Source organism: Heterodontus francisci, unplaced genomic scaffold (genome assembly GCF_036365525.1).
Source record: "Heterodontus francisci isolate sHetFra1 unplaced genomic scaffold, sHetFra1.hap1 HAP1_SCAFFOLD_1256, whole genome shotgun sequence".
NCBI lineage: Eukaryota > Metazoa > Chordata > Chondrichthyes > Heterodontiformes > Heterodontidae > Heterodontus > Heterodontus francisci.
Window position 1 is genome coordinate 1 of NW_027141217.1, and position 72089 is coordinate 72089.

At 46.5% G+C, this 72089-nt stretch overlaps 1 protein-coding gene across 3 annotated transcripts; it reads left to right on the top strand.

Annotated features, from left to right (window-relative positions):
* The first annotated feature begins 3810 nt into the window (after positions 1-3810).
* Positions 3811-55967, top strand: cyp20a1 (cytochrome P450, family 20, subfamily A, polypeptide 1). Of its 3 annotated transcripts, none has more exons than XM_068026858.1 (12): positions 3811-3830; positions 3919-3968; positions 5079-5245; positions 5748-5893; positions 12473-12664; positions 13771-13849; positions 23568-23683; positions 31743-31797; positions 33727-33847; positions 36555-36619; positions 41250-41339; positions 42490-42578. In XM_068026858.1, exons 2-11 carry the CDS (start codon positions 3949-3951, stop codon positions 41336-41338), a joined length of 1050 nt encoding a protein of 349 aa, XP_067882959.1. In that variant the 5' UTR covers positions 3811-3830; positions 3919-3948; the 3' UTR covers position 41339; positions 42490-42578. The 3 variants fall into 3 exon arrangements, with proteins under 3 accessions (XP_067882959.1, XP_067882957.1, XP_067882958.1); XM_068026856.1 differs by lacking the exon at positions 3811-3830 and adding an exon at positions 36149-36260 and having other exon boundaries at positions 42490-55967; XM_068026857.1 differs by lacking the exon at positions 3811-3830 and adding an exon at positions 36149-36260 and having other exon boundaries at positions 12497-12664; positions 42490-55967.
* The last annotated feature ends 16122 nt before the right edge of the window (positions 55968-72089 follow it).

Here is a 72089-nt window from a genome sequence, read left to right on the forward strand (position 1 = left end):
CAGCCCCACTTCTTACTCCCAATTCTCATAGCCCCAATTACCACAGTCCCCCTCTTATCCCAATTCCCACTGTCCCTTGTCCCCAATTCTCACAGCCCCTTCTTACCCCCAATTTCCTTTGCCCCCCCTTGTTCCCCCAATTCCCTTTGCCCCCCTTGTTTCCCCCCAATTCCCACAGCCCCCCCTTGTTTCCCCCCAATTCCCACAGCCCCCCTTGTTTCCCCCCAATTCCCACAGCCCCTGTTGTTACCCCCAATTCTCATAGTCCCCACTTGTCCCCCCAAGATGCTAGTTGTTCCTTCACTTATTTTTCCCCCCTCAACCAACACAGTCACCAGGGGTAGAAATCAGCCAGGGTTCCTTGTACTTCCAACAACTACAGCGAGAAAATGCACATGTGTATTTGTGTGTTTGTGCATGTCTGTGCTGCATGGACGTGTGTGGGTACATGAGTGAACTGTGTATGCACGCTTGTGCATGTCTGTGTGCATGTAACTGTACATGTTTGAGAGTCTGAACTGTGCTTATCTTGTGTGTAAACTGTGTGCGCATGCATATGAATATATCTGCACGTACGATGAATTAGGTTTGGCTCAGATGCCTTTACGTTACTTACACATGAATTAAGCCGTTTAACAAGTGCTGCGGGAGAGAAAGGCTGATATCTTGAGAGCAGTTCCCCATAGGTGAATTGCAGTGAATGCATTTATTATATCTAATAATGCTTCCTCGTGTGCCTGCATTGTGAATCATCAATTGTCATTAATTGATGAGCCATCTTGCATGGCGAGGCAATCGAAGATTAGTGTTTAGTTTTTCATTACAAGAGCTCGAACAGGAGTGTACTTGAATTGGTTTAGTTCACCATTATTTCTGTAAATGAAGTTTCATATGTAAGCCGAATTAGATAAATTGATGCTGGAAATGCTTAGCCTTGAAGAGAAGCAGTTCGCTCACTTATTGTACCATTGTGCAATTGGAGAATTTGTGTTTTATACCAATACACTTTCATAAGTACAGCTGCATAAGGAATAAGTCTTCTCATCTCCGCTCTGGTTCTTTTGCCAGTTAACTTAAATCTGTTCCCTCTGGTTAATGACCTATCTGCTACTGGAAGCAGTTTCTCCTTATTTATTGCATCAGATACTTTAGAAGTTCATTCTCTGTTGTATGGAAACACAGCAGCCAAATTATGGACAGCAAGGTCCCACAGACAGCATTAAGGGAATGACCATTTAACCTGTTCTTGTTGATGTTGTTTGAGAGATAAATATTGGCCAGGACACTGGGAGTACTCCTTGCAGGTATTCGAATAATGAATGCTGCTCTTAGTCCAGCTTAGAGAGTAGATGAGCGCTTAGCATAGCACAGAATTATCAGCCTAAATTACATGCTCAGGATCCTAGATTGCGGCTTGAACCCATATACTTTTGACTCAGCCAAGAGTTCGACAAACTGACCCAAGCTTGGGTTTTGTTTGAATAACGCCCGATTTGCTGCACTGGCTAGTACAGTTCTGTCACTGTGTAACAGTGGAGTACAGTACTGTTGGGTACAGGGCTGTTACTGCAGAACACGGGTACAGTACTGGTGGATACAGGTCTGTTCGTGTATAACACTGGTACAGTACTGGTGGATACAGGTCTGTTAGTGTATAACACGGGTACAGTACTGGTGGATACAGGTCTGTTCGTGTATAACACTGGTACAGTACTGGTGGATACAGGTCTGAGAGTGTATAACACGGGTACAGTACTGGTGGATACAGGTCTGTTAGTGTATAACACGGGTACAGTACTGGTGGATACAGGTCTGTTAGTGTATAACACGGGTACAGTACTGGTGGATACAGGTCTGTTCGTGTATAACACTGGTACATTACTGGTGGATACAGGTCTGAGAGTGTATAACACGGGTACATTACTGGTGGATACAGGTCTGTTAGTGTATAACACGGGTACAGTACTGGTGGATACAGGTCTGAGAGTGTATAACACGGGTACATTACTGGTGGATACAGGTCTGTTAGTGTATAACACGGGTACAGTACTGGTGGATACAGGTCTGTTAGTGTATAACACGGGTACATTACTGGTGGATACAGGTCTGAGAGTGTATAACACGGGTACATTACTGGTGGATACAGGTCTGTTAGTGTATAACACGGGTACAGTACTGGTGGATACAGGTCTGAGAGTGTATAACACGGGTACAGTACTGGTGGATACAGGTCTGTTAGTGTATAACACGGGTACTGTACTGGTGGATACAGGTCTGTTCGTGTATAACACTGGTACATTACTGGTGGATACAGGTCTGTTAGTGTATAACACGGGTACAGTACTGGTGGATACAGGTCTGTTCGTGTATAACACTGGTACATTACTGGTGGATACAGGTCTGAGAGTGTATAACACGGGTACAGTACTGGTGGATACAGGTCTGATAGTGTATAAAATGGGTACAGTACTGGTGGGTACAGGTCTGTTGGTGTATAACACGGGTACAGTACTGGTGGGTACAGATCTGATAGTGTATAAAATGGGTACAGTACTGGTGGGTACAGGTCTGTTGGTGTATAACACGGGTACAGTACTGGTGGGTACAGATCTGTTCGTGTATAACACGGGTACAGTACTGGTGGATACAGGTCTGTTCGTGTATAACACGGGTACGGTACTGGTGGATACAGATCTGTTCGTGTATAACACGGGTACAGTACTGGTGGTTACAGGTCTGTTAGTGTATAACACGGGTACAGTACTGGTGGATACAGATCTGTTCGTGTATAACACGGGTACAGTACTGGTGGTTACAGGTCTGTTAGTGTATAACACGGGTACAGTACTGGTGGATACAGATCTGTTCATGTATAACACGGGTACAGTACTGGTGGTTACAGATCTGTTCGTGTATAACACAGGTACAGTACTGGTGGTTACAGGTCTGTTAGTGTATAACACGGGTACAGTACTGGTGGATACAGATCTGTTCGTGTATAACACGGGTACAGTACTGGTGGATACAGATCTGTTCGTGTATAACATGGGTACAGTACTGGTGGTTACAGGTCTGTTAGTGTATAACACTGGAGTTCATTACTGGTTGTTACCTGTTGCATCCAGATTTTTTAAAGCTGCCATACAAACAGAAGTACCACCAAGTCACAACTACACACCATACCATTGCCATTTGTTTACATTAGCTTCTGAATATCTGAGTGCACTGCCTGTGTTGCTATTTGATGCTTTAGCAGGAGGTTTCCCAGTGTGGCAATAAAGAACATGTTGTAAACTTCCGTTAACACCCTATCTGTACTAATGCTTTGTCTTTCAACACACCATTAACATATTGTTTACCTTTGCTCCATGACCTTTTGGTCAGCTATGTGGCCTTGTCCAATCTACACCTTCTCCTTTGTTATCTCTTGCCCCACCCCCTGCCTCACTTGCTTATAACCTTTGACATTTCTAATATTTGCCAGTTCCGAAGAAGGGTCACTGACCCGAAACGTTAACTGCTTCTCTTTCCACAGATGCTGCCAGACCTGCTGAGTGGTTCCAGCATTTCTTGTTTTTATTTCAGATTTCCAGCATCCGCAGTATTTTGCTTTTATTATTATGTTGTAAACCTCACCTGTTGGCTCGGAAATAGGACCCTGACCCTGATGGCTATCCAGGGAACCCTGCTGGATCACACGTGGGTGCTGGATGACCAGTTCCAACTGGAATGTGATGCCACTTGGAATCAGATAACCGAGCAGCAATTGCCATACCCAAACCGTGGAAGGGATGGTGTAGGAATAAATCTTTCTCTCTCCATATCATCAGGTTTGACATGGGGTAGGGGAGTCATGAGCGTTTGTCATGTGTAGTTTCCATTTGGTTGCTGGATATTTATTGTGTTTTTTTTCCCTAGGCGTCCAGGCAAGCATCTGGCATTCCAGGGATGACGCCTACAGAGGAGAAGTAAGTCAAACCTTTGCTCTGCAGGCCTGAAGCTTTGTTTACAAGAAAAAAGAAAGGCTTGCATTTATAGAGTGCCTTTATGACCACACAACATCCCAAAGCACTTTACAGCTAATTAAGCGCTTTTGAAGTATTGGCATTGTTACAGTGTAGGAAATGGTGCAGCTAATTTGTGCACAGTAAGATCCCACAAACAACAATGAGATAATGACCAGATAATCTGTAGTGATATTCATTGAAGGATAAATATTGACAGGATCACCCAGGAGAACTCCCTCCTCTCTTAGAACTGGTGCTGTGGGATCTTTTAAATCCACCTTTTTTCACATTCAGGGATAGGGGTGTTGCTGGCAAGACCATCATTTGTTGCCCATCCCTAATTGCCCTTGAGAAGGTATTGGTGAGCCGCCATCTTGAACCGCTGCAGTCTACTGTAGGTATGAACACAATCCTTGTATGGAGGGAGTTCCAGGATCATGACCCAGTGGAGCTGAAGAAAAGGCCGTATAGTTCCAAGTTAGGATGACGTGTGACTTGGAGGGGAACTTGCAGGTGGTGTGTTCCCATGCATCTGCTGTCCTTGTTCTTCCAGATGGTGGAGATCGCGGGTTTGCAAGATGCTGTCGGAGAAACCTATTTCAGTTGCTGCAGTGCATCTTCTAGATACTTAATACTGCTGCCACTGTGCGCCGGTGGTGGAGGGAATGAATGTTTAAGGTGGATGGGGTGCCAATCAAGCAGGCTGTTTGTTCCAGATGATGTTGAGCTTCTTGAGTATTTTTGGAGTTGCACTCATCTAGACGAGTGGAGAATATTCCATCACACTCCTGACTAGTGCCTTGTAGATAATGGACAGGCTTTGAGGACTGAGAAAGTGAGTCACTCGCTGTAGAATTCACAGCCTCTGACCAGCTCTTGTAGCTACGGTATTTATATATCTTGTTGGTTAAGTTTCTGGTCAAAGGTCTCCCCATTTCCTCCACCTTGCACCCAAGCCCCTACTCTGGATCTGTCTCTCCATTCCTCCCTGCTCTGGGTCTGTCTCCCCATTCTTCCTGCTTTGACTTTGACTGCAACTATTTGTTTTTCCTATTTGTTTTTCCTCCTCAGGGATGGAAATCTCCCAGATATTGTAAGCACAGGGAGCCTTCATCAATTCCTAGTCAATCTTCATGAAAAATATGGATCACTGGCATCTTTCTGGTTTGGGCAACGCCTGGTGGTCAGTTTCGGCTCCGTAGCCCTCCTGAAGGAGCACATCAATCCAAACCGAACCTGTAAGTGCTGCTAATATTATGTACACGGTCTGGACAGATCATCACAACTGAGCAGGAGACAGCTGACTCCTGAATGCTCTTGGGGAAACGCTCAACACTTTGAAATCATTTATCAGTTGAGTGATGGATACCCTGAACTGAGCTACAGGCTGAAATCTAATGGAGAGGTTTAGGGGGTTTATATATAGAATAACAGATACCCGGCGGTGAGTCACAGGCTGAAATCTAGGGATTGAGTGGTTTATATAAACGTACACACTCCCATAGAATTTCTAGTAGGAGTCACTGTTCAGGCATGGGAACGTTACCTAAGCCAGGGGCACTGAGGCCAGTTATACTGGCCCGACTGCTGTCCTGGGCATCAGCAGTTAACACGACACAGTTCAGAGCTCAAACCATGCTTCAGTGTTATGCCGGTCTCTGAACAACTTGAGGAAAATTCCAGTTATATAACTCGGCTGTTATTTTTTTATTTTATGAATTTCTTCCTGCTGCTGCCTAGCTGATCCATTTGAGACAATGCTGAAATCGTTACTGGGGTATCAGTCTGATTTTGGAGGCAATGCCGTTGAGAGTCACGTGAGGAAGAAAGTTTATGAGACGGGAGTGAACAAAGCCATCCAAAGCAACTTCGCTGTCATACTGAAGGTAACTGGATTCCTGCAGTGTTCAAACTTTCTTCACCTTTTTTCATGCTCTGCCATCTCTCTTACCTTATTTGACTGCCTTTCCAATTTTCTCCTTCCTTGAAACCATTGGCCATCACTGGTCACCATTCCGTTACAACAAATTGAATCTCCTTGTCCTTCTCGATTGTCTGCAACCATGGTAAACTGCACCATTCTCCGCAAGTGCCTCTCCACTGTCGTCCAGCTGGGTGAGACTGCTCTCGTCTGATTTGGTTCTTATCTGTCCAATTGTCGCAGAGAATCATCTGCAATAGCTTCTGTTTGTGCTCCCGCACTGTTGCAACAATGGCTTCGGTCTTCCCAATATTTAGTTGATGGACATTTTTGCTGATCTGAAACTAGTCCCAGAACCCTTTGTGACGTCTCCCCCAGAACCATAGATCACTGAAGGCAGCAGCACAGGTAGATAAGGTGATTAGGAAGGCTTTATTAGCCGAGGCATGGAATATAAGAGCAGGGAGGTTATGATGGAACTGTACAAAACGCTAGTTAGGCCAAAGCTGGAGTACTGTGTACAGTTCTGGTCGCCACACTAAAGGAAGGATGTGATTGCACTGGAGAGGGTGCAGAGGAGATTCGACAGGATGTGGCCTGGGCTGGAACATTTCAGCTATGAAGAGAGATTGAAAAGGCTAGGGTTGTTTTCTTTAGAGCAGAGAAGGCTGAGGGGGGACCTGATTGAGGTATGCAAAATTATGAGGGGCATCGATAGGGTAGATAGGAAGAAACATTTTCCCTTAGCGGAGGTGTCAATAACCAGGGGGCATAGATTTAAGTTACAGGGGCTGGAGGTTTAGAGGGGATTTGAGGAAAAATGTTTCCACCCAGCCGGTGGTTGGAATCTGGAACACACTGCCTGAAGGGGTGATAGAGGCAGGAACCCTCACAACAGTTAAGAAGTATTTAGATGAGCACTTGAAACGCCATAACATACAAGGCTACGGGCCAAGTGCTGGAAAATGGGTTTAGACTAGATCGGTTTGATGGCCGGCATGGATACGGTGGACAAAAGGGCCTGTTTCTGTTCTGTACAACTCTATGACTCTATGAAACCTTTGTGATTACTCCCCCAAGACCCTCTGTGACTACTCCCACAGACTCTTCAACTACTCCTCCAGACCCTCTGCGACTATCCCTCCCCACCTCCCCCACCACTCCGGTCATTCTGCGACTAACCCTGCCCTCACCCACCCAGTCCCTCTGCGACTGCACCCCCCGGACCCTCTGCGACTGCACCCCCCGGACCCTCTGCGACTGCACCCCCCGGACCCTCTGCGACTGCACCCCCCGGACCCTCTGCGACTGCACCCCCCGGACCCTCTGCGACTGCACCCCCTCCCTCTTCGACCCCCTGCGACTGCCCCCCCTCCCCCAACGACCCCCTGCGACTGCCCCCCCTCCCCCAACGACCCCCTGCGACTGCCCCCCTCCCCCAACGACCCTCTGCGACTGCCCCCCTCCCCCTTCGACCCTCTGCGACGAGCCCCCCTCCCCCAACGGTCCTCTGCGACTAGCCCCCTCCCCCTTCGACCCTCTGCGACTCCCCTCCTCCCTCTGCGACTACTCCTGCAGACCTTCTGTGAGTATCCCTCCCCACCCGCTCCCCGGTCACTCTGCAACTAACGCCAACCCCCCCGACACCCTACAACTAATTTCCCCCCACCCACGATCCTCCATGATTTCCCCTCCCAAGACTGTCTGCGACTAACCCATCAGACCCTCTGTAACTATTCCGCACCCCCCCCCATCCCCCAACCAGGCCCTCTTTGACTAACCCCTCTGTATCTACCCCGCTAGATCCTCCTCGTCTAGCATCCTGGACCCTATGTGGATATCAGCTCCCCTCCCCGGGCTCTCTGCGACTACCCCCAGACTCTCTGAAGCAACCCTGCACACCACCCTCTGAAAACCCCTGTCCCTTAGAACCCCCACTCCCAACCCTCTGAGCAACCTTCCCCTCCCCACCCACCCCTCACCCCCATCACCCCCAACAAACTCTCTGGTGCGCTCCGTCCACCCCACCTCTGCCAACCCACTGATGTGCTTCTCCGGCCCCCTCGTGTGCACCCCCACCCCTGACCCTCTGGAACCTTCCTTAACCACCATTTGAAATTTTGGAAGCTGGATTTTATTTCCTTCAATGTCAAGTGCCCGATTGGCCTCAACCCTCCACCAGAAGCTCGTGGATTTAAATCCCACCATAAGACCTGAGGCCATAATGTAGACTGACTCCTCAGTACAGTTCTGTGTGACACTGTGCTGTCGAAGGTGACATCCTTCGGATGAGACATTATAATTTCTCTTGTGAGCAGTGATTGTTGTAATACCTGATTCTTGCCATTCTGTGGGGTTGTAGGTAACTTTAGGACTGCGCAGTGTCTCACAGCAATAATGATGGCTTCTGTTCGCATGTTGGTGCAATAAAACATCTCGCTGTCGGCGCTGGAACAGAACTGCCCTGTACTGCACCTGGTGTACAGCTTAGTGATTGCAATTAGAGTACTGTGCAGTTTTCGGTTCCGCACGGTAGGAAGGATGTTGAAGCAGTAGAGAGGGTACAGCACTGATGGGCTAGGATGCTGCCTGTAATAAGAAGTACAAATATGAAGAAAGACTTGAAAAACTGGGATTCTTTTGTTAGAACGCAGAAGATTACAGTGTGATGTGATAATGGTCTACAAAATTATGAAGGGATGGGTTAGCTTAAATTTCCACCTTGTCCAGCGCCGTTGTATCGTAGCTGGAGTGTGTACTGTCTGCAGGATGCACAGCAGCAGCTCACCAAGGCTTTTTTGACAGCACCTCCCAAATCAACCACCTCTAGCACTTAGCAGGACAAGGGCAGCAGGTGCCTGGGGACACCATCACCTCCACGTTCCCCTTCGATTCACGGACCATCCAATATACATCACCGTTCCTTCATTTTGACTGAGTAAAGATCCTGGAATTCTGTACTTAACAGCATTCTGCGAGCACCTTCACAACATGGACCGCTGCGAATCAAGAAGGTGGCTCATCATCAGCACCTTCTCAAGGCAACTAGGCAATAGAAATGCCCACATCCCAGCAATCAATTTTTAAAAATTGATGAAAAAATATACTGCTTTCAGTGATTGAGAGGTCTAAAATGAGGAGGAATGGATATAAAATTAAATTTTAATGATTTTAGGACAGATAGCAGGAGAACTCATTTTGCATAAAGGGTTTTTGAGACTGAATTCACTACTGAAGGAAACATTTAAAAATAACCAGCACTTGTCTGGTTCCATTCTTACCTCCCGAGTTGTAATCAGAGAATCACCTGCAATGGCTCCTCTTTTCACTCTTGCACTGTTACCTCTGGAGTCCCCTAAGGATCTATCCTCGAACCACTTCTATTTCTCATTTACATGCTGCCCCTTGGCGATATCATCTGAAAACACATCGGGTTCCACATGTGTGTTGGCGACACTCAGCTCTGCCTCACCACCACCTCTCTTGAACCATCCACTGTCTCTAATTTGTCAACTGCTTTTTTGACATCTAGTAGTGGATGAGCAGAAATTTCTTCCAACAATATATCAGGAAGACTGAAGCTATTGTCTTTGGATCCCGCCACAAACTCCACTTTCTGCCCATCATTTCCATCCCTCTCTGGCAACTGTCTGAAGCTAAACCAGACCATTCACAGCATTCGGTGTTGTGTTTGACTCTGAGATAAGCTTCTGACCACATTTCTGCTCTGTCACTAAGACTGCCGACTTCCACCTGCATAATATTACCTATAGCTCAGCCTATCTGCCACTGAAACTCTCATCCATGTTTTTGATGCCTCGAGACTTGGCTCTTCCAATGTTGTCCTGCCTGGCCTCCCATCTTCCACCCTATTTAAACTTGTGCACATCCAAAACTCTGCTGCCCACATCTTAACATGCATCAAATCTTGTTCACTCATCATCCTTGTGCTTGCTGACCTACACTGGCTCAGAGTCCAAAAATATTTCAATTTTGAAATCCTCATCTTTGTTTTCAAATCTCTCTTGTCTTCAACCTTCCCTATCTCTGTAACCTCTTCCAGACCTACAAGCCTTCAAGATCTCTGCGCTGCTCCAATTCTGGGATCTTGCGCATCCCCAATTTTAAACGTTCCACTGTTAGCGACTGTGCCTTCAGCTGCCTTGTCCCTAAGCTGTGGAATTCCCTCCCTAAATCTCACTACCTCTTTATCCTTCTTTGATTCTCATTAAAACCTACCTCTTTGACCAAGCTTTTGATAATCTGTCCTGATGTAATCTGCAGCTTGATGTCAAAATTGTTTCTGTTAAGCACCTTGGGACACTTTGCTACATTAAAGGTTTGATATAAACGAAAGTTGTTGTTGGTTAGATAGGTGGTTTAAATAAAATGGGATAAAGGGATATGGGAGCAGAATGAGCAAATAGAACTGGTTGGGTTGAGCAGCCTGTTTTGTAAAAGAAGACTGTTTCTCAAAAAACTGGTAAAGATACACTCACTCCCTTCATATAAGGTACAGACTGCCAATTAACATGTTGACCCCCACCCCCGCCAAGAGACCACCCCTTGACTGAGTTTGTAGGAGGTGTAATAAGTGCCAAAAGTACATGAGAGCATCACTAAGACCTGTGAACAAGACTTCCTGCAGCAATTAAGCTACTCTGCAGTCCACACCGGGACTGAAACAGCACCGTCGATCCCACAGTTTCTGCTTATTGAAATTCAGGAAAAGAAAACGTTCTTTCCACACAGCTACATCTCCTCTGATGCCATACACTTGACTTTTTCCAACAAGCCTCCTGTGAGGCATTTTATTGAATGCCTTGTGAAAATCCATACACACCCACAACTATTTCATTCCCTTAATCTATCTAGTTCTTCAAGAACTGTTTATTAAACTTGCCAAACACAATTTGCCTTTAATCAATCTGTACTGGCTGCTCTTGATTAACCCTGTGTTTCTAAATCGTCACCAATTTTATCTTGAACCAACAATTCTAAGGGTTCGCCCGCAACTGATGTTAGACTAACTGACTATGGTTACCTGGTCTGTAGTTACCAGGTTTATCCTACCTTCTCTCCTTCATCAAGGGTCTTGCATCAACTACTCTCCAGCCCCATGGCACAATTTGTATATTGAAAGCAAATTGAAAAATTGTTGCCAGATGCTCTTGTATCTCCTCTGACTTCTTTCAACAGCCACAGGTTCAGCCTTCAGGGCCTAGTTACTGATCCACCTTGTGCTTTGCTAATTCCTTTACAACCAATTCCTTCTCTCCAGTTATCTCTTAACAATTGTTCCATATCTTCCTCTAGCACAGACTGTGTATGAGTGACAGAGGAGCTGGTATCTGACAGTAGCTAGGAAATTGTATCTTCTTTGTGTTTTCTGTCTCGCTGTGGGGAAATCTCAAGCCTCCCCACCAGACATTGAATCGGAACACGGCTGAGAACCTGAGCATGGACTCCCGCTCTTTGACAAGTAACAACTTTTTCCCTCCAGTATTGAAAATGAATAAACCAGTGAGTATAGTGAATGGAGATGTCAGTGCTCATGTTGTTCACCATCTGACAGGGTTCTATTCATTGCTGAATCAGGGCAGGCTTCACCTGTAATTCCCTGCAGTTTATAGCAGATTTTACGCTGAAATTTGGCCATTCCCCCACCATCTCGCCTGACACTCTTGGGGAATGGTTCCAAAGCCCCCATTACCTCTCCCAAACAACTGTTGTTGATGAGTTAGCCAAGAGAGTGAATGCTGGCTAAGGATGGGATGCGTAGCAGCTGCCTGTAGATTCTAGTCCCTGTTTTGTTGCACTTAATTCCAGTGGAGCATTAAAACCCATCTGGTTCACTAATGTCCTTTAGGGAAGGAAATATGCCATCCTTTTTGGTCTGGCCTACATGTGACTCCAGACCCACAGCAATGTGGTTGACTCTTAAATGCTCTCTGACATGGCTGAGCAAGCCACTCAGTTATCAGATGCCACTTAGATGGGCAATAAATGCTGGCCTAGCCAGTGATGCCCACATCCCACAACAAATAAAAAAAACTATATAGCCCTCATTAAAACATGCCAAAAGAGTTGCCAGTGTGAGGACTAATTGTACCTCCTCCTAAACTATAAGAATCAATTACAATATATATCAACTGTTTATGTAAAGTTGGTGCTTATTTAATATCGTTTCTGGCATTCAGTGTAAGTGTCAAGAATTCATTGGGTAGACACAAAGTAAATCTCCATATACTGTCCCTTCAGACATTGCATGGCAGGTACTGCATGGTTAGGTTTAGAGTTAAGCTCCCTCTACACTGTCCAATCAAATACTCCCAGGGCAGGTACAACACAGGTTAGATACAGTCTAAAGCTCCCTGTGCACTACCTGATCAATGTCCTCAGGCCTATCTGCTGAAAACCTGACAGTTTTCTGCTTTGCACTGTGAGTGAGTTTCGAGGTTAATGCTGAGTTCTTGTGAACCAGGGATCACTAGGAGTAGTGTCGTGCCACCAGTCGTTAAACAACCAGTTTGATTCCTCCTAGTCTTTTCCCTTCTCCTTCCCTCAGCTAGCAGACGAGCTGGTAACGAAGTGGCTGTCATATCCTGAATCTCAGCACGTCCCTCTGTGCCAGCACATGTTGGGCTTTGCCATGAAGTCCGTCACGCAGGCGGCAATGGGAAGACGTTTCGAAAGTGATCAAGAAGTAATCCGCTTCCGAAAGAACCATGAATCGGTGAGTGCGTTGGGGTGGACTACAGCGCTGAGCGATCGCACCCAATTTTGGGGGTGGAGTCATTTTCAACCATGCTGCTGTTCTTTCCACGCAAATTAATTATACGCAGTCTCCTTTGATTGAATGCAATGGGACTGCTACAGAGGAAGGAGCTCTTCCCATGATGGCTCATTCGGTACGAACCTGACCCAAATAGACCAGGAATGTTGGAGGTTTGAACGCTGGTCTGTGTACTATGTGGTGCTGTCAGGGAACCTTCGCTTAGTTTTACTCTTCTAACCTATGCCAGTTTGAAGCCCTTCTACCACAGCTTAAATGAATTAGTTTAGATGGGTCAAGCTAATCAGTGAGATCAGTTCAGTGATGCAAAAGATGGCAGGGATATCTGTGTTTCCAAGCATTCTTTGGGGGAGTTTACCTCACTTTATGCAGGGGTTTTCATACTTTTGTGTGTGTCCTGCGGTAATTATCGCTTCACACCAGGGACCCTCTGCAAATATCGACATGCTTTCGGAGCCCTCTAAAAATATCATTATGCTCCAGGCACCCTGTGTAAACATCGACACACTCTAAGGAACCTTTGCAAATATGAACATACTGCAAGGACCATCTAAATATAGACACACCGCAAGGACCCTCTGCAAATATCAGCACCCACCAGGGAACCTCTGTAAATATCGACACTCTTCAGGGACCCCCTGTAAATAGTAACACTCTCCATGGACACTCTGTAAATATCGACACATTCCCAGAGAATTGGCACAATCACAAGAATCCTTTGCAAATATTAGCATGCTCCCCAAGAAGTCCTGATAATATTAGCGGACGCTCAAGGAATCTTAATATTTTCACAGATCTGTATCAAAACCCTGATATTCTGAGATGTGTACCATTGCCATAGTATTCTAAGATGTGTACCATTTGCCCTGGTATTCTGAAAGGTGCACCATTGCCCCTGGTATTCTAAGATATGTACCATAACCCTGATATTCTGAGATGTGTACTATTTCCCTTGGTATTCTGAGATGTGTACCTTTACTCCTAGTATTCTGAGATGTATACCATTTCTCCTGGTATTCTGAGACCTGCCTTGTGTTTGCTTTCAGATTTGGTCAGAGATTGGAAAAGGATTTTTGGATGGATCCCTTGATAAAAGCTCCCCCAGGAAAGAGCATTACGAAGAGGGTAACTTAGTCCTGTTGCAGGCCTGTGGTAGTGCTTTTTAGGGAATGTTGTTTAAGTGGTTACTGAAACATAAACCAGAGTGCTTCCAACTACGAGTTCCAGCTTTGATTGCTAGCCTATGTTGGATTAGCCGATGTAGTCTGGGGAGGGGACAGCAGGCAATGCACTTCAATTGGTTCGGCATCCCTGGATTCAAGAGGAGAAAGCATTCTGGGATTCCCACTCCTATCTACTAATATCTGCTAGAATGTGTATATATATGTGTATGCGAGTGTCTCTGTCAATGAAGAAATTGATTCTTCGTGTGGTTGAATATCGTGCTTGCACTTAATACCAGGTTCACAGAGGAAGAATAGCCCCTTGAGTGAAGGACCTAGGGACACTCAGCAGCTGTAGATCTATATACCAACTGCCTTGAGGAGAGAAGAGAAGGACACAGTAGATTTGAGTGCTGACCCTTCACCCCTCTGATCTGGGTTTCAATCTGAATTGTTTGAGAGTTTGAGTCTTGATTGAGTTTTCCTTGGTGTGAGGTCACAGTGCCGTAAGAATGGTGAGTGGGCCAGCTAATGTGCAGGAAATAGTGACAATTTCAGGCAGTAGAAGACCTTCAGTCCATCGAGCCCACCTATCCATTGTACTTCCTTGGGTCATATCATGTAACCCTGAATCCCATTTGTTGAATAGAACCTGTCTGGTTCCTTTTTGAAACCCATCCTGTTCTACCACCCGTACTGGTATTCTGTTACTTTGTAACTGTTTTCTTTTATTGTGCTTAATTTGTAAATATAAGAACATACCAAAGAAATAGGCCATTTGGTCCTTCAAGCCTGTGCATTGTTCAGTACAATCATGGCTGATATTCTACTTCAACTCCACCTTCCCCATATCTCTTGATTCCCTATGTATCCAAAATCTATCGATCTCTTGTCTTAATATACTCAACGTCTGAGCATCCACAGCCCTCTGGGTAGAGAATTCCAAACACTCTCAGTCCTTTGAGTGAAGAAATTTCTTATCATATCAGTCCTAAATGGCAGACCCCTTGATCCTTATTCTGAGACTGTGACCCTTACTTCTAGACTCCCCAGCCAGGGGAAACATCCTCGTATCATGTATCCTGTGAAGCCACTTAAGAATTTTACAAGTTTCAATGAGGTCATCTCTAATTTTTCTAAACTTTAAGGAATACACAGAATCTCACAGAATTGTTAGAATGCAGAAGGCGGCCATTCGGTCCATCGTGTCTGCACCAGGTCTCCGAAAATGCAATTCACTTTGTGCCATTCCCCCGCCTTCTCTCCGTAACCCTGCACATTCATTCTTTCATATGAAAGTCTAATTCCCTTTTGAATGCTTCAATGAACCTGCCTCCACCACACTGTCAGGCAGTGCATTCCAGCCCTTAACCACTCGCTGCGTAAAGGTTTTTCCTCATGTCACTTTTGCTTCTCTTACCCATTGCTATAATTCTGTGCCCTCTCCTTCTCGATCCTTTCACAAGTGGGAACAGTTTCTCCCTATCTACTCTGTCCAGATCCCTCATGATTTTCAGTACCTCTATCAAATCATCTCTCAGCCTTCTCTTCAAGAAAAACAGCCCTAACTTCTCCAGTCTATCTTCATAACCGAAGTTCCTCATCCCTGGAATCATTCTTGTGACTCTTTTCTGTACTCTCTGCAATGCCCTCACCTCTTTCCTAAAGTGTGGTGCCCAGACTGAATGCAAATACTGCAGCTGAGGCTGAACTAGTGTTTTATACAAGTTCAACATAACATCCAAGCCCAGGATACTGTATGCTTTATTGACCGCTCTCTCAACCTGTCCTGCCACCTTCAATGACTTATGCACATATACACTCAGGTCCCTCTGCTCCTGCACCCCCTTTAGAATTGTACCCTTTATTTTATATTGTCTCTCCATGTTCTTCCTACTAAAATGAATCACTTCATATTTCTCTGCATTGAACTTCATCTGCCACCGATCGCCCATTCCACCAACTTGTCTATGTCCTTTTGAAGTTCTACACTATCCTCCTCACAGTTCACAAATTCTTCCAAGTTTCATATCATCCGCAAACTTTGAAATTATGCCCTGTACACCAAGGTCTAGGTCATTAATGTATATCAGGAAAAGCAAAGGGTCCCAAACTGATCCCTGGGGAACTCCACTACAAATACGCCCCTAGCCAGGAAAATATCCATTAACCAGGACTCTTTGCTTCCTGTCACTCAGCCAATTCTGTATCCATGTTGCATGTTGCTACCGTCCCTTTTATTTCATGAACTATAACTTTGCTCACAAGTCTGTTGTGTGGCACAGTATCAAATGCCTTTTGAAAGTCCATGTACACCACATCAGCTCATCAACCTGTTACCTCCTCAAAAAAACTCCAGCAAGTTAGTTAAACATGATTTTCCCTTCAGAAATCTGTGCTGGCTTTCTTTAATTAACCCGCAATTGTCCATGTGACCATTTTTTGTCCTGAATTATTCTTTCTAGAAGTTTCCCCACTATCGAAGTTAAACTGACTGGCCTGTAGTTGCTGGGCTTGTTTTTACACCCTTTTTTGAACAAGGGTGTAACGTTTGCAATTCTCCAGTCCTCTGGCACCACCCCCGAGTCTAAGGAAGACTGAAAAATTATGGCCAGTGCCTCTGCAATTTCCATGTCACTTCCCTCAGTATCCTTGGATGCATCTCATCTGGTCCTGGTGCTTTATTCATTTTAAGTACACACAGCCTATCTAATACATCCTCCTTATCAATTTTAAATGCTACTAGTATCTGAATTACCTCCTCTTACACCATTTTCTCGGTTGCAACTTTTTCCTTGGTAAAGACAGATGCAAAGTACACATTTAATACCTTAGCTATGCCCTCTGCTTCCATGCGTAAATCCCCTTTATGGTCCCTAATCGGCCCAACTCCTCCTTTTACCACCCTTTTACTATTTGTGTCTATAGAAAACTTTGGGATTCCCTTTAATGTTAGCTTCCAGTCTCTCTTCATGCTCTCTCTTTGCTTCTCTTATTTGATTTTTCACTTTTCCTCTGGACCTTCCATATTCAGCTTGGTTCTCAATAGTATTTTCTTCCTGGCATCTGTCATGAGCATACTTTTTCCTCTTTATCTTAATCTCTAGCTCTTTTGTCATCCAGGGAGCTCTGGATTTGTTTGCCTTACTTTTCTCCTTCAAGGGAACATCCCTTGACTGTGTCCAAATTATCTCTTCTTTGAAGGTAGCCCATTGTACAGCTACCATTTCTCCTGCCAATATTTGACTACAATTTATTCACCCCAGCTCTGTTCTTAACCCATTGAAGTTGGCTTTCCCCCAGTTAATTATTTTTACTCTGGATTGCTCTTTGTCCTTTTCCATAGTCAGCCTAAACCTTATGATACAATGATCACTGTCCCCTAAATGATCTCCTACAGATACTTGATCTACCTCATTCCCAAGAACCAGGTCTAACAGTGCCTCCTTTTTCGTTGGACTAGAAACATACTGCTGTAGAAAATTTTCCTGAACACACTCTAGGAACTCTTGCCCTTCACTGCCCTTTATACCACTACTATCCCAGTCTATGGATAATTTAAGTCCTCCATTATAACTACCCTATAATTTTTGCACCTCTTTGTAATTTCCTTGCAAAATTGTTCCTCCACCTCCTTCCCTCTAGCTGGTGGCCTGTAGAGAACATCGAGCAATGTAACTGTACCTTTTTTGTTCCTTAGCTCTAGCCAAATTGATTCTGTCCTCGACCCCTCTGGGACATCCTTTTTCTCCAGCACTGCAATGTTCTCCTTAATCAATACCGCCACCCCTCCCTCTTTTTTCCCTTTCCTACCTTTCCTGAACACCACCTTGTATCCGGGAATATTCAATACCCAGTCTTGCCCTTCTTTGAACCAGGTCTCTGTCATAGCCACAAAACATATTTCCGCATATCAATCTGTGCCTGTAACTCACCAATGTTATTAACACTCTGTGCTTTCACCTACATGCACGTTAACCCTGATTTAGTTTTTATTACTTTCTCCCTTACTCTGACCCCACCTAATAACCTACTGTTCTCTACTTTAGTGCTATCTATCTCTCCCAGTATTCTGTGCAGCTTGGTATTCTTCTCTGATATTTCCTTCTGGTTCCCACACCCCTGCTAGTTAGTTTAAACCGTCCCCAATAACACTAGAAAATCGCCCCGCAAGGAAATTTGTCCCGACTCTGTTCAGGTGGGACCCGTCTGACTTATAAGGTCCCACCATCTCCAGAACTGGTCCCAGTGTCCCAGGAATCTAAAGCACTCCCTCCTGCATCATCTTTCCAGTCACGCATTTATCTGCACTCTACTCCTACTTCTATGCTCACTTGCTCGTGGTAGTCTGGAGATTACTACTTTTGAGGTATTGATTGCTAATTTCTTACTGAGCTCACTAAACTCTTTCTGCAGGACTACATCCCTCTTTCTGCCTATGTCGTTGGTACCAACGTGGACCACGACTGCTGACTATTCAACTTCCCCCCCCCCCCTCCCCCCCGCCCCTCAGAGTGCTCTGCAGCCACTCAGTGACATCCTTGACCCTGGCACCAGGGAGGCAACATACCACCCTGGATTCACATCTGCGGCCACAGAAATGTCTGTCTGTTCCCCTGAATATCAAATTTCCTATCACTCTTCCAGTCTTCCTTGTGCCCAACCCCCCCACCCGTGCAACTGAGCCACCTGTGGTGCAGTGGCGTTGGTTCTGGCTGCACACCCCAGATGAACCATCACTTTCCTCAGTATTCAGAACTGAATACCTGTTGGAGAGTGAGATGCACTTAGGGGTCTCCTGAACTACCTGCCTGTTTCTTGACTGTCTGGTGGTCACCCATTCCCTCTCTGCCTGCATACCCTTAAACTGTAGAGTGACCACATCTGTAAATGTGCTATCCACAAAGCTCTCATCCTCATGGATGTCCGGTAATGACACCAGCTGCTGTTGAAGTTCCACAACCCGGAGCTCAAACTGCTGCAACTGATGACACTTCCTGCATATATGGTTATCTACGGGCTGAGAAGCGTCCTGGAGTTCCCACATATAGGACTAGACTTGTCAATCTCTTCTAATTGGACAATCCCCTCATTCCAGGAATCGGTCTAGTGAACCTTTGTTGCACTCCCTCTTAGACAAGTATATCCTGCCCAGGTAAGGAGACCAGAACTCTGCACAGTACTCCAGGTATGGTCTCACCAAGGCCCTATATCATTGCAGTAAGACCTCTTTATTCTTATACTTGAATCCCTTTGTAATAAAGGCAAACATACCATTTGCTTTCCTAATTGTTTGCTGTACCTGCATGTTAACATTCTGAGATTTGTATACAAGGATGCCTAGGCCCCTTGTGCTTAAATTGTGTGCACAGCAGAAAAACTTACTGGGATGCCATTTGTCTAATCTTTTCATAATTTATAAGCACTTGTTCCCTATTTCCACTCGGTATTCTCTTTTTCAAGAGAGAAAGGACCCAGGGTAGTCAGTCTGTTTTGTACGTCATTCCATGGGCAGCGCAGTGGTTAGCACCGCAGCCTCACAGCTCCAGCGACCCGGGTTAGGTTCTGGGTACTGCCTGTGTGGAGTTTGCAAGTTCTCCCTGTGACCGCGTGGGTTTCCGCCGGGTGCTCCGGTTTCCTCCCACAGCCAAAGACTTGCAGGTTGATAGGTGAATTGGTCATTGTAAATTGCCCCTAGTGTAGGTAGGTGGTAGGAGATAGGAGAATTGAGGGAAGGTGGGGATGTGGTAGGGAATATGGGATTAAGTTAGGATTAGTATAAATGGGTGGTTGATGGTGGCCCAAAGGGCCTGTTTCAGTGCTGTATCTCTCAAGTTCTGGGATTGATCATGTAACCCTTTCTTTGTATCCCTTCAATAATTAAATATCATCCTTGGGAGAATCAGCTCCAGAAGGTTTCTATTTAGCGTGATCTGGGATTTGGAAATACCAAGAACCGGCAGCATGGCATACAATTTTCAAAGGATTAACTTTAAAAAAAAAAAAAGAACTTGCATTTATATAGCGCCTTTCATGACCTCAGGATGTCCCAAAATGCATCACAGCCATTGTAGTCACTGTTGTAGAGGAACAGCTTAAGCAAATTAAGTGGGGAGTTTTGTTCAAAATTTCAATAGTCAATAATATTTCAATTTCAATAATCTGAAGCAATAACTCAGGAATAATGCATTAAGGTGGAAAAAATTTGCAAGTGGGCAGGACAATGGGAGATGAAATTTAATACAGACAAGTGATAGAATGTAGGAAGGAAAGGTGGGCAACCCTCTTCTTCCGTAAATGGTGTTGATATAGCTAAGTGTGAGGTTGAAAGAGTCCTAGGAGTCTTAGCAGATTTGAAAGTCAATGTGTCCAACCAGTGCAGAGCAGCAACTAATAAATCCAATGGAATGCTGAACTGAACTCCAGAGCCAAAATAGTCAGAGAGTCATGATCAAAGTGTACAGTGCCCTGGTCAGACCTCACCCTGAGCACTATCTAGATTTGATCACAAGGGAGACGTTCAGTTACAGGAGGCTGTGCAGACAAGAGCCAGGAGGCTACTCCCTCGTGTTAAATGAAAGGCTGTAGAATCCTAGGCTTTTCAACCTGGGAATGAGGCATCTGAGAGGTGATCTTATAGAAGAATACTTTACAGTAAATGGTGTGGTAAAACATAAATCTTGAATATAACTTCAGACTAATCAGAACATTACTATAAGTTAAATAGTCAGGATAGGGCAAGGGGACACAGGTTCAAATTAGTAAAAGGAAATTTTGGGCTGATAGGAAAGTTTTCTTTACCCATAGAGTAATTAACACTTGGAATGGAATCTGAATGAAGAAATAGAGGTTAAAAACCCTTGAATCATTTGAAAAAACAGTTGGATGCTAAAATGGAGCAGGACTGTAGGCTCTAGATGGATGAACGAAAATGGGCCGAATGGCCTTCCTCATCCATGTCCATCTTGTGATCCTGTGTGTGGAGGGATATGTGCTCTAACTCAAGCCTGTGTTGAGCTGTGTTCTGTCCAGTTGAGCACACTCAGGTCCTGTGAAGATAGAATTCAAGGAGGTTAGTCTGGGCAAAGTAGGCTGGTTAACCTCCTATTCTGGGATGTTTATGGAACAACTGTACACATCAGCACAACTCATTCTATTGAATAACTACAAGGTGGGCCCCTCCTGCATGCACACAGGTTTTATTTACAACACAGGGATTGGAATGGTGACTTTTCCTGGCTTGGTATTACTGAGTCACCAGTTCTCAAAATGGACTGTCCCCAAAACAACAGGCATGGTCATCCTGACTGGGGAGGAGGATGTAAAGGGAGAACCTACAAAGAGAAATCTGACTTGTCTCAGTTCCAAGTTTAGGAAGATTTTGTAAAGGCAGTGAGTGCTCATTTTACCTATCTCCCTGTGTTAATAATCAGAGCTCATAGATTTAAAATCATTGGCAAAAGATCTAGAGGGGAAATGAGAAATATTTTCACTCAGTTGTTAGGATCTGGAATGCTCTCTCTGAAAACGCGATGGAAGTTGATTCCATAAATAATTTTAAAAGTGAGTTGGACAGGTACCTGAGAATGACGAACTTACAGAATTATGGACAAAAAGCTGGGATGTGGGACTAAGCATGACTGCTGTTTCAAAGAGCACATGCATGAGGGGCCCAATGGCCTCTTTATGTGCTTTAAATTTCTATGATTCTGTGAATCCATTAGTTTTCATGGTCAATTTTTTTCGTGGTGCCTAATCCATAAGTTACTAGATTTATTGAGAGGTCCAGTTTCACAACTTGCCACAATGGGATTGAATTCACAAGCATGGGGCCCCATAACTGTATCCTTGTAATGCAAAGTAACATATAAGGTTCGTGCTGCCTCCGCTGTGAGTTTGCGAACTGTCAAATATTCTGCAGTTGGAACGGCATCATTGTTGATGGAGCCTGTGTGATGATAACGTGACTGCTAGCAGTGCAGCTCTGTCACGTCTTTCTGCCATCTCTCTGGGCATAGATTGTAGGCCAGACCAGACATAGTGAAAGTGAATCAAATGCAGGAGAATCAATATCTGATTCAAATTATTTGGCTGGTGACTTCCTGTAAATCTCTTGGAATCTAGCATTCTATTGATTGTACTGTCTGTCTGGTATAAGACAGCAATTGAAATTGAGAAGAAACCAGGCACTGGGAATTCTTCATATTGACTTCATTACTGGTCTGCACTGCTCAGAAAGCAGTGTGAAGCGACTGTATGGGTCACGATGTCCACTCTTAAAAGCTATTTTTTAAAACATTTTTTTATTGGGGGGCTCCCTTGTTTTCTCTCCTCCTCAAAGCTGCAGACTGTTGCTGAGGTGCATTGCACAGGTATTTGAGAGTCTTTCACTTGTGTGTCTAGGCAGTGTGTGGTTGGGGTTAAGGAGGGTGTATGGAGGGGTGGGGGTGGGTATGAGGATGGGGGTGGTTGTGGTGGTTGAAAAATATCTCCACTCGCAAGATCAAAATTTCACAAAGAAATCTTCAAGCACAAGGCTGGTTTTTGTCAAGGATTGAATGGTTGGAAATTGAGCACAAAAGTGCCAACAGTTTCAACTTTCTTAGGTCAACTCATTTGCATAAATTCCCACAGATCCAGGAGCAGATTTGTGTGGGCGTAGGGAGAACACTAGCAGAGGGAATGGAAGGTGGTATGTAAGTGACATTTAAAGGGACAGGCAAAATTAAAAGCTGGGTGGAAATGGGTGCTACAGCAAAACTGCAAAAATACTGAAAGGCCTTTTAGAAAAGCTCAACACTCAGAAGAAACAAGAAAGGTTTGAGACTGGAGCTAACCAGTATTGTCGCTGGCTGTGCCAGCACTGTGATGCATGCCGGTAGCAGAAGATGGTCCAACACTGCATCTTGCTGTCTGCTGATCTGACCCCTTTGCAGACTCATGCTTGACCTCTGGTGCCTGCGTGCCCTGTGGATGGCGGTAGCAGGTCTTGCTTTGGCCGACAGATAATAGTTGTCGAGTCTCTGAAGGCACTTTAGGTTGAATAGCTCTTCAGAAGCACCTCACTGACAGCATGTTGTATTTTAAATGATTCTCAGCATTAAGATTCCATCAGTCTTAACTTTTTAAATATTTTAATTCATTCTCGGGATGCTTGGAAAGCCGGAATTTATTGTGCCTCCCAAACAACTGAGTAGCTTGCTGAGCCACACCAGAGTACAGTTGAGTCGATCTGTTGGTGTGGAACTGGAGTCACATATAGGCCAGACCGGATAAGGACAGCAGGTTTCTTCCTTCAAGGGCATTAGTGAATCCATTGGACAATCTGACGGTTTCATAGACTTTTTTAAAATTTAAATTTCTTTATAAACTGGATTCAAATTCTCAATCTACCAGCGATTTCAACTCCAATTCTCTGGATTATTAGTCGACTCGCATAACCGCTACACTACTAGGAGCTAATTCCATGTGCTGCACACTCCAAGGGAATAATGCCCTGACATTACAACATTTATTTCTTTCAACCTGTCTCTGCTTGTCCCATCTGCACAATGTAACGTTCCATTCCTGAAACCTGAAATCGGAAATTGTCCAAGACTTCCGTTCACGTTGGTGTAGATTTTATTTTGCTGAACTTGTTCAAATTATTTTCCAAACATGGTTCTCTCTGCCCCCCCCAGCCCTTGGAGAAATGGAAGCCATGCTGAAGAAAGTGGTGAAGGAGCGCAAGGGGCAAAGCAACAGTCGGGAAGTGTTCATGGACTCATTACTGCAGGGCAACCTCAGTGAGAAGCAGGTACATGTGGCTGAGCAGGCTGTGAGTGTGTGTGACTGCAGCTGGGTGGGCTGTGAGAGTGTGACTAGCTGGACATGCTGTGAGTGTGACTGGGCAGGCTGTGACAGTGTGACTGACTGGGCGGGCTTTTCTGTGGCTGGGCGGGCTGTGAGAGTGTAACTGGGGCTGGGCGGGCTGTGAGAGTGTGACTGTAGCTGGGCGGGCTGTGGCAGTGTGACTAGCTGGCAGACAGCGAGAGTGTGACTAGCTAGGTAGGCTACGAGAATGTAACTGTGGCTGGGCGGGCTGGTGAGGGTGCAACTGTGGCTGGACGTCCTATGAGAGTGTGACTAGCTGAGCAGGTTACGAGAGTGTAACTGTGGCTGGGTGGGCTGTGACAGTGTGACCAGCTGGCAGGCTGTGACAGTGTGACTGGGTGGGCTGTGACAATGTGACTGTAGCTGGGCGTGCTGCGACAATGTGACTAGCTGGGCGGGCTGCGAGAGTGAGACTGTGGCTGGGCAGGCTGCAAGAGTGTGACTGTGGCTGGGCGGGCTGCGCGAGTGTGACTGTGGCTGGGTGGGCTGCGAGAGTGTGACTGTGGCTGGGCGGGCTGCGAGAGTGAGACTGTGGCTGGGTGGGCTGCGAGAGTGTGACTGTGGCTGGGTGGGCTGCGAGAGTGTGACTGTGGCTGGGCAGGCTGTGAGAGTGTGACTGTGGCTGGGTGGTCTGAGAGATTGTGACAGTAACTGGATGTGCTATGAGAGTGTGACAGGATAGGCTGTGACAATGTGACTGGCTGGGTGGGCTGTGACTGGGCAGGCTGAGAGAGTGTGACTGTAGCTGGATGGTTTTTTTTATTCATTCATGGGATGTGGGCGTCACTGGCCAGGCCAGCATTTATTGCCCATCCCTAATTGTCCTTGAGAAGGTGGTGGTGAGCTGCCGCCTTGAACCGCTGCAGTCCACGTGAGGTAGGTACACCCACAGTGTTGTTAGGAAGAGCGTTCCAGGATTTTGACCCAGCGACAGTGAAGGAACAGCGATATGGTTCCAAGTCAGGATGGTGTGTGACTTGGAGGGGAACTTGCAGGTGGTGGTGTTCCCATTCATTCGCTGCTCTTGTCCTTGTAGTTGGTCGAGGTTGTGGGTTTGGAAGGTGCTGTCTAAGGAGCCTTGGTGCGTTGCTGCAGTGCATCTGTAGATGGGTACACACTGCTGCCACTGTGTGTCGGTGATGGAGGGAGTGAATGTTTGTCGATGGGGTGTCAATCAAGCGGGCTGCTTTGTCTTGGATGGTTTCGAACTTCTTGATTGTTGTTGGAGCTGCACCCATCAGGCAAGTGGAGAGTATTCCATCACACTCCTGGGTGGACAGGCTTTGGGGAGTCAGGAGGTGAATTACTCGCCGCAGAATTCCTAGCCTCTGACCTGCTCTTGTAGCCGCGGTATTTATATGGCCGTTCCAGTTCAATTTCTAGTCAATGGTTGCCCCTAGGATGTTGATTGTGCAGGATTCAGCGATGGTAATGCCGTTGAATCTCAAGCGAAGATGGTTAGATTCTCTCTTGATAGAGGGAATCTCTTGCCTGGCATATGTGTGGCGCGAATGTTACTTGCCACTTATCAGCCCAAGCCTGGATATTGTCCAGGTCTTGCTCCATTTCTACATGGACTGCTTCAGTATCTGAGGAGTCGCGAATGGGCTGAACATTGTGCAATCATCAGCGAACATCCCCACTTCTGACCTTATGATTGAAGGAAGGTCATTGATGAAGCAGCTGAAGATGGTTGGGCCTAGGACACTACCCTGAGGAACTCCTGCAATGATGTCCTGGAGCTGAGATGATTGACCTCCAACAACTACAACCATCTTACTCTGAGTTAGGTCTGACTGCAACCAGCGGAGAGTTTTTCCCCTGATGCCCATTGACTTCAGTTTTGCTGGGGCTCCTTGATGCCATACTCGATCAAATGCTGCCTTGATGTCAAGGGCAGTCACTCTCACCTCACCTCTGGAGTTCAACTCTTTTGTCCATGTTTGAACCAAGGCTCTAATGAGGTCAGGAGCGGCCCTGGCGGGACCCAAACTGAGCATCACTGAGCAGGTTATTGCTAAGCAAGTGCCGCTTGATAGCATTTTGATGACGCCTTCCATCACTTTACTGATGATTGAGAGTAGACTGATGGGGTGGTAATTGGCCGGGTTGGACTTGTCCTGCTTTTTGTGGACAGGACATACCTGGGCAATTTTCCACATTGCCGAGTAAATGCCAGTGTTGTAGCTGTACTGGAATAGCTTGGCTAGGGCTGCAGCAAGTTCTGGAGCACAGGTCTTCAGTACTATTGCCGGAATATTGTCAGGGCCCATAGACTTTGCATTCACCAGTGCCTTATGTCATTTCTTTATATCACGCGGAGTGAATCGAATTGGCTGAAGTCTGGCATCTGTGATGCAAGGGACTTCAGAGGAAGCCAAGATGGATTATCAACTCGGCACTTCTGGCTGAAGATTGTTGCAAATGCTTCAGCCTTATCTTTCGCACTGATGTGCTGGGCTCCCCCATCATTGAGGATAGGGATATTTGTGGAGCCACCTCCTCCAGTTATTTGTTTAATTGTCCACCACCATTCACGGCTGGATGTGGCAGGACTGCAAAGCTTAGATCTGATCCGTTGGTTATGGGATTGCTCAGCTCTTGTCTATCGCAGGCTGCTTACGCAGTTTGGCACGCAGATAGTCCTATGCTTCTCCAGGTTGACACCTCATTTTGAGGTATGGTTGGTGCTGCTCCTGGCATGCCCTCCTGCACTCTTCATTGAACCAGGGTTGGTCTCCTGGCTTGATGGTAATGGTAGATTGGGGGATATGCTGGGCCATGAGGTTGCAGATTGTGGTTGAGTGCAATTCTGCTGCTGCTGATGGCCCACAGCGCCTCAGGGATGCCCAGTTTTGCATTGCTCGATCTATTTGAAATCTATCCCATTTAGCAGTGGTAGTGCCGCACAACATGATGGAGGATATCCTTAATGTGAAGGCGGGACGCCGTCTCTACAAGGACTGTGCGGTGGTCACTCCTACCTATACTGTCATGGACAGATGCATCTGCGGCAGGCAGATAGGTGAGGTCAAGTATGTTTTTCCCTCTTGTTGGTTCCCTCACCACCTGCTGCATACCCAGTCTAGTAGCTATGTCCTTTAGGATTGGGCCAGCTCGGTCAGTAGTGGTGCTACCGAGCCACTCTTGGTGATGGACATTGAAGTCCCCCACCCAGAGTACATTCTGTGCCCTTGCCACCCTCAGTGTTTCCTCCAAGTGGTGTTCAACATGGAGGAGTACTGACTCATTAGCTGAGGGAGGGCGGTAGGTGGTAATCAGTAGGAGGTTACCTTGCCCATGTTTGACCTGATGCAATGAGACTTCATGGGGTCTGGAGTCAATGTTGAGTACTCCAAGGACAACTCCCTCCCTACTGTATCCCACTGTGCCGCCACCTCTGCTGGGTCTGTTCCGCCGGTGGGACAGGACGTACCCCGGGATGGTGATGGCAGTGTCTGGGACATTGTCTGCATGGTATGATTCCGTGAGTATGACTATGTCAGGCTGTTGCTTGACTCGTCTGTGGGACAGTTCTCCCAACTTTGACACAAGCCCCCAGATGTTAGTAAGGAGGACTTTGCAGGGTCGACAGGGCTGGGTTTGCCATTGTCATTTCCGGTGCCTAGGTCAATGCAGTTGGTCCGTCTGGTTTCGATCTTTTTTATTGACTTCTTAGCGGTTAGATACGACTGAGTGGCTTGCTAGGCCATTTCAGAGGGCATTTAAGAGTCGACCACATTGTTGTGGGTCTGGAGTCACATGTAGGCCAGACCAGGTAAGGACTGCAGATTTCCTTCCCTAAAGGACATTAGTGAACCAGATGGGTTTTTACAAGAATCAACAATGGTTTCATGGCCATCATTAGACTAGCTTTAAATCCCAGATTTATTATTTGAATTCAAATTCCACCTTTTGCTGTGGTAGGATTCAAACCCAGTACCCTGGGTCTCTGGGTTAGTAGTCCAGTGTCAGTACTACCAAGCCACTGCCTCCCCATGTGCTGAGTGTGTGACTGGGCAGGCTGTGACAGTGTGACTGTAGCTGGGCAGGCTGTGACACTGTGACTGGGCGGGCTGCGTGAGTGTGACTGTGACTGGGCGGGCTGCGTGAGTGTGACTGTGACTGGGCGGGCTGCGTGAGTGTGACTGTGACTGGGCGGGCTGCGTGAGTGTGACTGTGACTGGGCGGGCTGCGTGAGTGTGACTGTGACTGGGCGGGCTGCGTGAGTGTGACTGTGACTGGGCGGGCAGTGTGTGTGGGCGGACTGCGTGAGTGTGTGGGCGGACTGCGTGAGTGTGAGTGGGCGGCTGCGTGAGTGTGACTGGGCGGGCTGCGAGAGTGTGACTGAGGCTGGCTGGGCTGCGAGCATTTGTTTGTGGGCGGGCTGTGACTGTGAGACTGTAGCTGGGCGGGCTATGAGAGTGTGAGTGGGCGGGCTGAGAGAGTGTGACTGTTGCTGGGCGGGCTGAGAGAGAGTGACTGTGAGTGGGCGGGCTGCGTGAGTGTGAGTGGGCGGGCTGCGTGAGTGTGACTGAGGCTGGCTGGGCTGCGAGCATTTGTTTGTGGGCGGGCTGAGAGAGTGTGACTGTTGCTGGGCGGGCTGAGAGAGTGTGACTGTTGCTGGGCGGGCTGAGAGAGTGTGACTGTTGCTGGGCGGGCTGAGAGAGTGTGAGACTGTGGCTGGGCGGGCTGAGAGAGTGTGAGACTGTGGCTGGGCGGGCTGAGAGAGTGTGAGACTGTGGCTGGGCGGGCTGAGAGAGTGTGAGACTGTGGCTGGGCGGGCTGAGAGAGTGTGACTGTTGCTGGGCGGGCTGAGAGAGTGTGAGACTGTGGCTGGGTGGGCTGAGAGAGTGTGACTGTGGCTGGGCGGGCTGAGAGAGTGTGAGACTGTGGCTGGGCGGGCTGAGAGAGTGTGAGACTGTGGCTGGGCGGGCTGCGAGAGTGTGACTGTGGCTGGGCGGGCTGCGAGAGTGTGACTGTGGCTGGGCGGGCTGCGAGAGTGTGACTGGCTGGGTGGAGGTATTTGGGGTGCATTTTCCTCATTCTTGTTTTCAAATCCCTCCATGGCCTCTCCTGTCCCTAGCTCTGTAATCTCCAGCCTCATAACCCTTTCAGATATCTGTGCTGGCATCTTGCGCTTCCCCGATTTTAATCACTCCATTGGCAGCCATGCATTCAGCTGTCTAGAACCAAGCTCTGGAATTCCCCTTCTCCCTCTCTTTGCTCCTTTAAGATGTTTATTAAAATCTTCCTCTTATGACTGAGCTTCTGATACCTGTCCTAATGTCCCGTTATGAGATCAGTGTCAAATTTTGTTTCATAATACTACTGTGAAACACCTTGTAACATTTCACTATGTTAAAGGTGCAATATAAATGCAAATTGTTGTTATTCTGTGATTGAGGGGGTCCAAAATAGCATCACTGCAATCGCTTGCTGTGTGAAAAATCACTAACACATAATCATCCTGTGGGGTCTCACAGACACATCCCATCATCATGTGGGAAATCACAGACACATCCCATCATCGTGTGGGAAATCACAGACACATCCCATCATCGTGTGGGAAATCACAGACACATCCCATCATCGTGTGGGAAATCACAGACACATCCCATCATCGTGTGGGGAAATCACAGACACATCCCATCATCGTGTGGGGAAATCACAGACACATCCCATCATCGTGTGGGGAAATCACAGACACATCCCATCATCGTGTGGGAAATCACAGACACATCCCATCATCGTGTGGGAAATCACAGACACATCCCATCATCGTGTGGGAAATCACAGACACATCCCATCATCGTGTGGGAAATCACAGACACATCCCATCATCGTGTGGGAAATCACAGACACATCCCATCATCGTGTGGGAAATCACAGACACATCCCATCATCGTGTGGGAAATCACAGACACATCCCATCATCGTGTGGGAAATCACAGACACATCCCATCATCGTGTGGGGAATCACAGACACATTATTTAATTTATTTATTTTTATTTTTTGGGACACATCCCATCACCGTGTGGGAAAATTACAGACGCATCCCATCTTGCGTGTGGGGAAATCACAGACACATCCCATCATCGTGTGGGGAAATCAGAGACACATCCCATCATCGTGTGGGGAAATCACAGACACATCCCATCATCGTGTGGGGAATCACAGACACATTATTTAATTTATTTATTTTTATTTTTTGGGACACATCCCATCACCGTGTGGGAAAATTACAGACGCATCCCATCTTGCGTGTGGGGAAATCAGAGACACATCCCATCATCGTGTGGGGAAATCAGAGACACACATCCCATCACCAAGTGGGGGATTCCAGACACATTTGATCACCATATGGGGAAATCACAGATCCCATCAACCCGTGGGAAATCCCAGACACATCCCATCACAGTGTGGGGAAATCATAGACACATCCCATCACCGTGTGGGAAATCACAGACGCATCCCATCATCGTGTGGGAAATCACAGACACATCCCATCATCGTGTGGGAAATCACAGACACATCCCATCATCGTGTGGGAAATCACAGACACATCCCATCATCGTGTGGGAAATCGCAGACACATCCCATCATCGTGTGGGAAATCACAGACACATCCCATCATCGTGTGGGAAATCACAGACACATCCCATCATCGTGTGGGGAATCACAGACACATTATTTAATTTATTTATTTTTATTTTTTGGGACACATCCCATCACCGTGTGGGAAAATTACAGACGCATCCCATCTTGCGTGTGGGGAAATCACAGACACATCCCATCATCGTGTGGGGAAATCAGAGACACATCCCATCATCGTGTGGGGAAATCAGAGACACACATCCCATCACCAAGTGGGGGATTCCAGACACATTTGATCACCATATGGGGAAATCACAGATCCCATCAACCCGTGGGAAATCCCAGACACATCCCATCACAGTGTGGGGAAATCATAGACACATCCCATCACCGTGTGTTTAATCCCAGACAAATCCTCTCACGATGTGGGGAAATCACAGACACATCCCATCACTGTATAGGGAAATCACAGACACGTCCCACCACCCTGTGGGGAAATCACAGACATGTCCCACCACCCTGTGGGGAAATCACAGACACGTCCCACCACCCTGTGGGGAAATCACAGACACGTCCCACCACCCTGTGGGGAAATCACAGACACGTCCCACCACCCTGTGGGGAAATCACAGACACGTCCCACCACCCTGTGGGGAAATCACAGACACGTCCCACCACCCTGTGGGGAAATCACAGACACGTCCCACCACCCTGTGGGGAAATCACAGACACGTCCCACCACCCTGTGGGGAAATCACAGACACGTCCCACCACCCTGTGGGGAAATCACAGACACGTCCCACCACCCTGTGGGGAAATCACAGACACGTCCCACCACCCTGTGGGGAAATCACAGACACGGCCCACCACCCTGTGGGGAAATCACAGACACGGCCCGTCATCGAGTGGGGAAATCACAGACACGGCCCGTCATCGAGTGGGGAAATCACAGACACGGCCCACCACCCTGTGGGGAAATCACAGACACGGCCCGTCATCGAGTGGGGAAATCACAGACACGGCCCGTCATCGAGTGGGGAAATCACAGACACGGCCCGTCATCGAGTGGGGAAATCACAGACACGTCCCGTCATCGAGTGGGGAAATCACAGACACGTCCCATCACCGTGGGGGGGAAGTAATAAGCTCAGACCCACCATCCTGTGATCTTCAGTGCCAGTCTAGATTACCAGCTCATCTCCTGGGATGACTCAGAGGTGATTGTTGTACCAGCTGAGCCTTAGACCCCTGTACCTCCAAGGCCTGTACCTCTATATTCTATTGGTTGCTGAACCAAATCCCTGAATCCGTAGAGTCAGTCCTGCTACCAGCTTAAGCCTTGTTTCTGTTTGAGGAGTATGGTAATCTTTGTTTGTTTCACCAGGTGCTGGAGGACAGTATGATCTTCTCGCTGGCCGGATGTGTGATCACAGCAAATTGTAAGTACAGCTTCATCTGAACACAAAGTCAGTCTTGCCTGACCCAATTGTCATTCTAATTACCCCACTTCGCAGTAACATAATATAAAATTTTTTTCATATATAAGCCGATTCATATTTTTTTACTCTCCTTCGTCAGTCGTTGAGACACACTCTTCCTTAAGGGAAGTTGGTCCTTACTACTGGAGCCCAAGTAATCCTAGTTTGTATTATCACTGAGGTTTAGTTATCATCGGTTCTCAAATCCTTTTTATTTATCTTATAGATCAGTAATTATCCTACATGGTTTTAGACTGTCAGTTAAATGTGACGATGTGGTTGTTATAGAACATAAAATGACAGACTATATAACAATATTGTCAAGCCTATGGCAATGAACAGGTTTTTGATTTTTGTTCTGTTCTCTATTACATTGTTGCCTGCACCCCGAGCTCCTCTCCTACTTCTTTCCCCCCCCCCCCCCCCACAAGAACTCCTCTCCTCCCCTACCCATGCCGAGCTTCTCTCCTACCCTGCACCGACGAGCTTTTCTCCTACCCCACACCCCCCGCCCGAGCTTTTCTCCTCCTACAGCGAGCACCTCTCCTCCTCTCAGTTCCCTCCAGAGTTTTCTCTTATCCCCCCCCCGCCTCTCCAGTTGTTCTCCTTGCCTCCAAGCTCCTCTCGTGCACCCTTTGCCCTGCACCCTTCCCTCCACCCCCCACCCGAGCTCGTCTCCTGCTTTCTCTTCCCCAGAACACCTCTCTTTCCTCCTCAGCCCCCCCCCCAGCTCCTCTCCTTCCATTCCTTCTCCTCCCAGCTCCTCTTCCTTCCTTTTCACCCTCCGCAAGCTCCTCCTTTTCCCCTCCCTGAGTTTCTCACCTTCTCCCCCCATAACCCCCCCCAAGTTAATCTTTCTCTGAGCTCCTCCCCCTCTCCCGCTTTCATAGCCTCATGTCTCTTTGCTTTTCTTCGCAGAGCTGTACTGTCTGAGTTCCTGTTTTCTTCTCTGCTTCGTGCTTCTCTCTCCCATCGGACTTCTGTCACTGCTTTGTGACAAAGGGTCTTCGCTTTGGCCACCCCGACAATGTGCCACTCGTGCTCGTCACACTAGCCATGTGACATTTGCTCGCAACACGGCTACTATGCACACGCAGTGCCACATGCCAGTCATTGTAGTAATGTCAAAAATTGACACCAAACCAAAGAAGACAACAGACGAACATGTGGCCAAAAGCGGGTCAAAGAGGCAGGTTTCGAGGCACATCTTAAAGATAGAGAGGTTTAGGGAGAGAATTGTAGAGCTGAGGGCCTTTGCAGATAACTACTTGGCTCCTGTGAACCCCTCTGAGCGCTGTACAGATATCCTCTGTCAGCCCCGAGCTTGTAAATATCCTCTTTTGGAGTCCCGTGCTCTTCAGGTATCCGCCCTCAGCCCCCGTGCCGCTCGGGTATCCGCCCTCAGCCCCCGTGCCGCTCGGGTATCCGCCCTCAGCCCCCGTGCCGCTCGGGTATCCGCCCTCAGCCCCCGTGCCGCTCGGGTATCCGCCCTCAGCCCCCGTGCCGCTCGGGTATCCGCCCTCAGCCCCCGTGCCGCTCGGGTATCCGCCCTCAGCCCCCGTGCCGCTCGGGTATCCGCCCTCAGCCCCCGTGCCGCTCGGGTATCCGCCCTCAGCCCCCGTGCCGCTCGGGTATCCGCCCTCAGCCCCCGTGCCGCTCGGGTATCCGCCCTCAGCCCCCGTGCCGCTCGGGTATCCGCCCTCAGCCCCCGTGCCGCTCGGGTATCCGCCCTCAGCCCCCGTGCCGCTCGGGTATCCGCCCTCAGCCCCCGTGCCGCTCGGGTATCCGCCCTCAGCCCCCGTGCCGCTCGGGTATCTGCCCTCAGTCCTGTGCTATATAGTTCTCCACTGTCTGAAATGATCAAAATTGACCTTGATTTCTCTTTCCCAGTGTGCATTTGGTCCACATACTTTTTGGCCACATCCAGACCAGTGCAGGAGAAGCTGTACCAAGAAGTAAACCAGGTTCAGGGAACGAGCCCACTCACTTTTGATAAGCTGCAGGAACTAAGGTGAGTGATGATTTCTATCAGAGGCCTTCATTCAGGTGATTTACCAGCAGCAAAGAGATAAATGTTTATATTTGAGAAATGCAGCGAATTACAGGAAATCTATCTGTGTCCCCAGGGCACTTACACTGTCCCTCAACAGATTCCTGAATCTGGAGTTGAGTTGTTAAGGGCACTACCCGGCTTTACAATAATTCAAACAGACGAAGAAGCTCCCCGGCCCAGTCTCTGGTCTGTGCTGAGAAAGCTGAGCTCAGCTGGGCTGCAGTAGGGGTGCCGAAGACCCCTCCATGTATAGACTTCAGAGGGCTGTTTGACTACTGACAGCATCACAACTGACCTCATCCAACATCCAAACAGATGTAATTTCCAGGAATTGCTGGACCATGATCAGGAGTAGGAACCCAAGGTTTTTTTTTCCCCACCCTTTTCCTTGCATAGAGGTCATCATATAACAGGCATCAATCCTGGGATCTTCCTACTCTGTGCTGGTTTAGATTGCACTAGGCAGTCTTCTTACTATGGAGCTGCTTTGTTTATTTTTTTGGATGCGTTTGCTGACTATGCAACCACCAAGTGGCGCAGTACTTACACATGCGCAGATGCAGGTTGTTCAACTGGAACGTCAGGTTCTGCGACGTTCAGGCAGCTGCCAGGATTGAAGATGTCGCTGCTCACTTTATCACAGGAAGTGCTAATAGCTAGATTGTTCTAGCAAACTAACCTTACATTAAGTTGGATGGCAGCCCAGTAATATGCTACTATGTAGTTTTTGGATGCTAACTGTAATCCTCAGATCCATTTAATATTCCAGTAATCCTATTAAATACAAAAGGAATTTTATGATTGAATTTCCATTGGAAGATAGTGAATTGGCACCCTGATCGATGGAAAAGAAAATCGGGCAGAGTATAAAATATGCTGCCAATTCATTATTGTGATTTGTTTATATGACTAACCAGGACAGATTTCACCCGAATGCAGCTACTAACTCCCGCCCCACTGGCCGCTCTCCCATCTCGGCAACTTGCTTTCTCCCTCTCCTCCCTACTGCCCGCTTCTAACGGAGCGACGCAGGAGCAAGTGGCCGAGTGGAGGGAAGTGGCGCGGTCTAGAGCTAGAGGGGAGCAGGGAAGCAGGGAGTGAGCGTCCAGAGAGTGGGGTGGCGTGAAGCGGGGAACAATTGGCCAGGGGAATGGGAGGTGGGGAGCAGCGAGGTTTGGAGCGAGCGGCTGAGGGGAGGAAGCTTCGAGGCTTGGAGTGAGTTGCCGAGGCGGGGGGGGGGGGAGAGAGCTCCAGCCTCAAAGTCTCCCATTCAGCCGCTTCCTCCAGCTGAGTGGGGGGATGGATACCCGATGACAATTTATCGCGCATGCGTGAAGATGAACCAGGCACGGATACACGTGCGCCACTTCGCCCTGGTAAGATCTAGCTGCGCATGTGCGCAGCTTGGCGCACTCTGACGTCAGCGGGCTGCTGCATTGTCAGGAGTCACTTTGTATTTTTTTTATGGTGTTTTATTGTATCTTGTGCATCACCCTTCCCCATTGTCACCATTCATTGAGAAAAAACAGATGACAGACCTGTTGCCAAGCTCTTACCCTCTCAGGGCAGCCTCAAGGTGTCTGCCTTAGCTCAGTGACATTACTCTCAGCTCTGAGTCAAAAGGTCATGGGTTCAAGTCCCTCGTGGAGGCGTTAGTACATAATCCACACTGACATCTCCACTGAGGGAGTACTTGGGTGCCGTATTTTGGATGAGATGTTAAACCAATGCCCCATCTGCTCTCTCAGGTGGATTTAAAGGATCCCACAGCACTGTTCGATGAAGACCTTGGTGTCTCAACCAACACAACCAAAAACAGTGTATCTATCTGGTCTTTATCACATTGCTGTCTGTGGGAGCTTGCTTTGCACAAATTGGCTGCCACATTTCCTACATTACAAGTGACTACACTTCAAAAGTATTTCATTGGCTGTAAAGCACTTTTGGACATCCTGAGATTGTGAAAGAAGCTATATAAATGCAAGTCTTTTTCAGCTGGTGCTGTGTGGGAATAGCCTGGGGGATCCAGCAGATAAGCATGAGCAGCCACCTGACTGCTGCCCTTCCACGACACACGAGTCACCATAGCTCCTGCATTCGGGTCCACGAGGTCCTCTACCCGGGGCCATGTGGCTCCTGCAAGTGGGTCCTCGAGGCCATGTTACAAAATATGCTGCAGTTGCAGGGGCAGTAGTATTCTGTGAAGCCGGGAAGTGTGAGAGCTGCAGTTTGAACCAATCCTGTCCTCTCCTGGCACAGGTACTGCCAGCAGATTTTGAACGAGACTGTCCGAACAGCGAAGCTAACCCCAGTTGCAGCACGGCTTCAGGAGATTGAAGGGAGTGTCGACCACCACATCATCCCAAAAGAGGTAGGACAGGAGAACTGGAACTGCAATGGCTCCGCTCGACCTTTTTTATTTGCTGATTATCTCTCCTCATGTACTGAAGGTGGCAGCCTCTCCCTTGTTCCACAGTACCACGGAAAATACCCACCAGCCTGCACCTTACCCAGTGAGTTATTTTATTGCGAGCTGGAGTCGGCAAGTCTGGTTGTACATATTCTAGGAGGATTTATTGATACTTCACCCCAAGTGAGATCATTGAGCAATTATATGACCCCATCGACTGCATCATTCACATTCCCTTTTCCTTCTCTTCCTCAGACTCTGGTCATTTACGCCCTGGGTGTCGTACTTCAGGATGACACATCGTGGCAGTTACCTTACAGGTAACTCCAAACTCTTGTTTGTTCCTGTTTACATTTTGTTATGTGAATCTTTGTCCTCAACAAAGTGACATATTAAACTTCTTCCATTTCAGCCACAATCAGTCCCAGGGTAGGTACAGTACGGGATTAGATACAGAGAAAAGTTCCCTCTACATTGTCTCATCAAATACTCCCCCACACCCCCGACCCCTCGATCTCCCTTCCCCCCCCACATCCCTGACCCCTCAAACTCCCCTCCCCCCACACCCCCGGCTCCTCGAGCTCACCTCTCCACCATCGCCAACCCTGACTTCCCTTCTCCGCCGCCAATTCCTCCCACTGACTCCGGCTTCCATTCTCTGCTGCCAATTCCCCTTCTCTGCCGCTGATTCCCCTTCTTTCCCGCCGTCGACCTCCCTTCTCCACCGATACCAACTCCCCTTCTCCGCTGCCGCCAGCTCCAACTTCCCTTCTCTGCTGCAGACTACTTGAGCACACCTCTTCTTCGCCTCAACGCGTTCACCTACCTCTCCCAACACTTTTTATTGGCCTGTGCCCATGATTGACAGCATCAAATTGACAGGCTGGATTGAAACTTTTGACAGGCCGGAGTGTGGCCTGTGGGCCATATGTTGGACAACGCTACTCTACACTGTCCCATCAAACACTCCCACAGCAGGTACGGCAAGAGTTAGTTACAGAGTAAAGCTCCCTCTACCCTGTCACATTAAACACTCCCAGGGCAGGTACAGCAAGGTGTTAGGTACAGAGTAAGCTTCCTCTCCACCAGGAGTGTCCAACTTTTTCACGTGAGAGACCATATTATAATATTTGTCCTACAAAGGGGGCCGGTGTGCAAATTTTGGAAAGATAAAGGTATTAGAAATTTATTTTGCTATTAATCAAAACCACAAACATTTTGTGAATAAGCTTTAAAGGAGAAGACTAATTTCTTAACTTACTTTCTCGTATGTTGAACACTGATTTAGTGAGATACCTGGCATTGTTTTTGCTTGCAGAAGTAGACAATCTTTGCCCGCACACTTGATGTAGCGATGCAGAGTATTTCAGATAGATGTTCATCTTGATGGCTCTCTCTTCCCTCTCTCTCCCTCTGTGTGCGTGTGTCTGTGTCTCTGTCTCTGTCCCTTTTTCTCTATTCTCTGTCTGTGTCTTTTTGTCTGTGTGTCTTTATGTCTCTCTCTCTCGCTCTCTGTGTCCCTCCGTCTGTGTGTGTCTCTCTCTCCCTGTGTGTGTCTCTCTCTCCCTGTGTGTGTCTCTCTCTCCCTGTGTGTGTCTCTCTCTCCCTGTGTGTGTGTCTCTCTCTCCCTGTGTGTCTCTCTCTCTCCCTGTGTGTCTCTCTCTCTCCCTGTGTAAAAATTGGCAAGTCATGGCGCAGCTGTACAGAACCTTAGTTAGGCCACACTTGGAATATTGCGTACAATTCTGGTTGCCACACTACCAGAAGGATGTGGAGACTTTGGAGAGGGTACAGAAGAGGTTTACCAGGATGTTGCCTGGTCTGGAGGGTATTAGCTATGAGGAGAGGTTGGATAAACTCGGATTGTTTTCACTGGAACGATGGAGATGGAGGGGCGACATGATAGAGGTTTACAAAGTTATGAGTGGCATGGACAGAGTGGATAGTCAGAAGCTTTTTCCCAGTTACTAGGGGACATAGGTTTAAGGTGCAAGGGGCAAAGTTTAGAGGGGATGTGCGAGGCAAGTTTTTTTACACAGAGGGTGGTGAGTGCCTGGAGCTTGCTGCCATAGGAGGTGGTGGAAGCAGGTACAATAGCGACGTTTAAGAGGCATCTTGACAAATATATGAATAGGATGGGAATAGAGGGATACGGACCCCCAAAGTGCAGAAGGCTTTAGTTTAGACAGGCATCAAGATCGGCGCAGGCTTGGAGGGCCGAATGGCCTGTTCCTTTGATGTACTGTTCTTTGTATCTCTCTCTCTGTCACTGTGTGTGTGTCTCTCTCTCTCTCCCTCCTCCCTCTGTGACCCCTCTCATCTCCGTGTCACCCCGCCCACTCCCCGCACACCCCCCCAGCCCCCCTGCCCAGCTTCTGGGGCCTGGTTAATCCAGCACCCTGCTGCCAGGGCCTAGGCCTGGGTCTGGGCCCTGTTGCCTCCTCAGGCGGCTCTTACCTGATGGCGAAGATGAAGAGCCCGAGGCCCAGGCCGGGTCCTGACACAGGCAGAGCCAGTCCTGCGCCTGGGGCCCAATCTCAAGGCTTAAAAGGCCGCAATGGAATGGAGTTCAGGTGGGAAGTGCTGGCAGACACGCAGCTTAACCCGGGCACCGCCATCTTACTAAAGGAGCCGGAACATCAGGTATTGAAGTGCTTCCGCCATCTTCGTAAAGGAGGACATGCACAGTGAGACTTCTCTGCCATGTCAGTAAAGGAGCTGCTGCTGTCAGTCACCGAAGGTTTTGGCAGGCCAGATGGAAATCTTTGGCGGAGTGAATTCTGGCTTCCAGGCTGTATGTTGGACAGCACTGCTCTACACTGTCCCATCAAACGTTCTCAGGACAGGTACAGCACGGGGTTAGGTACAGTGTTACAGTGTCTCTTCAAACACTCCAAGAGCAGATGTGCACAGATTAGGTACAGTGTAACACTGTTTCTATTAGCAAAAGTGGGAGCACCCAGCATTGAAAGTTGCCATTTGACCTGGGTTGGAAATTGGTTGGGAGGTAGGAGACAGTGTGGATATAAAGAGTATGTATTCTCATTGACAGGATGTGACATTTTGGTTCCCCAGGGATCTATTCTGGAGCGTCAACTTTTCACCATATTTATTAATGACTTGGCTGAAGGAATAGAGAGTTGTATATCCAAGTTTGCAGATGACACTAAATTAGGAGGAACAGTGAATAGTGCAGATTGGAGCTAAAAGTTGCAAAGAGACATAGATTGAAAGAGTGGACAAAACTATTGCAAATATAATTCAATGTCGACTAGTGTGAGGTCATCCACTTTGAACCCAAGGACGAAGTATCCAGTTATTTTCTAAATGGTAAGGAACTGTAGAAGAGCAGAAGAATTTGGGAATCCAAATACATTAAAAGACAATGGACTATTACAAAAAGTAATCAAAAGGACTAACGGAATCTTAGCCTTTATCTCAACGGGGCTGAATTTCACAGGGATTGAAGTTATGCTTCAGTTGCCTAGAGCCTTAGTTACTGCTCCTCTGGAATACTGTGTTCAGTTTTGGACATCAGACTTCGAGATGGACATAGTGGCCTTGAGAGGGGTGCAGCACACGGCCACCCAAGAATGATATCTGGATTTAGAAAGTTAAATTATGAGATCAATTTTATTTTATTTTAATTTGTATTCCCTTGAGTATAAAAGATTGAAAGGTGATCTGATCAAGATGTTCAAAATGTTAAAAGGATTCTATAGAGAAGATAGAGAGAATCTATTTCCTCTGCTGGGGGAACAAATGAACATGATCTTAAAATTAGAACTAGGGTATTCAGGAGGGAAACCCAGGAAGCACTTCTTCACACAAGGAGTGGTAGGAATCTAGAATTCTCTGCCAAAAGGATAAAGGGAACAACTGGTGCTTTCAGGACCGAGTTTGATGGATTTTTGTTGGGTAGGGGTATCACAGGATACGGATCAAAGGCAGGTAAATGGAGTTGAGGTACAGATCAGCCGTGATCAAATTGCATGACGTAGCAGGCCCGAGGAGTTGAATGACCTTCTGCTGTCCCTCTGTACAATGCTAAACTCTGTCCACACTGGTTCACCAAATACTCTTAGTCTGTACTGGGTTTGAACCCAGAACACAATGGTAACAGGACATTATTTGGTTTGTTTAGTTTTAGTTTAGTTTAGTTTAGAGATACAGCACTGAAACAGGCCCTTCGGCCCACCGAGTCTGTGCCGACCATCAACCACCCATTTATACTAATCTGACACTAATTCCATATTCCTACCACATCCCCACCTGTCTCTATATTTCCCTACCACCTACCTATACTAGGGGCAATTTATAATGGCCAATTTACCTATCAACCTGCAAGTCTTTGGCATGTGGGAGGAAACCGGAGCACCCGGAGGAAACCCACGCAGACACAGGGAGAACTTGCAAACTCCACACAGGCAGTACCCAGAATTGAACCCGGGTCGCTGGAGCTGTGAGGCTGCGGTGCTAACCACTACGCCACTGTGCCAATCATCCACCTGCACACATGCTTTTAGAATAATTGGTTTTGTGGCCAAGACCTTTGGTAGTGGTTAATGTTGAGACTTGTCACCGACCTCAAATATATTGTTTGGGTTTTTATCTCTTTTCAAGCTCCCTAGTTCCTCCCACTTCTGCTCTTTCATTGGTGAAGAGCTGGCCAAATGTATTTGGTGTGTGAAACTGCATGGCTGTCTTCCATATTTCAGCGTAAGTTGTACATGGAGAATATTTAGAATACTCAATGTGTTTGCATGTGTAAGAGTATGTGTGTATGTGCCTCTCTCCCCCCACCTTCAGTTCTAAACCTACATCTAGAAGCAGTCAAATCTGGATTTGTGCTGCACCCAATTTTGTGCTACACGGTATCCCAGTGACAGGGCAGAACATTATTCTGACTAGAGATGTTTTAACTGAGACACTTTTCTCCTTGTCCTGCAGGTTTGATCCCGAAAGGTTCAACGATGAAGCTGCCAGGAAGCAGTTTTCGTTGTTGGGATTTTCTGGGAGCCAGGAATGCCCGGAGCTGAGGTAAAGTAGTGAGGTGATTCACACAGGAGAGATTCAAGTTGTAACTTTATCCCCCTCCAATATTCTGTGCTGGGCCAAGAGTAGAAATGAATCCAGTTTGTCCAAGTTCCTGGGGCTTCCTGTCAGACTCTGTTTGTCTGAGAATGGCCTGTTTTTAACATTTATTTTAGTAGGAACCTCTTTTAATGTTTTTTGAGAGAGAAAATATGTATCCAAGTGCAATTGTTCTAAAGATTTAAAGCCTGCTCAACCCACTTAGAGTTCATGAATTGGAACTATCAAGCAGTTGCTACCAAGTGTTGGCCAAGGACTGGTTCGGGCTTGGCTGTCATGCCCTCCATGGGCAAATAGCCTGCCATTGCTCACTGGCTGGATTCCCTGTGGAGGGTGTCCCTTCGGGTAAGGTACCAAAGAGTGGACCAGTGCCTGTGAAACCCATGCCCACATGCAAAGTAAAGGTGAGCCACTACGGTTTTCTCTGCTCCTCTTTTGAGTTCTGTAGAACCTTCTTTAACGCTCTAGTGCTAATACCCTGCAATTTGATGAGCGCAACATTCCCAGCAAAATAAAAATATTGATAAAAGTCAAAAACCATCGACATTTGCATCAGCACAAATAAATTAAATCTTTTCCAAAGCACCTAATCACTACATGGAGCAGTTGAGGTGAATAGCATCGATACATTTAAGGGGAAGATGGATAAACACATGAGGGAGAAAGGAATAGAAGGATATGTTGATGGAATGAGATGAAGGAGGGTGGGAGGAGGCACATGTGGAGCGTAAACACCGGCAAGGACCAGTTGGACCGAATGGCCTGTTTCTGGTTGTAAAATACTTTTTATGTCATTTACAATCAACTTCAGGTGCTGCCTTGCTAGGGCAATGCAACTCAGTGAACATCCCATGGAGTGTGTTTGCCTCATGCCATCTGCTTGATTGGTCTGCTTCTGACCCTTGACCATGGCTGCTGTTCCCTCCCAATCGCCAGTGATGTGACACCAGTGATGATAAGGAGGGCAGCAAAGGCACATCCCATTTGGGAAAGGTTTTGTTCAGTAATATGGACAGCACATGGGCCCAGTAGTTTTTATAAGTTGCTGTACCCACCTGCCCCGGTCTCAGGTTGTCCGTGTCTCCCCTCCTGGTAGGTTCGCTTACACTGTGGCTACAATCATGCTGAGCACACTGGTCAGGAAACTGAGCCTGCATCCTGTGGCAGACCAAGTAGTGGAGATGAAGTACGACCTGGTAACCACCCCGAAAGAGGAGGCTTGGATCACCGTCAACAAGAGAAGCTAGGCTGACCCCCAATCAGCCAGCCAGCCTGTTGCAAGCTGGGGCTGTTGGGGAGGGACCCCTATTGGTAGGATGTGGCAATGGTTGTTCAGATCCACCCCAGGCACTGTACCCTTCACTTCTGTGCAACAGGATTCCTACAAGTTTCAGCTTCCCAGCTCCTCCCCACCCATGAAACATGAAGCTAACCACAAAGTGACAATCTCTCATCATCAGATACCTTGACAGAAGAACCTTCATCAGAGCTGAACTACCCTTATTGCAGTGACGTGACACTGTATAGCGATATGGAGTTTGAGATAGCTATTCCTCATTTTACTGGAAATTCCAGGCACACACACATCAATCTTGTGAGTGATATACACAATGAACAACAAACACCACTGAAATAAAATGGGAAAATATTCAGAGAAACATTTGCCTGTTTTTGGGAGTGAGAGAGGAGAGGGAGTGACGATGAAGTGAGATAAGAGATCATGGTGACCACAATAGCATCAAATAATGTTGAATTGATGTGCAGACCTGCTTTTGGAATAATTGGTTTTGTGGCCAAGGCTTTTGGTGGGGTTTTATGTTGAGACTTGGGAACAAGTCTTGTCGCCACCCTGCTCGCCTTCAGAGTTTGAGTACCCAGTGCTTCCAGTGATAAAGCTCAGGAAGGAGCCCCAGGTTTCACTTCCTGCTCTTTGCTGAGCTAGCTGACCTTGGGCAGGATGGCAGAAGAGGGTGCCACAACTGGCCTCAGTGCTGCACCCATCACTCCGCACCTCCCCTCCTCCCACCCCGCCTCCCTTCCGTGATTAGCTAGTGGGATAAACAGCCAGGATTCCCACTCCCAATCAGTGTCCAGCGACTCCTGTGTGTATATGGACTTTGGCTGAAGGCAGGATCCGAATATCTTGCTGACACTCTATCCACAAGAAGACTAGGCTGGTACTGCCCCAGCTGTCTCCTTTCTGTCTGGAAAGGAGAGGGGACTGAACTGGTCTGTCAAAGTGCTGTTAAATATTGTGTAGCAGTTTGGTGCAATTATCATGTGTGAGAGCGAGACCAGTAGTTATCAGAATACTCTGTGATCATCATTTGTCAATAAAGTTGTGAAAGGACATTACAGAGGAGTATGTATCTGCCTATCACTGCTGCCTATAGAGATTAAGATATTCTTCTTGGACAGTACACATCTGCGGAGTGTTTAAAGCTTTTACCTTCCCTGCTGAGTCATGTGGAATTCCCTCCTTCCCTGTTGAGTCAACTGTGGAACTCCCTTGGGGTGCAATGTTTTGGGCTGGTCTCAGCAAGCGTTCCCTCCACGGATCACAGCTTAGCGAACCCTACTGGAAAGTGCAATGTGTGGACAATGCGTGAGGAAAGGTCTACGCACAAGGACTGGGCGCTTGGCAAAGATCCTGGAGGGAGAGACGGTCCCAGAGAGTGAAGGAGGATAGTCTTGGAGGGTGTGAGAGATTAAACTTGGAGCGAGACTCTGGGCAGGAGATACTTTTAAAAGGATAAATCTGAACCTGTACTGAATTCAGAGTGCACATGTAGTCAGGGCAGACTCATCAGGGTTCAGCTTAAGTTTGTTCCACATCTTACTGCGACTCTCGTCATTCATGACCCCTCAATTCAGTTGCAGCCTTGTACTGGCTAATGCCACAACATGACTCATTAACACATTTTAGTGGGAAGGTGGAATTGTATCATTATTCGATGATGGTGGGCATAAAGCAGATGAATATTCAAGAGTAGGCCAAACAAGCCCTCCCCTTTCTCAGAACAATGCCCCCATCCCACCTTCTATCCCTGTTTATACACACACACGCACCTGCACACACCTGTGCATCCAAAAAATGGCACCTCTGATATGTCGCCCTAGATTCTGTGCTCAAGTCACAAACATCTGATGCAGAGGTAAGTGTTCCACCACTGAGCCATGGTTGACATCTGAAATTTACTGTTGGGGTATCAATGAAGAGTTAAATTAGAGGGCTGATTTTAAACTTTGTACCTGGCAGGAATGGTGTAGACTGCGGTGTAAGATGGTAGGCCGGGGGGAGGGTTCCTGAAACATCCTGACTACAGAAAGCCCATGTGAGTTTGTTTTATTTTTGCTTGAGGTTCCTTGTGGGCCATTAAATCCAGAGTAGGACTCAAGTAAATCTTGAAACAGTGCATGGGAGTCATGAACGGCTGGTAGCACTGCAATTTTCCACATCAGGGCTCCCTTCCAAGCATGAGGCGATGGCGACCCTACTGAAAATGACGGAAATCCAACCCTTCCCCACACACCCATTTACTCAATCACCTTGTGCAGTATGTACTCCTGTATTTCACCTGGAGGAAGAGATTTGGTCAGGCATAGCCCAAATCACAGGATGCTCATCCTTAATTGTCTTCGAGAAGGTGGTGGTTAGCAATTGAATGGCTTGTTAAGAGTTAACCATACTGCTGTGTGTTTGAAGTCACATAAAGGGCCAGACAGGGTAAGGAAAGTAGATTTCCTTCTCTAAAGGACATGAGTGAACCAGATGGGTTTTTACAACAACTCACCATTACTGTTGCTTGCTTGTTAATTCTCGATTTATATAATTAACTGAATTTAAGTTCCCCCAGCTGCTATGGTGGGATTTGAACTTGTCCTTGAATCATTAGTCCTGGCCTCTGAATTGTTAGTCCTGTAACATAGCCACTATGCTAACCTTCCTACTGCCACAAGTGGGCATCCAGGAAAGTCCTCATTATTTATGGGTTGAGTCTTCCATGTTTGAAGGAGATAAGCATTGAGAAGTTTAGCCAGTAGCTGTCCTTGTACAATCAATGGGGATACTTGGGATGTGCCACTACTTACAGTTAATAGTCTGTGTGCACAGTGACAATTCTTAACGGAGCTTCACGAATCAGCGTCTTACTGCCAATCTCTCAACTTCCAACCACCAGGAACCACGGTCTGCCTTTAATGCCAAAGGCCACCATCACAAGCACCTGCAAAGAGGTCCTTGGCTTCTCCACCAGGAAGCAGCGTGACTGGTTCAATGAGAACGACCAAGTAATAGAGACCCACTAGTGTGCAAGTGTAAAGCCTTTGCAGTCTGGAAACTTCACCACATGTCCAAGGTAAAGCAGCAATCCGACAGGCTCCTGAAGGCAGTGGTGCAGCATAAAACCCGGGACATAAAAAACAAATGGTGGGTAAAAAGAGCACGAGAGATCCAGCAACTTGTGGGCACCAACGACGAGCGCTGTTTCTTCGATGCCGTCAAGGCGATCTATGGCCCAAGCACTCAAGGGCCCACCCCACTGATAGCCAAGCATGGAGGACAGGGAGGCAGTCAGTACTCGCCGGAGGGGACATTTCGAAGAACTCCTCAACCAAGACTCTGTCTTTGATTTAAATGTCCTCAACTCCATCCCTCAACACCCTTTCCAGCTCAGTCCCGGTGCTACCCTAGTCCAGAGCGAGGTCAATAAAGCCTTTCAACAGCTAAAGAAAAACAAGGCCTCTGGAGCAGATGAATCCATGCAGAAATCCTGAAGCATAGCGGAGGTACACTCCTGGCACGACTGCACACCCTTATATTCTTCATCTGGGATGAGGAGTGCTTGCCTGGGACTTCAGGAATGCTGTAATTGTGACTGTATTCAAGAAGGGAGACAAGAACGATTGCATCAACTACAGAGGAATCTCCCTGTGGCTGAAGAGCTCCTTCTGGAGTCGCAGTGTGGCTTTCACCCATCGAGAAGCACCACAGACATGATCTTCACTGTGTGGCAAATCCAAGGAAAATGCAGGGAACAATGCGAAACACGATACATGGCCTTTCTTGACCTCAAAAAAGCCTTTCACTCTGTCAACCACAAAGGCTTATGGAGCATCCTGCTCAAATATGGCTGCCCTAGGAAGTTTTTCACCATCCTCTATCTACTCCACGATGACATGCAAACTGTGATCCTCACCAACCAAACCACCACAGACCCTATCTCAGTCAAGACTAGGGTCAAGCAAGGTTGTGCTATTTTACCTCTCTGCAATGCTGCACCTCACCTCCAGCAAACTACCCACAGGCGTGGAGATAATCTAAAGATAGACAGGAAACTGTTCAACCTACGCCATCTTCAATCTAAAACCAAAATCCCTCCAGCCTCAGTGTCTAGCTTCAGCATGCAGACGACGCTTGTGCGTGCTCTCATTCTGCAACAGAGCTCCAGCTCATTGTCGACTCCTCCAAAGCATATGAGAAAATGGGTCTTTCACTAAACACTTGGAAAGCAAAGGTCCTCTCCCAACAAGCTCCCACAGCACTACACCTCCCCCCGTCAATCAAGATCATAGTGTCATAGAGTTATTTACGGCACAGAAGGAGGTCATTCAGCCCATTGAGTCCATGCCAGCTCTCCACAGAACGATGCAGTCAGTCCCACTGCCTGTAGCCCTGCAAGTGTATTTCTCTCAGGTGGCCATCCAGACTTCCTCTTGAATCAGTGATTGTTTCCTCTTCCACCACCCTTGTGGGCAGCGAATTCCAGGTCATTACCACCTGCTGCATAAAGAGGTGCTTCCTCATAATTCACCTGCATCTTTTGCCCAATACTTTTAATCTGTGGCCCCTAGTCCTTGTATCATTTGATAATGGGAACAGTTTTTCCTGTCTAACTTATCTAAGCCTGTCAATCTTGTAAACTTCAATTAAATCTCCCCTCAATCTAACTTTGTGACTAAAAGCCTCCATCCCTGGAACCATTCTGGTAAATCTCCTCTGCACCTTCTCAAGGACCCTCACGTCCTTGCTGAAGTGTGCTGTCCAGAACTGGACACAATATTCCAGTTGGGGCCTAACCAGAGCTTTATAAAGGTTCAGCATAACTTCCCTGCTTTTGTACTCAATGCGTCTATTTATGAAGCCCAAGATCCCATATGCTTTACTCTCTCAATATGGCCTTCCGCCTTCAAAGATCTATGCACATGCACCCCCAGGTCCCTCTGTTCCTGTACACTCTTTAGAATTATGCCATTAAGTATATATTGCCTCTCCTTATTCCATCTGCCAAAATGCATCACTTCGCACTTGTCAGTATTAAATTCCATCTGCCACTTGTCTGCCCACTCCGCTAGCCTGTCTATGTCCTGTTGCAGGCTGTTCATATTCTCCTCACTGTTTGCCACACCTCCAAGTTTGGTGTCATCGGCAAATTTTGAGATTCTACTCTATTTCAAGATCCAAGTCATTTGTATATAGCAAAAAAAGCAGTGGTCCTAGCACTGACCCTTGGGGAAGACCACTGCCTACCATCCTCCAGTCTGAAAAGCAACATTTACTGCAGTTTGCTGTTTTCTGTCCTTAAGCCAATTTTTTACGCAGTTGGACACTGGCCCTCCTGTTCCATGAGCCTCAATTTTGTTAACCAACCTTTTATGTGGTACTTTATGAAATGCTTTTTTAAAATCCATATCAACAACGTCCACCACATTCCCTTCATCAACCTTCTCTGTTACTTCATCAAAAAATTCAATTAGATTAGTCAAGCCTAATCTGCCTTTTACAAATCCATGCTGGCTATCCTTAATTAACTCAAACCACTCTAAGTGTCCGTTGATATTTTCCATGATTATTGTTTCTAAAACCTTACCTGCCACTGATGTTAAACTAACTGGCCTGTAGTTTCTAGGACTGTCCTTACACCCTTTCTTGAATAAGGGTGTCACATTTACCACTTTCTAATCCTCTGGTATGTCCCCCATATCCAGGGAAGATTGGAAGATTATGGCAAGCCCTTCCGCTCTCTCCATCCCAACTTCCTTTAGCAACCTGGGATGCAAGCTGTCTGGACCAGGTAACTTATCTACCCTAAGTATAGCCAGTTTTTTTTAGTACCTACAACCCTCTCAATTTTTATCCTATCCACTGCCTCTCTCTGCTTCTACCGATATTTTGTCAGATTCCACTTCCTTCATAAAAGTACTCGTTAAGTATATTAATCTTGCTCTGCATCTCAAGTATATATTATCATCCTTGTCCCTAATAGGCCCCACTTGACCTCTTGCTACTCATTTACTATTTACATGCTGGTAGAAGATCTTTAGGTTCCCTTTGATGTTGACTGCCATTCTATTCTCATATTCTCTCTTTGCCAGTCTTATTTTCCTCTTCACCTCCACCCTCAACTTATTGTATATGGCCTGGTTCTCCCTTGATGAGTTCACCTGACATGCATCACATACCCTCTTTTTTTTTAGTATCATCATAATCTCTATCTCCTCCTTCATCCAAGGAGCCCTGTTCTTGAATCCCCTACCTTTTTCCCTTGTTGGAATGTTTCTAGCCTGTACTTGAAGTATCTCTTTCTTAAAGATAACCCATTGTCTCGCTACAGCTCTTCCTGTCAGTCTTTGGTTCCATTCTACCCTGGCTAGATCCCTTCTCATCATGTTGAAATTAACTCTCTTCCAATCTCGACATTCTATCTTATTTTGATCCTGGTTTTTCTGCATTACTAGTCTAAACCTTATGATACGATGATCACTGTTAATCAGGTGCTCCCCCCACAGACACTTGGTCCACTTGGCCCAACTCATTTCCCAGCACCAGATCCACCAATGTCTCTTTTCTAGTTGGGCTGAGAACATACTGAGAAGTAAGTTCTCCTGAACACACTTCAGATTCCTCCCCCTCCTTCCCTTTACTCTAAAACTATCCCAATTGATATTTGGGTAATTAAGGTCCCCCAGTATCACCACCTGACATGCACATCCCCGTGATTTCCCTGCAGGTTTGCTCTTCTATCTCTCTCACTATTTGGAGGCCTATAGAATACCCCTTGTTGCATGATCATATTCTTTTTGCACCTCAACTCTAACCAATGGATTCTGTCCTTGCCCCATCAAGGATATCCTCCCTTCCCAGCACTGCAATGTCTTCCCAATCAGGACTATCACCCCACCTCCCTTTTTTCATTCTCTATCTTTTCTGAACACTTTATATCATTGTATATTAAGCACCCAGCCCTCACCATTTTTAAGCCACATTTCCGTTATTGCCACTGCATCATATTCCCATATTGCTATTTGTGCTTATAGCTCACCAGCCTTATTCACCACACTTTGTGCATTTACACACATGCATTGTAATCCTTCTGAGCCCACTCCCATCTCATACGGAACTACTCCCTTCTCTAATAGTGTCTAATACTCACACTCTGACCCCACCTAATACTTTACTATTTCCTACTCTAGTGCTATCTATCTCTTCCAATTCTCTGTGCACCTTGATGTTCCTCTCTTGTTATTATCTCCTGGTTCCACACTCCTGCCAAGTTAGCTTAAACCCTCAATGGTGAGAACCTGGAAAATGTGGAACATTTTCCATAGTTTGGGAGCTTCCTGTCAGCGAAGGCAGACATAGATGATGATGTTTATCATCGTCTCCAATGTGCCGGCTCAGCCTTCGGCGACTGAGGAAGAGATATTTGAGGATAAGGATCTTGAACTAAGATCACTGTTACTGGGCAGCAGTGATCCTTGTGCTCATGTATGCTTCAGAGACTTGGACAACCTACAGCAGGCACCTCAAAGCACTGGGGAGTTACCACCAAAGGTGCGTCCACAAGATCCTCAATCCCTTGGCAAGAAAGGCGGTCCAACAGCTGTGCTCTCCTCCAAGCCAACCTGCCCGGCATCAGGGCGTTTATTACCCAAAATCAGCTCTACTGGGCAGGACCTGTCGTTTGCGTGCCTGACACCAGACTTTTCTACTCAGAACTTGGTTGCGGCAGGAGACTCCCAGAAGGACATCGGAAACACTTTAGAGATGTCCTCAAAGCTTCCCAGAAGAGATCAAACATCCCCGTTGACTTGTGAGTGTCTGTGCTTGTGACCGTCCGAGATGGAGAAAGCTCATTCAGGAAGGTGTCGTACACCTCGAGAGGACTTTGTCAGGAAAAGGTGGAGGCCCGTCACATGGCAGAGTCTGCAGATGACGCATTGGATTTATCAGCCATCTCAGAACCCATCGTACAGGAGTGGAAGCAAGTCATCCTCGATTCCGAGGGACTGCCTTAAAAAGAATGAATTTCTTGCACCTCATGATCTCCCAATACATTTTATTCATGTTGAACAGAAGAACTAGATTCCATAGGCAAGCACGTAATTCCTGATCCTCTCTTGCCTACCCCAACCCGATCTACATCCATCTCTCTCGCTAGCAAGATGAAGATCAGTCTTTCTTCCCCAACATGATCAATGCCCATCTTTCTCCCAACCAGATTTATAGGGAAATCGGTGTGGAAGATAATCAAGGATGGTGCCTCCATGAATCATGAATACCAGCACTATTGAGGCTACTTTTTCCTGGCTGGTTGCCTAAATGTGCCTTAGTTTCTCATATTCTACTCGTGGGTATAACCCAACATTCAGTATCCTGAGAAGTTCTTGGCACTGAGGGACTGAGGTGGTCCTCCTCCCAAGGCAACTTGGTCCTGGAAAGGCCCTGCTTTGGGCCATCTGGTCCTCTGTTCCTATGTACTGCTTATATAGATCTCTGAGGGAAAGGCTGGGTGCTTGCCATGTGCTGCTCCTTCCTGAGAAACAGCAGCATCGTGTAGGCCGTCTCCAGCCGTAGTCATTCTGGTGGGTCTTGGGTTTGGGTGTCCACTGATTAGCAGTTCTAATGGTTACAGACAAATTCTGAGAGAAAATGGCTTGTATCCTGTTTGCTGGGGATTAAGAAATATTAAGGGAAACCATTTTACATAAACTAATTACTTATATGTTTGCACTATATTCCATTTTTAGATTAATTCTGTAGTTTAAAAAAAAAACTAAAATTGAAAGGTTGCACAAAGCTGAGAACATGAGAGTACAAAGCTCGCATGCAACTTGCGTCTGGGCCACGTTATCCATTGTTTGTATTTAGATTGGCTTTATCGTCCCAACTGTAGATTACATTCCCTTTTTAAATCTTGCTAACCCGAACATCGATGTTTTATGTGCAACTTCGAGATCATAACATTTAGCAAAACCTCGGGACACGTTACTAGGGGTTGGAACTGAAAGTGGACAAAGGGTTATGGAGGTAAAGGTTATAGATTAGCACAGTTTAGGAACAGCAAGATCATAACCTCAAGGGTGAAAGGGAAGGAAGAGATCAGCTGGCTGTAACAGACTATTCATATATAACCTCACTGTTGGTTGTGAGTACAAGTAACACTTTATTACACCTGCGACAGTATATTTGAATTCATTATTAATACAGGCACAGGACTGCAGCCTTCGTCTATATATTAAAGCAAAAACGCATTCTTAACAACTCACACCCCAGATGGGTCACAAGTTCTTCTGCTTGGCATGTTTATTAATATTGCTCACATTACAGTTTATTTTTGTTTTGTATGTTTTATTTTGAATTGAGGGTGTATAAAATGGAAAATGCTCGCAATTGAGAGATAGAGAAGGCTAATTAATGAATTAATCCTACAGGGATTATTAATGGCTGCAAAGGCAGTAACTAAGAGGTTAAATGAATATTGCGATTTTATTCAGAAACTAATTAGCAAGTAGTTAGATGAAGAATGGGAAACCAAGAGTCGTGAGTACCTGAATGTTCAAGTAGAGGAATTTTGAAATAGTAATATGGATTTACTCCATAAGACTGAGCAGTTGAGAATCTACAGTGAGGAATTGTAGGGAAAAGTGCAAGACCACCTTTCCCACCTGCTTCTATTCCTGCTGCAGTAGATAATTTATACTCATGCAGGAGATGTCTTTCCTCAGAGACCCAGCACTAGTCAGACTCAGTACCAGATTCCAGGGTTCAGTTCCATTTCCCAAAGCTCAGGGCTCAGTCCCACACTGGCAGCTCCGTTATCAGTGCCCTGACCAGATCAACATCCATCTGTCTCCCCCTGCCCCACCCCATTCAGAACTAGGTTCATTTCTCATAATTAGTAATCTCATTGTAAGGGATATTCTGGGGAAGAATGGTCATAATTGAATTTCGCATTGAGTTTGAGAGTGAAGGAGATAAGTCCGAAACTAGAGTATTAAATGTAAATGATGGCAATTAGATAGATATTAGGGCAAAGTGGTGAAGGAAGTTAGATTAAAAGGTATGACAGTAGAAAAGTAAATCTGAACATTTTAAAATTATTTCATAATTTTCAACGAATATATGTTTCAGTGAGAAATAAAAACTACATGGAAAAAGTGATCCATCATGGCCAACTCAGGAGGTTAAGCATAGTATTAGTTTAAAAGAAGAGGCATATAATATTGCCAAGAGTTATAAGCCTGAGGATTGGCAGAGTTTTAGAAAACAGCCAAGGTTGACCAAAGAATTGATAAAGAGGGAGAAAATAGAATGAGAATAAATTACCAAGAAATATTAAACCAGATTGTAAGAACTTGTACACGTATGTAAAAAGGAAGAGAGTAGCGAAAGTAAACGTGGGTCACTTAGAGTCAGGAGAAATCATAATGGGAAATGAGGAAATGGCAGAGATGTTAAACAAATATTTTGTGTCTTTCTTCACAGTAGAAGACAGTAAAAAGTAGTGAAAACATACCAGAAATAGTGCGGAACCAAGGATCTAATGAGAGTGAGGAACGTAAAAGTAATTAATATTAGTAAAGAAAAAATACTGGAGAAATTAATGGAACCAAAAGCTGACAAATCCCCTGAACCTGATGACCTACACCCTAGGTGGCTGCATAAATAGTGGATGCATTGGCTGTGATCTTCTAAAAATTTCCAAGATTCTGGAATGGTCCTAGTGGATTGGAAGGTAACAAATTTAACACCGCTTTTTAAGAAAGGTGGGAGAGAGAAAATAGCTTGACATCAGTTGTCGGGAAAATGCTAGAATCTATTATTAAGGAAGTGGTAACAGGGCACTTTGCATTTAGCAGATACAGCAAGGTTTTATGAAAGGGAAATCATGTTTGGCAAATCAAGAATTTTTTGAAGCTATAGCAGGGTAGATAAAGGATAATCAGTGGATGTAGTATATTTGGATTTTCGAAAGGCATTCGGTAAGGTGCTACACAAAAGACTTCCACAAGATAAGGGTTCATGGGGTTTTGGCATTGATACAGGATTGGTTAAAGAACAGAAAACAGAGAGTGGGGGTACAATGCGTTGGCAGGCTGTTAGAGATGTGACGCAGGGATCAGTGCTTGGGCCTCAGCTATTTACGATCTATATTATTGACTTAAAAGAAGGGACCAAGGTTTCTTGACCATACAAAGTAAAGTGAGAAAATAAGCTGTGAGGAGGACACAAAGAGTTTGCAAAGGAAAGGTGAGTGGGCAAAAAATGTGAGGTTATTCACTTTGGTAGGAAGAATTGAAAAAAGAATATTTTTTAAATTATGAGAAACTATTAAATGTTGGCGTTCAGAGGAATTTAGGAATCCATGTACATGAAGCACAAAGTTAACATGCAGGTACAGCAAGCAATTAGGAAGGCAAATGGTATGTTGGCCTTTATTTCAAGGGAGTTGGAGTACAAGAGTAAGTCTTGCGACAATTGTACAAGGCATTGTTGAAACCACACCTGGAGTACTGTGTACAGTTTTGATCTCTGTACCTAAGGAAGGATATACTTGCCTTAGAGTGGTGCAATAAAGGTTCACTGGATTGATTCCTGGGATGGGAGGGGTGTCTTATGAAGGCAGATTGAGTCAAATGAACCTATACTGTCTCGAGTTTAGAAGAATGAGATGTAACCTCATTGAAACAGATAGGATTCTGAGGACTTGAGAGGGTAGATGCTGAGAGGCTATTTCCTCTGGCCAGAGAGTCTAGATCAAAGGGCCATAGTCTCAGGATAAGGGGTCAGCCATTTAAGACTGAGATGAAGATAAATTTCTTCACTCAAAGGGTTGTGAATCTTTGAAATTCTCCACCCCGGGGGCTGTAGATGCTCAGTCGTTGAGTATATTCAAGGCTGCGATCGCTAGATTTTTGGACTCGAAGGGAATCAAGGGACATGGAGATTAGGCGGAAAAGTGGAGTTGAGGTCAAAGATCTGCTATTATCTTATTGAATACACTCGAGGGGCCTTGTGACCTACTCCTGCTTGTATTTCTTATGTTCTCTCTTTCCCCCCCCCCCCCCCACCAACCAGATCTACATTCATCCCTTATCGGATGATTCTTTGTCCAAATGTTAATACCCGTGACCCTGAAGCCAGGGATTATATGGTTCAGAGATAGTGGCCAGATACATCCCCAAGCCCTGCAGCCATGACGAGGTTAACTGTACACATGAAAGGTTTAGAGCAGGAGAGAAAGAAAGGATTATTTGTAATCTGTCAGGCACTAACCAAACATCTAATGCCGTGCAGAAAGCATTGCAATAAAATGATGGAAATTGAGCAGGAGGACAAGAAGTTAGTATCTACAGTTTCACAGGAGGCAGAGTCTGTAATGCAGTTATGTAAAATGCCTTGGTTAGTTACACCAAGAATTATGGAAAAGAAAGAGAAATTAGAAGTTCACAAGGCTGTTACCTGGGTCTTCACTCCAGGCTTGGATGAAGACATGGACTCTGACCAATAGCCTAATGACACTGAAAACGTGATAGGGGTACATAAACCTCTGTCCTGAGATTGTGAAAGGTGCTCTATTAAATTTTTTCTGCCATCTCTATGGCAACAACTTGTGATTGGACTGTACTGCATCACAGGGGAAAAATACTTTACTGAGTAATGAACAGCTTTCAGAGATAAATAGTTTGTGTGCATGAAACATTTTCACTTTAAATGAGTTGAACAAACTAAAATCCTATCTTCCCCAACATGCTGGTGTTGCACAGTGAGGGTAACAGCATTGGTAACATAACCAATCAGCTAATGTTTTTTGATTATTTTATCAGATTTTCAATTCCAAAAGATGCAAGTTCTTTGATTTTTGGGACTCCTCCAGTTATTAGTCATATGGTGTGCCTATGGTGCTGTCATTTAAAGTAGTAATGTAAAAAAATTGGTCCACTTTAAAAAAAATTAAAGACCAGACCCATTTAGGCTAAAATTTGTTTTACAGAAATTATATACATTTGATTGGGAAAATCATATCTATGACTTAATTATATCACAATCTCTGCAAGTTTTGTATTGTGTAATGTATGATAGCATCATTAAATACACAAAGTTTTTAAAAAAAAGCTAGAAGCGAGTTTGGAGAATTACAAAGTTAAAATCACAGGATGAAATCTTGTTTAAAATCAATTTTGACTTTTTAAATCACTGCTTCTTTAAATTTATATGTGTATAGCAAATCTGAAACTACTAAAATGGTGACTGACTCCATCCCACAAGGGTTTATTTCAAATTTTGAACAACCAAGACAGTAATTAACCCCTTCTATTCTCCAAAGTCTTAAAGAAATTACGATCAGATCTTCAGGTCTCCTTAAATATCTACTGTTGCAAGTTTGATGAGCAACAGTGCTGAATGTAAAGACATTGTTTAAAGTTTCAGGACTCAAGTACTTCAAATTTTGTTTTAGGCTGACAGTTTACATGTTTCTATTGACATCAGAATATCGTCAAATGTGTGTAAAGCTTAACTATGTAAATACCCTGCTTTAACCCATTTAGTCTTTTTTTAAATTCATCTTGGGATGTGAATATTACAAGCAAGGCCCGCATTTATCCCATCCCTAATTACCCTTGAGAAGGTGGTGGTGAGCCACCTTCTTGAACAGCTGCAGTCCATGTAGTATAGATACACCCACACTGCTTTTTTTCTGTCGTGATTTGATACAACTGAGTGGCTTGCGAGGGCAGTTAAGAGTCAACCACATTGCTGTGGATCTGGAGTCACCTGTAGACCAGGCTGGGTAAGGATGGCAGATTTCCTCCCCCTGAAGGTGAAAGTGAACCAGATGGGTTTTAACAACAATGTATTATTTTCATGATCATCATTAATGAGACTAGGATATTCCAGATTTATTACTTGATTTTAAATTCCCCTGGCTGCTTTGGTGGGAATTGAACTCATGTATCTGGAGTATTTGTCTCGGCCTCTGGATTACTAGTCCAGTAACATTGCCAATATGCACCTGTCCCCCATTAGGTTCCTTTATCAGCTTCCAACATAGGGGGGGACCATGCCCTGATAGTTAGCTTTAAAGGCAACTGCCAACACGCCTGCCTCTGCTGTCAATCAACTTAGCCTGGACATTGCTTGTTTGAAAAAATATCAAACCAGGGACGTACAGTTCTATGGTTACTCCAAGAACACTATGACCTCTCAGAACTGACGATACAACCCGCATAAAACATTGGGAGGGGAGCACCAACACACTGAGAGGGGAGACCGGATTACAACATGCTTGATATTTTAATGTGATCCAGGAATGGTTTAATTAGCAAAGTAAATGTATTGATAGTTCCCTCACAATTTGATCCGAGCTTTTAATCTAGGTTTAAGAGGTAATGATTTTTAGTTTATTGCACATTAAGTTTCTTCCAGGACATCGACGAAGATGAAACAGTAATCTTATGTGGACATGTAGTTTAATTGGACAGGAGGAAGCTACTGAGTGCATGGGGTGTAAAAAGAAAAGTTACACCACCTATTGGAGTCTAAAATTAGTATCCTAGGTGGTCAGGGTTGATAATTATGAACTTTATGATAACAGAACAAGGGTTAGGGCAAAAGGACATGTGAGTGCACTCATGAAAAACATAAATCACATGGAATAATCTGGCAAAGGGTATCAATCAGAAATCAATGCACAATCTAGTTAAGAGTAGTTATGAAAAGAAAGACAGATTTGCATTTATATAGCACTTTACAGGATCACTGGATGTCTCAAAGTGCTTTACAGCCAATGAAGTACATCTTGAAGTATATGATTTTTAATGAAGTGTATTTATGAATAGCTAATTAATGGCTTTCTCTTGGAATGTATTTGTAACCTGACCACATCCTGTAACATTGGGACCATGCAGGCAAAGATTCTAATCAAAGACCTCCAGATACCACCTCCTCTCCATTCCGCCCTGCACCCGATCTTTTGATGGCTTGTATCTGCTGTCACATCTGACACAGTCTTGGGATACTGGTGTGTGCATGCACAGATGTGGTATGTTGCCTGTGAAGCAAATATTATGCAGGATACATAATGAAGATGCACTAAAGAAGGGGCCTCAGATCAGTTACATTGACAACAACACTACATGAAGTGGTTAATGTGGTTCAGGAGGTGGAGAATGTAACAATACTGATTTAAACTTTCTATTCAAAGCACTGACAAATGCTGCAAATAAATAAACTGAATTTTACATAATGAACCTATCAGGATAGAGTAAATCACACTGGTACCAATCTGAGGGATTGAAATGAAAGTAGGGGAGGGCATAGAATTTGAAATTCAGAATTTGATTGTTGCGTTCCCTTGAGTTAACACAGAAATTGGAGCAATTGAAAGCTAAGGAGAAATAATACATAATCAGAATTATCCACAAGTGGAAAAGGAATGCTGGAGGATCTTTTTTTAAGTCCAGAGGATGATTTCTTGATATAATATTTGTGGGGGAGGGGAGCTTAGTTTTCATTGTTGCTTTCTGTATAATGTATTATGATTTTCTTTGTATCATTAATATGAGTAATATTAATTAAATGAAACTTAGCTTAGAAGAGCAAATGGCTTGGGATAAGATTGTGATGCTAACAAGGGGAGGTGTGGATCTTAGTTTTTTTTTAGTTTAGTTTAGTTTAGAGGTACAGCACTGAAACAGGCCCTTCGGCCCACCGAGTCTGTGCCGACCATCAACCACCCATATATACTAATACTACACTAATCCCATATTCCTACCACATCCCCACCTGTCTCTATATTTCCCTACCACCTATCTATACTAGGGGCAATTTATAATGGCCAATTTACCTACCAACCTGCAAGTCTTTTGACTTGGGACATTAATTTCCAAAATCCCACGAAGGGGTGGACTGTTAGAAGGTAAGATTGAGAAATAGTTACAAAATCTAATTTATGTGAAATAATTATTTATATTGCTTTCATTTTATTAGCTCTGTCATTGAAATCTTAGAATTAAAAAGCCTGCAAATGTATCTGACAGGTGATACCCATAGAATGTCAACAAATCATAGACTAGAACAGCACAGGAGACCTTTTGATCCATCGAGTCTGCGCTGGTTCTTTCGAAGAGCAATCTAGTTAGGCCCACTCTTTCTCCATGTCCCTGCAATTTTTCCTCCTTCAAATATCTATCCATTTACCTTGTGAAGGCTACCATTGAATCTGTATCCACCACCTTATCAGGCAGCGCATTCCAATTCCTAACCACTCATTGCATAAAAAAAGGTCTTTGTGTCGCCTCTGGTTCTTTTACCAATCGCCTTCATTCTATGCCTTCTGGTAGTTGACCCTTCAGGCATTGGAAACAGTTTCTCTTTATTTACTCTAAATCCTTCAAGATTTTGAGCACCTCTATCAAATTTCCTCTTATCTTTCCTGGCTCTAAGGAGAACAATCCTAGCTTCTCCAGTCTATCCATGTAACTGTAATCCCTCATGTCTGGAACTATTTTAATAAATCTTTTTAGTAACCTCTCCAAAATCTTTTCATCCTTCCTAAAGTATGGTGCCCAGAATTATACTTCAGCTGGGGCCTTGTGTTTTATGTAGGTTTATATAAAACTGTTAGACTGTAACATCATATAAAATAGTCTTGGATAGTTCTTATCTCACAGTTACACCGAAATGTTTATTCTTTTCTGTACATGTAAACAGATAAGGTAGTTTATGTTCTGTTCTGAGATCGTGCTCTGGAGCTGTTTTGAGTCTTTGGTATGTTGTGGTAATTACACCTAAAGTAAAACCAAGAGTGAAGATCATGGAGGAGGTGATGTAATGGTCTTTTAGCTGAACTTAAAAGTAAGACCATTGTAATATGAGGTTGCGAGATGAAGAAGGCAGGCATCTGGAGCATTGAGCTTACCCAAATGTATTGTGATTATTTTCTGTGGTAAAGCATCCTTTGTAATCTTGGTGTTGAATATGAGTATGTAACATTTAACTTTGAATAAACAGCAAGTATTTGACTCTGTGTCCAAGAATTCATCCTTAGCATACAGGCAATATAGTATCATAAAATTCATATTCAAAGGAACATAGGAATTGCTACACAAAAAAAAAGACCACAACCCATCTAGTTTGCCTTCTACCATCTACCATGATATAATGATAATGGAGTTGTTGATTAATCATGGCAATCAATCTCAATCGGTTAGTCTACAACAAACCCAGATGTGAACTGAAGAAAACCCTAAGTGGTGAAGAGCATTGGGAGGCATAGGTCCAAAGTCACTTCCCTCCCAAGCATGCTGCACTTACTACTTGTCATGTTTCAAATTACTCTCACTCCACATCCCAAAATGTTATTCTCTGAAACAAACCTATCTATTTAGCATTTTAATGAATCAATTATAACTATTTCCACTGGCTACCAAGGGAGCCTATTCCATAGATTGACCATTTGCTCACTGAAATATGGTTTCTGCAGTTTTGTTTTGAATTCACTCCCTGTCAAGCACAGGCCAGATCCTCTGACTCTACAGTTCTGAACAAGGTGGAACAGCACGCCATGCTCACAATATCTAGTACCTTTAGAATCCTTAAAAAAACAATATCACCTCGAAATCTTCTCTTTTCCAATGAGAACATGCCCATTCTTAAAATTACTTCTTCCCACATGGCACATTGCCATGGCTACCTAGCTCCTTCCTCATAAGCTATCAGGAAATATCTCCTCAGCCCGATCTCCTCAAGGAAAATCTGGAATTTGGGCTGCTGGAGGCTTGTCATCCTGCCACCATTTCATGACGCCTTCCCCGCCACCCAGTGGAGCGCCACGTGGAAGACACAAAGATCGCTTGAGGAAAGCACACGTTATGGTAAGGACAAATACAGCTGAAAATGATGACAGAAAAAAACACCCCCACCCCACTCCCCCCCCCACTCCACCCTTACAAGCTGTGCCTCTGGAACCTGCTGCTAGTTACAAATGCTGCTGGTTTTTAAATTCTGCAGCCCTGCATCCCCTCATTAACTTACTGCCATGTTACATGGGTATTACACACCTGGCACACCATGAAATCAAGCTAGCTCAGCAGTCAGAATTCATTAGAGGGCAAGTCCTGTCCTGGTGATGCAGCCCCATAAATTTTTCCAGCTATTACTTGCATCATCTTAAGGACAGTGTAGGCTTTCATTGGGTGAGGCTGGGGGGTGGGTGGGTAGGGGTGCAGAAGAGGAAGCTTATCTTTGTTTTGGTTGCTAGGGTATGTGTCTATTAGACTCCCTTCTCTCAGGCTTATCATGCAACTTATTTGATATCCAGTATTGAATGAGCAGAAATTTCCTCCAATTAAATAAAGGAAAGACTGAAGGCATTGTCACCATACAAACTCCCCATTCACTGACTCCATCCCTCTCCCTGGCCACTGTCTGACTGTTTGCAATTGCGGCATCCTCTTTGATCCTGAGCTGAGCTTCTGACCCTATACCCTTTCCATCACCAAGGATGTAGATGGTTCTTCATCTAGCTCATCCTGTACTTCCATTTTTGTAACATCGCCCAACTCCCCTCCTGCTGCAGCTCACCTGCTGCTGAAACTCTCTTCCATTGCTTTTATTGCCTCCAGACATGACAATTTCAATGCGCTCTCTTGGCTGACTTCCCACCTTGTACCGTCCATCGACTTGAGCTCATCCAAAACTCTGCTACCTGTTTCCTAACACCAGCTCACCCATCACCCCTGTGCTCGCTGGCCTACATTGGCTTCTGGTGCAGCAAGACTCGATTTTAAAATTCTCATCCTTGTTTTCAAATCCCTCCATGGCCTCACCCTTGCCCATCTCTGTAACCTTCTACAACCCTCCGAGATCTCTGCAGTTTCCCAATTTTGGTCTCTTGTGCATCTCCCATTTTTTTTGCACCACCATTAGCAACTGTGCCTTCAGCTGCCTAGGTCTTAAGCTCTGGAATTCCCAGCTAAACCTCTCTGCCTCTCTACCTTTCTCTCCTCATTTAAGATACTCCTCAAAACCTACTGCCCTTTTGGCTCATTAATGATAATTGCCCCAGTAAAATGCCTTGAGACATTTTACTATGTGAAAGGCACTACATAAATGCAGGTTGTTATTGTTACAAGCTGTTTCAGGGTGGTATGCCTGTTGTTAAGACCTCTCCCTGGGTTGCTAGTGCTTGTACTGTTTGGTAGGTTGGTTACATGTTCCTGGACGGTTTGTCAGTTGTTCAGGTCTACAGCAGTGCTTTAGGTTGTGTGCACATTGTTGGGATTTCTGAATGTTTCTCATAGGTGGTTGCACCAGATTCTCCAGTATATGGAACATCCTGACTAACTGTTTGTGAAATAGGCGCTGAATGTCAGTGTTCTGTTGGTGTTGTCTGTCTGACGGTCAGTTGCCATGGAAAACAAGGTGTAGTTGCAGCTGACTGTTCCTATGGATTGAGCTGGTTTCTAAGTGAAACCTCATTCGCTCCTCTGCGGCCTGAAAGCATTTTCTAGGTTTTTTCTCCATTAGTACAGTCAGCCTGTTACTAATACGATAGCTGTTACTGTGGTCTGTGGGTTTCTATTGATGCAGCCTCTCTTCCTATGCAATGTGGCAGGTTAAATTGCTGAGTAATGTTATGCTTCTTTGATTCTGTGGATTAGTTTGTGGTTATTTTAGCTGGATCCTTCCTTGATTGTGGTTACTAGTAATTTGTCAGCTGCTTGTGTACTTATTACCCTCACTAATGTAATAGTCTGTTGCTGGGGTGTGTGACTGTTGTTAGTGCTGGTTGCTGGGGGGAATGATAGTTGCTAGGGTAAATGCTGGTTGCTGGGGGAATGATGATTGTTAGAGTGAGAGCTGGTTGCTGGGGTGATGGTTGATAGGGCATAATGGTTGCTAGGGTGAGTGCTGGTTGCTGGGGAAAATGATTGTTGCTGGGTTTGAGTGCTGGTTGCTGGGATGATGGTTGCTAGGGTGAGTGCTGGTTGCTGGGGAGATGATGGTTTCCAGGGACAATGTTGCTTGCTGGCTGCTAGGGATGATACAGTTTCCTGGGTCATGCTAGTTGGTAGAACCATAGAAACCACAGAAAAATTATGGCACAGAAGGAGGCCATTCAGCCCATCGTGTCCGTGCTGGCTGGAAAAAAAACTAGCTGCTCAATCTAATCCCACCTTCCAGCATCTGGTCCATAGCCTTGCTGGTTACAGCACTTCAGGTACATATCCATGTAGCTTTATTGAATTGAGGGTTTCTGCCTCCACCACCGTTCCTGGCAGTGAATTCCAGACACTCACCGCCCTCTGGGTGAAAAAGCTTTCCCTCATGTCCCCTCTAATCCTTCTACCAATCACCTTAAATCTGTGCTGCCTGGTAATTGATCTGTCTGCTAGGGGAAACAGGTCCTTCCTGTCTATCTAGGCCCCTCATAATTTTGTACACTTCTATTAAGTCACCCCTCAGCCTCCTCTGTTTGAAGGAAAACAACCCTAGCCTATCCAATCTTTCCTCATAGCTGCAACGTTCGAGCTCTGGCAACATTCTTGTAAATCTCCTCTGTACTCTCTCCAGGGAAATTATGTCCTTTCTGTAATGTGGTGACCAGAACTGTACGCAGTACTCCAACTGTGGCCTAACCAGCGTTTTATACAGTTTCAGCATTACATCCCTGCTTTTGAATTCTATACCTCAGCCAATAAAGGAAAGCAATCCATCTTCTTCACCACTCTATCTACCTGTCCTGCCACCTTCAGGGACCTGTGGACATGCACTCCAAGGTCTCTCACTTCTTCTGTCCCTCTCAATGTCCTTCCGTTTACTGTGTATTCCTTCGCTTTATTTGCCCTCTCCAAATGTATTACTCACACTTAACTGGATTGAATTCCATTTGCCACTTTTCCGCCCACTCAACCAAACCATTGATATCTTTCTGGAGTCTACGGCTATCCTCTTCACTATCAACTACACGGCCAATTTTTGTGTCATCAGCAAATTTGCCAAACATGCCTCCCACATTTAAGTCCAAAACAGTAGTGTCGATGCTGGTGGCTATGGTGAGTGCTGGTTGCTGGGGGGAATGATGGTTGCTAGGGTGAATGCTGGTTGCTGGGGGGGATGATGATTGCTAGGATGAGTGCTGGTTGCTGGGGTGATGGTTGATAGGGCATAATGGTTGCTAGGGTGAGTGCTGGTTGCTCGGCGAAATGATGGTTGCTAGGGTGAGTGCTGGTTGCTAGGGGGAATGATGGTTGTTAGGGTGGGTGCTGGTTGCTGGGGTGATGGTTGCTAGGGTGAGTGCTGGTTGCTGGGGGGATGATGGTTGTTAGGGTGTGTGCTGGTTGCTGGGGTGATGGTTGCTAGGGTGAGTGCTAGTTGCTGGGGGATGATGGTTGTTAGGGTGTGTGCTGGTTGCTAGGGTGAGTGCTGGTTGCTGGGATGATGGTTGCTAGGGTGAGTGCTGGTTGCTGGGGAGATGATGGTTTCCAGCGAGAGTGCTGCTTGCTGGCAGATGATGTTTGCTAGTGGGGGTGCTAGATGCTAAGGGGGAATGATGGTTGCTAGGGTGAATGTTGGTTGCTGGGGGAATGATGGTTGCTAGGGTGAGCTGGTTGCTGGGGGAAATGATGGTTGCTAGGGTGAGTGCTGGTTGCTAGGGTGATTGCTGATTGCTCGGAGAAATGATGGTTGCTAGGGTGAGTGTTGGTTGTTAGGGGGAATGGGTTGTTAGGGTGAGTACTGGTTGCTGGGGTGATAGTTGCTAGGGTGAGTGCTGGTTGCTGGGGGGATGATGGTTGTTAGGGTGTGTGCTGGTTGCTAGGGTGAGTGGTTGCTGGAGGATGATGGTTGCTAGGGTGAATGCTGGTTGCTAGGGTGAGTGCTGGTTGCTGGGATGATGGTTGCTAGGGTGAGTGATGGTTGCAGGGGGAAATGATGGTTGCTAGGGGTCCACTTGCTTCTCTCGTCCGGAAGTGGCCTGACCCCCCCGGTTTCCGGTTCCTGTCCCGCCCCCTCCCCCCCCCCCGGCCGGGCTCGGCCTCCCACATCCCAGTGTCGGAAGATGTGGGGAAGATGGCGGAGCTGCAGATGCTGTTGGAGGAGGAGATCCCCGCGGGCCGGCGAGCGCTGCTGGACAGTTACCACAACCTGGACCGAGTGGCCGAGTACTGCGAGAGCAACTACATCCAGGTGAGGGAGCAGGAGGGGATCGCTGTGGCCGACACTGGGCCCGCGGGTCCCGGTCGACCCAATTTCTCCCTCCACGGACAGGCCCCGCCGGTAATCCCCTCCCTCTGGCATGGTCTGAGCTCCCCTCCCTCCCTCGGGGTTGGTGCCATTCGGCTTTAGCCGTCGTTTATGCGCTTCGCATTCTGCTTACGAGCCTAGTTGTCGACCTGCTTACCCCTCCCTCCGCCGGGGCAGGGAGATTCTCTCCACCCCCGCCCCGGTCACTGGACTGGACTGAGAGCTTGGGGATAGGGGGTTCAGCCCACTGAGCTTTGATCTGCACCTTCCACAACCAGTGTGTCTTCTGCCGCCACATTTGCTCACCGTCTCTTACTATATGCCTTTTTTTCAGATTCAGTATTTCGATTACTTTCTCTTATGTTTATTGTCCCATGTGTTTTTCTCTGACCGAGGTTAGATTCTGAATTTTATGCTTTTTAACTTCATGGTTCTGAGCCTGGTGAAAGATCTAGCACGCATTCTTGGTATTTTTTTTAAATGCTACTTTTGTGGTTATGAGGGTGAATATTCTGGTTGGCTGGGTTAAGCTGCTGGTCTGGTTCATGAAGTCCTAACTCCCTGTTTCACGTTGGTTGAAATAATTTGAAGTCAGATCTTTTGCTTTTCCCCCCTCCCCTCCATTCCCCAATAAAGGCGCATAGCAGAATTTGACAAAAAATGAGTGCTGGATATGACCTAAAATATGCACAGAGCGCGCGTGGGAGGCTGCATGCCATCAACTTCTATTGACAATGACTGAGTAGATGTGATTATCATTCGGGTGAAACTAGCTTGCCACTGTGGGTGACAGTAAATGCCATAGCTTGTTGTGCAGAACGCCACTCACGCTCAAGTAGGAGAATGGAATCAAATACTGAACAGGCAATACCAAGCTTGGGTCGCAGAAGGAAAGTGTGATTGAGGGAGCTGTATAGTTTTGAACTTAGAAGAAGAGGAATGAGTATAGGATGACTTTACATCTGAGGGAGGGTGCAGTTCAGAGGAGTGCTGATTATGGCATTGAAGCACGAGAGAAAATGATTTGTTTTTGAGATGGATTGGGGTATTTTAGTAGGGTGTTGTGATCGCGGCACAGTGCTCGTGTCTCTTTGTTAAATATTGTCAGGAGTTTATTAAAACAAACATATAGAAACTTTAGGGGAAAATATTGCATTTCCCCATCGCAGTCTTAGAGTGGGCAATATGCTGGCTGTTCCAGGAATTGAATGCCTGAAAATTGTACCTGTTGATTTTTTTTTTGCTTGTGTGCAATTTGTGAAGCAGAGAGTTACATACCTTTCTCCCTGAAGGCGCTGTCTCTTTGTTAGGTTAAAGTTCATTGGGGTTATGGATCAAAGGCAAGTAAATGAAGTTGAGAAAGTTGAAATGCAGATCAGCCATGGTCTAATTGAATGAGGGTGAATGGGTTCCTCCTGTTCTGATACTAGGTGGAGGGTGTCAGCAACTTGTATTTATATAGCACCTTTAACATCATAAAACATCCCAAGGCATGTCACAGGAGCGTTGTGAAGCAAAATTGGACACTGAGCCATGTAAGACAAAGTTAGATCAGATGGTCATAGAGGTAGGTATTTTTCTGGCTGTTGCTTAGTGTTAGTGTGAGTGCAGTTGTATTGCGGGCCAGAACACATGTTCCCGTTTGAGAAAAGATTCTAAAAGTCATTATCAGAACTTGTAACCCAATAAAACTTCAAAATGGCAGATTACACCTTTTTCCATGTCCTGTTGATTATTTTACAGTGCCATATTTAGGAGGCATGCAATGCGTGATGTTTGAAACTTTAAATCAATTTAAAGTTGCGAGCGGAATGAGTTAAGCTATAAAGGACATGCGTGTATACTGTGCAGCCACAGTATCATAGTCCAGCCTCTCTGTTGGCAGTTTGGCCAGATAGGGTAGAGTCTTCATTCACTATTTAATTCTACCTTACTCTCAATCATAAATCAATTCCAACCTAATCCAGATTGCAAAGTGCTAGATGTCATACCACGCATTTCAAAGCTTCCCGCTTCCTCGCGCTTTATCAGTGTTGTGCAGTATGATGTGCCAAAACCTGAGGCATTCAGTCCAGCAGCCTTGGAAATGCAGCATGTAACCTTTCTGTTCAGTCGCATCTTGAAAGATTGTAATGTTTTATTTTGTACTCTAGTGTATCTTTGAACTTAGTGATCTGTTAGGGCTGATAGCCCAATTGTTTTTTTGGAGACAGTTTTTAAAATTAATTTTGTAGTCATGAAAATGCAGGATGTCAGCACTGGGGAATGTAGCTAACCCATCCAACCTTTGGAGGGCAAGTAAATGATGGGTTAGATATAGAGTAAAGCTCCTGCTACAGTGTCCCATCAAACACTCCCAGGACAGATACAGCATGGGTTAGATACATGGTAAAGCTCCCTCTATACTGTCGCATCAACTACTCCCAGGGTAGGTGCAGCAGGTGTTAGATACAGAGTAAAGTTTCCTCTACACTGTCCCATCAAACACTCCCAGGGCAGGGCAGCCAAGCATGGGATTGGCTGGAGAATTTGGAGCACTTCCTGTTTGCAGTCAGGCGAAACAGCTGCATCTGTGCAGGCTGGTGGGAGTTGCAACTGGAGAGGAGAGAGTTACAACTTCGAGTGTGGAACTGTTTCTATTTAGTGGAGCGCAAAGAAGACCTGCAAGTTCTTTTGCTGAGGTGGATGTTGGAGCACCAGAGAACTGTTTTTGTTTGGACTATTGGGGGAGGGCGGAGACACCAGAAGATCCAGGGTGGGACTGCCAAATTCTATAGGGAGCCTCTGTATTTGCTGTTTGCTCTTTTCTTCGATCCTGCACAAAGGGAGCTCCCTCCCCACCTCAACTGCATGGCTCGAGATGGCTGGGGCTTCCTGGCTGAAGAAAGTGTTGTACAACAGCAGGAAGAGGAAAGAACTGGGTGGCTCCAGCCGACCCTGGTGAAGAGCCCTCCCCTGACTGGAAGACTGGACTTTGGGCTCTGCAGTAAAGTGCTCCAACCACCTATTAAAGAGAAACTTCCTCGCAGCCTTTCCCTTCCACTGCTCAGGCCACCTATCCTCTCCTTTTCCTTTCCAACCATATCCTCCTCTACTCCCACCACCCCCCCCCTCCCCCAATCATAGTTAAAAAAAAAACTTGAAGCAATGTCATTTCCTTTGTTTGTTAGGGATAGACGTGGCTCTTCGCCCCCATGGCAAGCCCCTCTTCACTGGTGGCAGGGCTTCTCGCACATGTGCTGCTGCTGCAGCTGCACCTGTTGCTCCATCAGCATTTGAGCTGATAACGTTAAAGTATGGAGTCAAGAGCTTTGTCCACCCCAACATGTCAGTAGAGGCATGTGTAAAAGCAATGGCCGAGGTTGTCAGCCCCTTGGCCATTGTTGCTGCCTCTAAAATGTATGGGAAGGTTGTGTTTCTCCTGAAGACCGAGCGGGTGGTGTCCCTGGCCTCGAGCAAGGGGCTCCCTGTGGATGGGATCTTTCTGCCAGTGGACCACCTGGAGTCCACTGCGCAGCGGGTCACTCTGTCGACTGTCCTGCCCTTCATTCCTGGTGAGCTGCTCTTCCCCCACCTGCACCATCTCGGGGAGGTAAAGACAGGGCTCACCCCAATCTTGCTCAGTCTTCGGGAGATCAGCCTCAGACATGTATGCGCCTTCTGCTGCCAGCTCTTTATGCAGCTGGCACGGAAAGAAGTCATGGAGGACCAGTTTAATATGGAGTTCCGGGGGCGGCCTACCGTGTCTTCTGGACCTCGGATGGGGCGTGGTGCTATGCCTGTAAGGGAGTGGGGGGGGGCATGTTCGTAAGAGCAGTCCCAATCTCCGGGGTGACAACTCCACTTCGGTGGCCTGGGGTGGCGCTGCTGCACCTCCCCTTACTCCCCTTACACCCACAACAACCACCACTCAGGCAGTTCTGGAGGCTGTGGCTTTCGTAGTGTGGGGGGCACAGAAGACTATCTTGAATCCATCGCCAGTGAGGCGGTGGACTCCCTCGTACCGAGTCTCCTCTTATCCCCATTGTGGAACTCCGGGACTTCCTTGTAGCCTGCAATGGTTGCCACAGTAAATTTCAGCTGGCCCTCGGCCGGTGATCGAATTTGGCACTGATCATCCAGTCCATGCGTGCTGCCCTCAGGAAGTGGGGGGGAAGGGCTGTCGTGAAAGTGGTTGTGAGGCCCAGGTTCAAAGCGTTCCTTTCTGGATTGCTGGGGGAGTGGAAGGTGAGGTGCACTTCCGCTCCTTCCTCAGTAAGCTGTTGGTGACAATTTTCCAAGTACTTTTGACGTAAGATAACCATAGCCAGCCTCAACATTAATGGCAGCAGGGAGTCTCTGCAGATTTCGCGATCTCTCAGTCCTCAGGGAAGGGAGGTATGCGGTGAGCTTTCTGCAGGAAACCTGCACTGTTCCGGGGGATGAAGCTACCTGGCTCTGGGAGTGGCAGGGTCCACATGAGCCACCTTGCCCCAATTTCTAGTGGGGTGGCTATCTTGTTGGCCCCGACGTTTCAGCTGGAGATCTTGGGGGTCAAGGAGCATGTGCCGGGCCACTTGCTCCACCTCGCTGTTTGCCTGGGTGGCATGCTGCTCTACTTTATGAATGTGTACATGCCCAGGCCCGGCGCATTGCAAGCACGCTTATTTAAATAAATGTCCGCTCTCTTGAGCTCTATCGCTCTATAGATTGCGGTGAGTGCATCATCCTCGGGGGGGTTGGGCGGGGGGGGAAGGAGAGGGGGGGATTTTAACTGTACCATCGAGGTGCGGGATTGCTCCGGTCCCCAGCACGGCCAAGCGATGGTGGAGAGGTTGAAGGAACTGATCAGCTCCCTTGGTTTGGTGGATGTCTGGTAGAATCTCCAATCTGATTTCGTAGACGTCAGTGTGGCCTCCATATGACTGGTGCTGTGCACGGACCGCCACCTGGTGTGGGTGGAGCTCCCTCCGCTCCGCACTCGGGCGGGGTCTGTGCACTGGCACTTTAACAACCGGCTGCAGGAGGACGAGCGATTCCAGGACTTGTTCCTTTGATTCTGGGCTGACCAGAGAAGGAAGCGGGGGGGCTTCCCCCTCCTTGAGGCTATGGTGGGATGTGGGTAAGATTCGCATCTGTGTCTTCTGTCAGGAGTACGCGAAGGAGTCAACTAAGAGCTGGGAAGCCAAGATCGAGCGCCTGGAGAGGGAGGTGCTCGACTTGGAGTCCTGATTCGCTCAAGCCATCGTGCACCCGGCCCTATGGCAGGTGTACAAAGAGAATAAGGGCGTGCTGAGGGACCTGAAGCTCGTGGGGTCCCAAGGCGCATATGTGAGGTCACAGATCCATATCCTGGAAGATTTAGACTGCGCCTCACCCTTGTACTCACTGGAAAAATGGCAGTGGGTCTTTTTTTTTTTATTCATTCATGGGATGTGGGCGTCACAGGCTAGGGCAGCATTTATTTGTCCATCCCTAATTGCCCTTGAATAGGTGGTGGTGAGCTGCCTTCTTGAACCGCTGCAGTCCATGTGAGGTAGGTACACCCACAGTGCTGTTAGGAAGGGAGTTCCAGGATTTTGACCCAGCGACAGTGAAGGAATGGCGATATAGTTCCAAGTCAGGATGGTGTGTGACTTGGAGGGGAACTTGCAGGTGGTGATGTTCCCATGCATCTGCTGCTCTTGTCCTTCGAGGTGGTAGAGGTCGTGGGTTTGGAAGGTGCTGTCTAAAGAGCCTTGGTGCGTTGCTGCAGTGCATCTTGTAGATGGTACACACTGCTGCCACTGTGCGTTGGTGATGGAGGGAGTGAATGTTTGTGGATGGAGTGCCAATCAAGCAGGCTGCTTTGTTCTGGATGGTGTCAAGCTTCTTGAGTGTTGTTGGAGCTGCACCCATCCAGGCAAGTGGAGAGTATTCCATCACACTCCTGACTTGTGCCTTGTAGATGGTGGACAGGCTTTGGGGAGTCAGGAGGTGAGTTACTCGTCGCAGGATTCCTAGCCTTTGACCTGCTCACGGTATTTATATGGCTACTCCAGTTCAATTTCTAGTCAATGGTAGCCCCTAAGATGTTGATAGTGGGGGATTCAGCGATGGTAATGCCATTGAATGTCAAGGGGAGATGGTTAGATTCTCTCTTGTTGGAGATGGTCATTGCCTGGCACTCGTGTGGCGCAAATGTTACTTGCCACTTATCAGCCCAAACCTGGATATTATCCATAGCAGCTCGTTGAGCTGCTGGCCGACGATGAACTCTCCATCACGGATCTGGAGGGAATGGGCCTCTTTGTCTGTACCTATTACGGCACGTTGTTCTCGCCGGATCCATCCAGCAAGGACGCGTGCAGAGTCTTGTGGGGGGACCTGCCACAGGTCAGCCCGGAGGGTGCCGAAGGACTGGGGGCTCTGCTAATGTTGGCGGAGCTGACTGACACCCTCCAGCAGCTCTCAAGGGGAAAATCCCCAGGGCTGGATGGGCTGACTGCGGAGTTCTTCAGGGCTGAGGAGATGCCCCTCTCATGGCGCAGGGCGGTTATTGTCCTGCTGAATTAGGGGCATTCTTCACTTGCTTAAGAACTGGCATCCAGTCTTCCTCTTTAGCACGGGTTATAAGATCTTTGACTGGGCTATGTCTACCTGCCTGGGCTCCGTGCTGGCCCACGTGATCCACCCCAACCAGTCCTGCACGGTCCTGGGTCGGACAATCCAGGACAACATCCATCTGGTCCAGGACCTGATCCATCTTTCCCAGAGGACTGGTCTGTCGGCCACCTTTCTCTCCTTCGATCAGAAGAAAGCATTCGACAGGCTGGATCACAAATATCTTTTCAAGACACTGTGTGAGTTCGGACTTAGGCCGCATTTTATGGACCGGGTCCGACTTTTGCATGCCATCGTAGAGTGTCTGGTCAAAGTTAACAAATCCTTGACGGCGCCCCTTCACTTTGGGAGAGGAGTATCTCAGGGATGCCCCATGTCCAGCCAATTATACACCATCTGCGTGGCACCATTCCTGTGCCTGCGTCGTATGACTTTGGTGGGTTTGGCCCTGCATGGGCCGGGCATGCGGGTCGTCCTCACGGCTTATGCTGATGACGTGCCCCTCATGGTCACAGATCCCATTGACTTGCAGAGGACGCGCAAATGCTAGCAGATCTTTTCTGTCGCATCCTCCCCAAGGATCA

What these genes read in the sequence shown, in the direction of transcription:
- cyp20a1 (XM_068026856.1), top strand. Translation starts at nt 3,949, where the DNA reads ATGACGCCTACAGAGGAGAA. An exon ending in GATAAGCTGCAGGAACTAAG is followed by an intron (nt 33,848 to 36,148) that starts GTGAGTGATGAT and finishes CTCCTGGCACAG; the next exon opens with GTACTGCCAGCAGATTTTGA. An exon ending in TCGTGGCAGTTACCTTACAG is followed by an intron (nt 36,620 to 41,249) that starts GTAACTCCAAAC and finishes CTTGTCCTGCAG; the next exon opens with GTTTGATCCCGAAAGGTTCA.